At 33.5% G+C, this 72,089-nt stretch overlaps 1 protein-coding gene and 1 long non-coding RNA gene across 2 annotated transcripts; one reads left to right on the top strand and one right to left on the bottom strand.

The window, feature by feature from the left end:
- Positions 1-36,653: 36,653 nt before the first annotated feature.
- LOC107493301 (zinc finger protein ZAT11) lies at positions 36,654-37,353 on the top strand. Its single transcript, XM_016114399.3, has one exon. It carries the CDS (start codon positions 36,680-36,682, stop codon positions 37,229-37,231), a length of 552 nt encoding a protein of 183 aa, XP_015969885.1. The 5' UTR covers positions 36,654-36,679; the 3' UTR covers positions 37,232-37,353.
- Positions 37,354-52,173: 14,820 nt separating this feature from the next.
- Positions 52,174-55,994, bottom strand: LOC107493289 (uncharacterized). The gene is made up of 4 exons (XR_001592921.3): positions 55,768-55,994; positions 54,020-54,097; positions 53,596-53,722; positions 52,174-53,446 (listed from the first exon to the last, which is right to left on the bottom strand). It is a non-coding gene; the product is annotated as an uncharacterized LOC107493289 (long non-coding RNA).
- Positions 55,995-72,089: the final 16,095 nt, after the last annotated feature.

Below are 72,089 nucleotides of genomic sequence, written 5' to 3'. Positions count from 1 at the left end.
GTATTTTACCAAGCTTTTCGGGGTATTTTTCCTAAAAAAAAAAGGTAACAAATTAAAATTAGAAACCAAGATTAAAAGCAGAGGTCTAGAAAAACATTAAATTAATTTTTGGGCAACCATTGAACCGAAAGTACAATATGCAGTGAACCAATTTACCTGGTATTGCTCGCAGCATTTACAGAAGGTGTATAGCTTCCTTGAGTCTGTAAGAGTTGCTCGCTATCCAAATTTACAGTCGGCACTCTAAGCAAGATAAATAAATATTAGTAATTGAATCTAGAGGAATTAGAAAAGGTTGTAGCAAAAGTAAGCAAAGAAAGAAAAAGAACTCGGGAATAATAAACTGAATCTTACATCTGAGAGAATTCATTTTGTGCCTTTGGAGAGTCAAACTGATACGGAGCAATGTTTGCTGACTGAGCTCCATCATTTCTTTTCTTTGATCTCTTTTCTCTTATCATCTCCAATGCTCGTTTTCTTCTTTCCGCAGTATTATCTTTTGCTTGTTCAGTTTTGAAAGTTCATAAAATAAGTATCAAGGAACCTAAAATGTAAGTATCAATAAAAGAAAATATGATTAGAGAAACTTACTCCTTGTCAGATTGGGCTTGTGTTTTTGCCACTCTTTGCGGTTGTTTTCTTTTTATTACGAGTGTTTTCTCGATTTCAATTTCTCTAAAAGACAGACAAACACATCGAATTTATACCGAAGACAAGACACTAACAATGAAGTCAACCAAACTGACAGACACCACCGAACTGAACTAAATTAAAGTGCTAAAATAAAAATTAGAAGCTCACCGAACCGAAATTAATTCATTTGCTGAACAAAACGTGATACATATGCAATCAACAAAATGTCTCACAGAAATTATGCAATACTTATTGGCTTTCAGATTCGCTTGTGCTCTCTGAATCTATTGGCACATGCTTTGTTTTTTTGGTTGGTTTTTTAACCACCTTCGGTGGTTGTTTTCTTTTCTTTGTTCCCGTTTTTTTATTTCTTCTTCTTTGCAATATATAAGAACAAGCGCATAAGAATAAATTTAAGCAAATACAAGTTAAATGAAATCAATATGAAAATTAAACTTACTAGCTTTTGGATTCAGATTCGGAAAATCTTTCCTCTTTCGAAGAAGAATGCAACTCAACAATTTTTTTTATTTTCTTTCCTTTTTCTTTCTTTTCCAAGTTACTTGTTTTTGTTTTTTCTTTTTTTTTTCCTTTCTGTACAGAAGTCCCTAAAACAGAAACAAGGACTTAATTATTTAATCATCAAGAAAACACATTAACAATCCGGTGAACCAAATTAAGCAATCCCACCGAACCGAAAAATATTCATATGGTGAATAGTACATGACAACTATTTAATCATCAAGAAAAATATTTTTAATGCAAAAATATTCAAATGAACAAACTAACAATTGCAAGTAGGACAAATAAATTAATTATAACCTAAAACAGAAGTTTATTTAGTTAGTAGAGTACTTTAAAAACATTTGAAACCAAATTTTAGGGGAAATTTTAGTAGAGTATTTTCCAATGATTCTGTTGCTTCACTAGAAATCCGTTCAAGCATCATTTGCTTTGTCCAATGGGCCACCCACGGTGCTGGGGGAGCATCAGGTGCGAACGGGTGGAGAAACTTGGTTTTGTGAAAGTATATCAACATCAACACAAAAACATAACCATCAATAGACTGTTTCTTCTCCTTTCTCTCGTTTTTAACTCCTTTCATCAAGAAGTTGAGCACATGCTTTGCCCAATCCCATTCCTGAATGTTGTTCACATGAAAGATCGGCGGCTTATAGATTGGGGAGGCCACACTTACCATTGTGGGGGAGCAAGAAGCACTTTTGTATAAAGACAACAAAAGTCCTCTTAAATTTTTTCCGATTTTCCTCTCCTTCTATGCTCATATCCAGTACATTCCTTGTCTACTGGATTAAGGTTTTTGTAATCAACCTTATCAGGAAAACGATTCCCTACAATATTTTAATAGTAAAAATCAGTCAAAAACACTCAGTTTAATTTTTTGGACACCAATGAACCAAAAATAAGCAGTAAGTAGAAAGTGTATCGTTGGTTATGCCCAGGGTAGCTGCTACTTTCCGAAGAGTTATGTATATTTTTCCCTGGAGAGTTTTCAAGCATCCTTTCTCTTCATCAAAGCGATCAAGAAATTCTTTCAACAGGGTATTAGAGACATTCATTTCTGGGACATTTGTCAGGGTACCAAATCCCATTTCTTCCACTATATCTTTCTTTTCTTGACTCATATCAATGTACACTGCTGCTATTGACTTTGTTTGCCATCTGCAATAATGAGTTTTTTACAAGTTTTGAAATAGAATGTGAGGATATATTTATAATACAAAATAGATATTATTCGAATGAAAGCGGATAAATATATTTAATCTGCTTACGTTATAGTGCGGCTTCTCCTTCATTGTTGCCATTGTCTTGTTCTATTTTGCTGTAATGAAAAATTTTGGTCAATACTTCACTCAATACATCAACAAGCACAAGCATGTATATCTTAATCAAGTCAATTAAAATGTCCCAGGCCACCGAATCGAACAACATTCACTTGGTGAACCAAAATCACAAAGGCCACCAAACCGAACAACGTTCATGTGGTTAATAAATGGTGATCAACTTTTAATCAACAAAAATAGTGTTCCTCCATGCAAAAGAAGTACTAAAGATAGTAACAACCAATTTCAAAGCTCTAGTTAAACTATTCACACCGATAAGAACAAGCATGTATATCTTAATCAAATCAACATCTTCCAAAAGAAAAATTTTTCAAATTTCATGAATTAGATGTTCTTTCAAAATGACATTTGCAAATTGGCTTCTTTAAAAACTCTTACTGAAACTTGATATCTTCCTTTAAGTATCAAGGTTAACTACCATTCGTGCTGAAATCTATCCAATATAATGAGACAATTTTACAGTAGTATAACTTATGAAAATAAAAGAGTTGTCTCTAATATCAATTGTCCTATACAAAACTCATTTACATCAAGTCTCAAGATATTGTCAATTTTTCTGTTTAAATTGCTGACAAGTGTAACTCATGCTTAAAAAAATTGTAGAAAAGGAGAAAGACAAAGTTATTCAAGAGCGATACATTTGGACAATACATTATTTGCTTCTCAAAGGGATCCAAACTAAAGATTCTTACTAGCATTATATAGGACGGCCTTAACGAAACTCATTCATGCACAAAATCAAACATTATAAATAATGAAACAGCTAGAAAATTATTTGCTGCATGCTATCACAAAAGGAACCCACCGAACCGAACAACATTCACATAGTGTATCAAAATTACAAAAGTCACCGAACCGAACAAATCTCAAAGCCCTAGTTACAATATCCACTAAATTGAATGAAAATAACGACAAATTTCATTCCAAGGCCTACTTATACTATAAAAATGCATTTACAATAGTTCGATCTACTAAACGAAGCAAATCAATCCAGTAAACCTAAAATGCAACTAGGAGAAACACGACATTACAAGATTTCAAATGAACAGTAGTTTTCTCATACCTTTGGTAGTCTCTATTGCAGTTTTCCTTCGTTTTTGGTTGTTGCTTGCGAAAATTTTTCCCAATTTCTTTTCAATAGTGGTTTTCGCAGAGAACTTGATTGAAGTTTGAGTGATGTTGAGAGAGATTCGAAGAGAATGAGTCGTTTCGTGTTGAAGATGTAGCGTTTTTTCATAATGAAGCGCGAATGAAAAAGGAGGGGTTTCGTTCGTCTTTAGCGCGTGTTTTCACTTGCCATTTAATGCGCATGATTCTATTTGAGTTTGGGCCAATTTGGTTACATGATTATATGGATGTGTAGCAGTCCCGTTTTCATAAACATATTTAGTTAGCGTTCAATTGGACATATTAAGTGTTATATATGTTATTAGTTAACATTCTACATGAAATTATTAATGAAGTAATTAAAGGATAAATATGATTAATTTGTAATATTTAAAAGACAAATTAATTGATAAAACCTTTTAGGAATAAATTTAAATAACGTCTCATTTTTTTGGAGAATAATTTCACTATTTATCCTTAATTTTATTGCACGAGTCGTGTCCGTATTATTGCAAGATTTGGTAGGTCATAGGTGAATCACGTTGCTTGTTTTAGCAATTAAATTACACTGCGTGCTTCAGTATAAAAGTAGTTGCTTTTTGTAGGTTATTAAAATTAAATTAAGAAAAAAAAAGAAAGGATTAGCAGATTTGAGTTGATTAATGGAAAAATAAAATAACGTAAATTTTAAACGGGTTCGGTGTATATATTTTTTGGTAGGGAGTCGCATGGGAATTTTTTATTTAAATAAATTAAATAAATATAATAATTATTGAATTGAATAATTTTAAAAGTTATTACTGAAATTTATTAGTCTCTCATATTTTGTTTATACTGTAAACAAGATGATTTTATACGTATCTGGTTTATAGTGTAAACGAGATAAGACACGTAGACGTGATACGTGTAAAATAATCTCGTTTACACTATAAACGAGATACGTGCAAATGTATCTCGTTTACATTTCAATGAGGCAATTTTTCAGCAGTTATAAAAGGATGTGTAACTTTTAGCATTCTCTACATATATTTCATATCTTCTTCTGTCCCGTTTTTTTTTTTCACAAAAAGAAGGCAACAATGACCAGTAATAGTGTATACATAGTGTGTGTTTACCCCAAATGTCATATGAGAAATGGCAATAATGGGGTGATATTTGAGTGTGAGAAACCGATTCTGTTGCGCACTCAGCATGTGAGTTCGTTGTCCGAGTTAAAGAGTTTGATATTGAGCAATTAGTGGCACAGAGAGGGAGGTCGGAAGGGTGGGGTATAGGTTGCTGGCATCGTTGGGCAATGGAGTTTTCCAGTTTTGACTATTTCGCCTTCTAGGGGACGAGCATATGCAACTCATGTTTGACATCCATGGGAGAATCATGACGGAGCAAGTGATGGAGTTTTCTGCCGATGTTGGAGATATTGTTGGTGGTGGTTCTGTATACTCGACCTATGTACAGGATGACCAACCTCTCACACCACGGGAGATGAAACGTGTGGGTCTTCGGACGCCATTGCTCCACGAATGCCGTAACCAGGGAATTATTGAATGTTAAATCCCTGAGAGGCACCGTGTCATCGAATCCAGCCTCTCTCAGATACGGGACGATGGCGTCGGGTGGAGGAAGGGTATGACTCACTCCCTGGAGTAGTAGAAGGTGAGGCCTTTGAAAAAAAGATATATGTTCACAATTATCAATAAATAATTTTAAAACTCAGATAGTGGTTCTTTGAAGTTTAATGGTCCTTATAATATTACTAAATTTTTAAATAAGTTTCCATATTTTTTTATTAAATTCTTACCATGTTTTTAGTTTTGTAATTAAATCTTTTTAGTATAAAAAATATTAAAATTAAATAAATATTTTTTTATAAATTAAAAATATTTATAATTAAGAACATAATTACATATTTAGTTACATATTTTTAAAAAAAAATATTATTCTGTTAATTTTAATATATTTGATATAAAAAAATATCATTATAAAATTAAAAGTAGTATAATAACTAAATTAAAAAAACATAAAAATCTAATTATAAATTTGACGAAACTAAAAGAAATAAAATAGAATTTCAAACTAATAATTATGTAGTAACAACCTAGTACAAGTGAAATAAAATAGAGTTCTAAATTGCTACCAGTGACCTATTCCTAACTATACAACTATTCTAATTTTTGGCGACTACCATAACTATGGCTACATACACACATACATCTCTATAGGATTGTATAAAATTCAACATAACAGAACTAACCACAAAGTCGCCTCTTCGGCATAATGTCAAGTCTCGTTCATCCTGTTGATGTCTCTATCATTACCATCTACGTACGCCATCGTCGTATTTATCGATTATGTGGTCAGAAAAGGATAAAAGAGAAAAAAAGTGGTTGAAAATTTCAAATTGGTACTCGGTCAAACGCTATCAACGAGTTACATATATAGCCATCGCCTAGCCTTATCTCGTTTATAGTGTAAATGAGATATATATATGTGTCACGTCCACGTGTTTTATCTCATTTACATTGTAATTGAGATACGTGTAAAATCATCTTATTTACAGTGTAAACGAGATAAAAGAAGCTGATGAATTTCGATAATAACTTTTAAAATTATTTAATTTAGTAATTATTATATTTATTTTATTTATTAAAATAAAAAATCCGTCGCATGGACAAAGAACATGGATATTTTTTTAGACAAAAGGGTTGAATTTCTAATTTTATTTATTTAAATTTGGCAAGACTTTATATTTTAAATTAGAAAAAATACAAGGACCAATTTTATATGTAATCAATTTGTTAATATAGTAGCTAACTTTTTACAAAATTTTTATTTTAAAATTTTAAAATCACACGTCATTCTCATTCTTCTTTACTTCCTTTCCAAAAATACAGAAATTACCGTGTTTTTACTACAACGATTTTAACAGATAGTGGTGGCAGTTTTGCGACAATTGTAGAAATCTATTGCTGGATGAAAAATAGTGGCGGTTGATGCAGTGACTAGTCATGGGTTGCTATTAGGGGTGGCAAGCAGAGAAGTCCGTCCCGCCCCGCCCCACCTAAACTCGCCAAATATCCTCTTTTTTTTTTTACTTTTAACTATTAAATAATATATATGAAGGCATAAAAAAAATTTCTCATATTTTTTACTTTTAACTATTATAATTTCTAAAAGTATAAACAAATTATAATTTTTATATTCACAAACATTAAAGTCTTTGTAATTATAAATATCTAATAAATATAATTATAAACCAAGTTTTCATCAAAAACATAATTATAAATATTGTTCCCAAAACAAAATAAACATAATCCAAAACATAATTATAAATATTATCTCTAAAACAAAATAAATATAATCCAAAACACTCAATTTTCATCTTCATTCTCTTGTAACTTGGGTTGGAGGAAGTTGGATTTTGGCAAAAAAATTGTAAAAATACTCCTTACTAAAAAAATACTAAGCCCGGCGGGGAAGGTCGCCCCGCCCCGCCAAAGCCCGCCGTTTAAGCGGTGCGGGTTAGGCGGGCTTTTACTATTTGGCGGTCCCAATTTTTCAGCCTAGCCCGTCTTTTGTGGCGGGTTACGTGGTCCGGCTTGGCGGGTTTAGACCCGTTTGCCACCTCTAGTTACAATCCTTACACATTGCAACCAAATCTGCATCTGTAACTACGCTTCTCAAACCAGAAGAGAGGGGCACTCCAGGAACTTTCCACCAACAGTTTCCAGCTTCAATGTATCCCAACTCCTTATAGTAGCCCCTTACAAAGAACATCATTCCAACTGCCGCCAAATTTACTTAATTTCTCACTCTCATATTTGGATGTAGTCTTTTTCAAAAAATCAACAGAATATAAATTACTTTAGTTTTCACTAGTTTCATCAACGTTGTGATAGAGAAATGTTGTCTTTTGCAAATATAAAATTTTTTTTTTTGGTAAATAAATTGAGTTTGCCCGTATTTTAATTTTCGATATATTCTAATAAGTTAATGTTGAGCAATATGTTTCAGTTACTGTTATTCTGTAGCTCCAGAAATGCTCTTTTGAGTGCACGGAGGTTAGATTCTAACAACATCAGCAGTGCTTTCTTTGTCTCTAAATCAGACTTTTGCTCAAGTTTCTCAATTTCAGCAAGAAAATACCTAAAATCACCATAAAATACATAAACTCAAAGTAGAATCCAAAAATATAAATTTTGCACTAAAACCTATGAAAACATAATAAAACTTAAACAAAACATAACAAAAACTATATAAAAATAATGCCAAAAAGCGTATAAAATATCCGCTCATCAATACTATTTATCAAATTTAATTATACTGTTCGTGGTGATAAAATAGTAATTGTAAATACATATAAAAAATTATAAATTTCTTGATAGCGCAAATTTTAAATTATAAAAATTAATGTTTGATTTAAAAATTACAATTAAAAAGATTTACTTATACACTAAATAAAATTAAAATGACTTATAAAGAAAATAGACATAAACATAATCATCGCAAGAGTTTTGTTTCTAATCATTAGTTAGAATATAAAAAATTTGTAAATCCAATATTTCGAGAAATCCTGAACAAGATATGCAAAGCGATTACAAATGGGTCATGGAAACAAAAAAAAATAAATGATGAAAAATGATTTTTTTTATAAAGATATTTTGCATAAGTTGGAGTGAAGATCAATGGATGCACATGAAGGAATGAATAGTATTGAGCACTAAAACAGAGACCTGAATGCATGTGACAATAAAACAAAAAATAAATAAATGAAAGAGTAGATAATGTTTTTAGAGAATGAAATTCGAGAACTCATAATAAGATACCATCTGTGTTCGTAGAAAAAAGTAGAAGTATTTATATTACCTTTGAACAATAAAAAATTATAACTATTCAAATTTAATTTGAAATTCAAATGAAATAATAATATATCTATTTCAACCGAATTATAATATCTTATCACCGTTTAAGAAATAGTTTAAATTTTATTTTTAAGTAAAAAATAATTTTACATTTAAAATTAATTTACTAAAAAGATAAAATAACAAATTATAAATATAACAAACTTACAACTCAATTCCTATTAATAGAAGCTTAACATTATATGCAAAATAGTTTACAATTTAAATTGCATTTAATATGATGATAATTATGGATCAATTTAAACTAGTATAATGGTCAAAATTTTGAATTATTTTACTGGTACAAATCAGACCCAAAATTACAAGGATGATTTTTGAAATACATTCAAACTTTTTGCTTTTAGTTTTACCCACATAAATTATTCTTAGTAGCCACTAGTTTACTCAAAACCCTAACCTAAGTCAAACCACCTTCACGGTACATTCATAAGCCGTCTATTGGGGCCGCAGCCCTACCACCTTTGACATACACTTCTGCCATAATCCCCTCTATTTGCTCTGTTGCACCTTTACATTTTGTGACGAGTTTTATACGTAGTTTGTGCTCGTGATTCTCCTAAGCTAGTAGTTGTTTACGGGCTGCATTTGTGGGTAAAATTGGTGAGCAAGTCACAACCACCAGGCTGTCATACTTCTAAATAATAAATTTACAAATTATATATANNNAATAAATTATTAAAATTTGAAAGTAATTATTATTTTAATATAAAAACAAAATAAAATATTTATGATAGAGTAAAATTAATAAAATACTTATTATTCCTGTTTCATATTATTTTAGAATATCTAGATATTCTTAAAATGTTAGTAAAAATATGTATGTTAAATTTTAATTTTAAATTTTTTACTATTTTTTATTTTTTTATTTACATAGGACTAGGTTAATCGATTCAACCAGTGATCCACCAGTTGAACCAATGACCCAATAACCCAGTAGCTTGACCGGTTTGATTACCAGTTCGGTTCTGATAACTATGGCATTGGTACATAGTTGCTGCTGCTCTGTTGTGGCATTGTTCTTTCGAAGACTGTGATCATGCTTCCCTTCCAGTGACTTCGGGTGGCTCTGTTCTTTCTTTACATCACTACTCCATTCCATTTGTGGTCAGATTTTGTGATCTATTTTTTTGGGTATTGTTTCTTGTTGTGCTCACTCTTAATGTATTTCTTTCTTTGCATATGCTATTCACTTATTATTGGTAAATTATTATTAGTAGAGTTACTAGTCAATTAACTTAACTAGAATTACTTAAATTACAATATAACATATTATTAAAAGATTATAGAGAACCAACACTGCGATTTTTTATTATTGTTCAATAACAAAATATTTCATAACAAATCTTTTCTCTATATCTCCAATCTCTCGTTTTTCTAATCTATTGTAACTTTTTACAACTTAAGTTTTCACAATGATAATATAAAATAACTCGTGATAGATATTAAAATAAAGAAATAGAGACCACTTGTATCCATGAAAACTTATGACGTTTTTTCTTTTATCTCTTTCTTTCCTTTTAGTTAAGTATTTTTAAGAGGTGTATGTACATAGAAGAGACACAAAAATTTTTACGAAAATTCTATCATATGACTTTCAATAAAGCAAGAAATAAATAACAAGATAAATTATATAAAAAATTTGAGAAGAAAATCAAACCAAAAATAAGAAGGCAGTAGTTTTTAGTTTGTGTGTAGCAAATTTTTTTCTTAAACATGAATTATCTTTAATCTCAATAAGTACTAACTAAATATATAATATTATATCTAAAATTAATTAATTTAATTTATTATGCTTTTCTCTTTGGTTGTAGAAGAAGACATTTTTTCTTGTTAGGTATGAGTACTTTCTCTCATTTTTTTGTTTGATTTTTTTTGGAACATTTTTTTTATTATTCATCATGGTCATTCCATTTCTTCTACTCCATGTTTGATTCATACCATAGAATTACGATCATAGTTGTTTTGTCGCTCGCACACTTTTTGAAGAAAATATAGCTAAAAAAGAAAAGAAAAAGACATTGAGAAAAATCAAGTGGTATCTAATAATTAATAACTTGTTATTTTAAATTATTGTTATTCTATATGTATAACAGGATTATATTGGAATCTTAAATAAAAAACTTGACCACTATTTTTAGACTAACCCTTATTTAAAAATTTATTTTTGAAACTTTTAGATTGTTTTGGAAGAGTTATGCATGTTATGATTTATGTTTTTCATTTATGATTTGGTTTATTGTAAAACTCATGTAAATTTAGATTTAATTTATTTTATTTAAGACTTATTATGAATAGTAAAGAACTAGAATACAAGCTTTTTCAACAAGTTTAGTGAAGACTTTAGTTAATTTTCTCAAAATCTGTTCAAGAAAATTGTGCTGTGATATGTTAATATCCTTAATGTTTAACTATAACTTTATTAAACCTTATTCAAGTTTGATATACTTTAATTATGTTTTACCGAGTGATTAGTGAACTTGTTAATAGTATTAATTGGGAGTAACATACAGAAAAGAGTAAAGTATCGTTTTTATCCTCAATATTTAGGATAAGTTCTAAAATTATTCCTAACATTTGAATCGTCCTATTTAGGTCTCTAACGTTTTAAAATTGGCTCAATGTTGTCCTGTCGTTAGAGATCTGTTAACAGAATTGACGATGGGACAAAATTGAGACAATTTTGAAATGTTAGGACTTAAATAGAACGAAAATATTGGGGACAAAAATGATACATAAAAATATATTTTAATTTTATCCTTCAATAATATCAATTTTTTACGGTACATAGTTATTCAATTATTTTTTACCACATCTAAGTAAATTAAACTTAAACACATTACTTTTATTCTAAATAAATTTATTTTTTTTATAATTTTACTCTTAAAGGTTTTTACTCGTCATGAAATGTTTGTAGAATGATGACTATTACATAAACTTGTGAAAAAAAATGATACATATACAATAAAGTATAAATTGTACCTTTTGTCTCTAATGTATTGAAATTCTTTAATGTTTAAGAGTAAAAATTTTTAAAAGTAAAATTATAAAAAAATAAATTTATTTAGAATGAAAGTAATGTTATTATGTGTAATTTACTTAGATGTGATTAAAAAATAATTGAATAACTACGTATCGTAAAAAATTGATATTATTGAAGGATAAAATTAAAATTTATTTCTATGTATCGTTTTTGTCCCTAACGTTTTTGTCCTATTTACGTCCTTAATGTTTTAAAATTGTCTCAATTTTGTCCCACCATCAATTCTGTTAACAGATCCCTAATGGAAGGACAACATTGAGCTAATTTTAAAACGTTAGAGACTTAAATAGGACGATTTAAATGTTACAGACAACTTTAGAACTTACCCCAAACGTTGGGACAAAAATAACATTTTACTCTATAAAAAATCTGTTTTTAATAGCATAGTTTGTGTTTTGTTCTGAAATATTTTTAGTTTGAGTCTGTTGCACTCATTAGTCATAACCCAGTTTAGAAAATGTTGTTTACTCTTTTCTGAAAAAGGCCGCATTGAAATATGAATTGGTGCTGTGTATTTACATTCAAGTATTAATTGTATTTTTCCATGTAATCTTAATGATTTGATTGCATACTTTTCATTATAGATGTGGATTTTGGTTTGAGCTAATCATTTTGTTTGATTAGATTGAAAATTTAAAATTATTCTTTTTTTTATTAGTATTTTTGTATACTCTCTAATAAGTGTTATCGGTTTGTATGAAGGTTTGAAAATATGCCTAGGAAACTGCAGTACAGTTGTATCCCCAATGTCGGTATTGTTGACAAAACTCAGTATATCAATGCTCAAACATCCGAAAAAAATAGATCATTCAGTCCACTGCGTATTGAAACATGGCTAGCTCTATCAACTTAGAAAGATGCCGGTGAAGCTTCCGCACGACGCATAGAGACTGAACATATTGTTGAGCCTGCTCAAATATCTTCGGAGGATAAAGATTATGATCCCGAGGCTGATGAAGTTGAGTCATGGGATGATCACGTTGATAACTTATATGCTGAAGAATAAGATGTACGCCGTAACAAGCCCAATGGTCGCAAGGATACGAATTATTGGAGTGTTCTTGTAAGTGGTAAAAATTTTTCCTATAGTCTTGATTATTTAATTATAATTGAACAACTTTGGTATTCTATTTAATTTTTAGGCAACGATAATGCAACAAAACCTTGTTATTTGTTTCTTAGACGATGGCGTCACAAGAACGATGAACTTGAGCATCAAAGAGGCTATAGTACTTTTTCCTGGTAGACAGATTATTCTGGAGTTTAATACAGAGTTGCAACTGATCGGTCAGGCAGTTGGATTATTAAGTGGGATTCTAGGGAGTTTGGGTGCTGACTTTCAACGTTTTCCCATTAATGAAGAGAGTTGGAAGACAATGGATAATGCTCTCAAGGAACATGCATATGACACAATTAAGGTATAATGTTAATTTTCATATCTTATTACGTTATGTAAAATAAGATCTATATCTCTTTATTTTTCCTTTTGTTGACATGCATTGCATTATGTCTCAAATTTTTAGCGGACCTTTCGGTATGAGGAGGATGACAACAAAAAAAAAGCGGGTAATGATTCAAAGGATAGTAAAAATCTGGAAGAAAGCAAGAAACAACTTATTTCACAAGTTTTATGACGAGAGAAAGAGTTTAGAAGAAAATGCTAAGCATAAACCATCAGGAATAAATGCATAGCAATGGAAATGGTTCCTTCAATATCTTTTAAAGGACTCTACGAAGGTAATTAACATTGAATTGATACTACATTTAATGTTGCAATTTTAAACATTTTAAATACTTGAATAAAATGATTGATTGAAAGTGATAAAATTAAAAAGCCAAGAAACCAGTTCAATAAGTTTCTAACCCTTAAAAAAAATATCGAGGCACTATTAAAGAGTCATTACGTTCTAAAATTCATTGCATGATCAACTGTATTTGTGTTTTTATTTATAGAAAAAGTGTAGACACAATGCTCTAAATCGGTCGAAACAACTTTATACCAGTGTTATGAAAACTGAACCGGACCAGATGGTTCAATCGAGTTACCCAGGATCTGGTCTTCTAGCCAGTCTGGTTGACATGAAAAACTACTTGGAAAAAAATTGGCAGAAAAATCGGTCAAACTGGTGGTAAACCAGCAAATCGGTGAAACTGGACGATTTTATAACTCAGCATATAAAAAAGCTGAAAGCAGCATCCTTCTTGGTTCCCCTCACTCACACAAAAACAAAACCCTAACCCCCTACCCCTCTCTCTCTCAGCACCACCAGCAGCAGCCACCGCCTTCGTCATCGCCGAACTCTTCTCGTTAGCCAAAGGGTGTCGTCGCACCGGCAGTGACGGACAGAGGGTTAGATCAAAATCCTTGGCCGTCGATCCTCTTCTCCTCCATGCCGTCGCCTCTGTACTTGCATGTCGAAGCTCATTGCTGTCTTCTACTCTTCTCTACTTTGTCATCGTGGTTGTGGACTTGCATATCGAGGAGCTATCAGTTTGAATCCTATCCTCGTCTCTGTCTCGCCGTTCTACCCTCCCCGGCAGATGAGTTTCATTTCTCCCTCGTCTTGTTCTTTATCCCCGTCTTGTCGTTCCTCCCCCGTCTCTGTCTCTGTCTCCCCGTTCCTCCTTCGTCGGCAGTTGAGTGTTGTTCCAACCTCGTCTGTCTCTGTCTTGCCTATCTCCGAGTTTTATTATTTTGAGTTTTTGTTTTTATATGATTCTGGCACCGAATAATGTTTATGATTATGAGTATGCGCGGCTGAAATCTATGTTTGCTTCCATTTATGTTTGTTCATTTTATTGATTCTGAGTTACTGTGATTATTGAGTTGCTGTTCTCTGATGATTGAGTTGCTGATCTTTGGTGTTTTTTTTTCTAAGTTAAGGTTATTGGGGGTGTGATTTGCTGAATTTGAATTGTGAGTGTATCTAAATTTCAATTTCTGATGGTTGAGTTGCTGAATTTTCTGATGCTTTTGGATTCTCTGGCTTGTATAGTTGTATGTATTTGGATTGGGAGTGATTATTCTAGGTATTTATATTGATCATTTTATTAGAATTTGATAGTTAATTAGAAATTTTTAATATTTAAAATTATTTATGCTGATTATTGTTTATGTTAATTATTTTATTTGAATTTAAAACTATATATTAAATTTTTATTAATTTTATTGTATATTTAATTAAACCGGTCTAATCACGGTTCAACTCCAATTGAACTATTGAACCATTAAACCAGTTACTTGATCGGTTTAATGACTGGTTTGGTTTTTACAACCTTGCTTTATACACATACTAGGGATTCTAAGACAACGAAAAGGCTAAAGGATGAAGAGGTAATTATGTGTGTATTATCATTAATATTTTTTTTTGTTTTGTGATATTCTTTTGTAACATGTATGATTGTGTAAATATTTAATGTGGTTATAGGAGAAAAAATAGCAAAGGCGCATTAATAGAGGAGATATATTTATTATGACTCATAAAAAAAGGATGGCTCGTATATGAATGTTGATGCGCGTGTTGTTGGAGTAAGTATTGGTTAATAATTATTTACATCTCTTGCTCTATACATCTTGCTAACTTCAAAATCACAATAACCCAACTCTAGTACATCTGTAGGAAGCGATTGCAAATATCGAGAGCCAAGATGGTTTCTCAAAGGAGATTTCACTTACTAATTCGCTTGCGCAAGTCCTTGAAAAGGAACATTCAGGACAAGTTCGGAGATAGGTTTTGGACCATGTCCAACGAAAATTATTCTTAATACTATACAACAATTGAACTCTGGAGTGTAAATTGAGGAGTATCAAAGGAAGATTACAGAATTGAAGGCAGCAGCAACAGAACTAAATGTAGAGGCAGCAGAAGAGAGGGCAAAGAGACAGACCATCGAGAATCTAGTAAGATACATGATCTGGTTTGGTGTTTAGCACCAAGAGCACGAATTTGCGTGGAATGGCTTCGGGAAGGGTGGCACTAAACGCCCACAACCTGTCATTTAGCGCCAAGTACGCTGCACCAACACCCCCACCCTTTTTGAATTCAAATCCTCATCAACCCCCCTTGATTTCCTTCCCTTTCTTTGTTCTCCATACCCCCTCCCTCTCCCATCAAATCTCTGCTCTTTCCCATACCTCTTTCACTGATCCCATCACTCCTCAAGATTTCCTCCATTTTCCAATACAACCCTTTAACCCCCTTCTATAAATCCCCACCATCCATCTCCCCTCTCTCCTTCATTCCCCTTTTTTCTCCTTCCCTATAAATACCCTATATTCCCACCTTCTATTCCATAATACAAAAACATTAATTCCTCTTCTTCTTCTTTTTCTTCTTCTTCTTCTTCTTCCTCTCCCTTTCTGAGCTAAAATTGGACCTCCCTCACCCTCTTTGCTTTCTTCCTTTTGCTTCGGAAGGAACCAACCTTTAAGTTTGGTATTATCGCGCCATTCATTTTTTATATTTGTGTTTAATGGTACCTAAGGGAAGTGAATCCTCTTTAAGGGAGAGAAAGGGTAAGGCACCTCAATCCAATGAGTTTGACTCAAATAGGTTTCTTCCAAGTTACATGAGGAGCATTTTTTTTGAGATCATAATCAAGAAGAAGGTGATCCTGGAAGTCAAGTTTGACCTCAAGCCAGATGAATATTTGAAGATTCGGCAACAAATTGAGAGAAAAGGTTGGAAATGGTTGAGCAATCCGCACACTGATGTGGGCTACTGATGGTCTAAGAATTCTTTAGTCATGCGTAGATCACCTACAAGGCTCTTGTTTGTGGGGTGAATGGGAAAAACTACCAAACTTATGTGAGGAGAAAGGTCTTTTGACTACTGTTCCGAGGATTACCTAAAACTGTATGTCGATCTCGGACGAGATCTTCTGTACTGGTCGGAGCTGTTGTGTCCGACTTGATGATGGTGACTGGAGCCACCGTGTCTGACTTGTTGGACTTGGTAGTGGTGCTGATCTTTCATCCCCGGAGGGTGGGGGGTACCTGCAAGGGACTCCGATGCTTAAGTTAGCAAGGGTATTAAGCAGGTATTGAGTAGAATCAGAGTATGAGTTATACTTGGGTGCTCCAGTGTATTTATAACAGTATAGAGAGACCTTCCTTAGATAAGATAAGTTAGTTATCTTATCTTATCTTTATCTTCGAGCGAGGTCATCTTATCTTTAAGGGAACCACCTTTATCTCTATAGGCTTGGGCTGCCCTTGGATTCCGGTCGTGTTCCTCTGTTTGGGCCCTTTATTGGGCTTTCCTGGTAGTTTGGCCGAGCTCTTTGATAAGAGGTCGGATTGTCCTGACCTGAAGAGGTCGGTCGCTTTGTCGGTAGAACATCTCGGGTCGGATAGCTCAACCTAGGGTATGAACAACTACCACTTCCAAATTATGGTTTGGAGACTTATAGTGAGAGAATGAGCCAAGACCAGAGGTATGACCAAGTGCTTGCTGACATTTGCCTCCCACGAGCTTAGTGGAGGTTGAGTTCGGACAGGCAGCCAAACCAACTGGGCCGGCATGACCTCAAGCCAACTGCTAGGGGATGGTTGGAGTTCATCGAATGCTCTATTATCCCGACCAGTAACTGCTCCAAGTGCACGGTTGATAGAGTCATCATGATCCATTGTATCATGATCGGTTATGAGGTGGCGATGGAGGACATTATTCTACAACAAATCTATAATATCGTTTGCAACTCTTCCACGCGCGAAGCTAGCCTTTCCTTATCTTTTTTATTGGCTTTGTGAGGCCGCAGAGATCCACTTGGATAATGATTTTCCTATTCCCATTAAGCGACTGATCTCAAAGAAGACTATGGAGCATAAAAGAGAGTATGTTAGGATCCCAAGGGAAGGACAAGCCGAAGAAGAAGCTCAGCAAGCTCCTCCACCACCTCCCATGACTCAAGAGCACTACTTTTCACCTCAGAAGTACTATCAGTAGTTGACATCCTCACTTGAGCAAATGAGGATCACTCAAGATAGCCACAATATCATCCTCCATCAGATTGTGGCAGAGCAAGAGAGTCAGCACCACAAGCTTCGCCAAGTGAGGCATGACATAAGGCATCTGAGAGGACCATATGAAGCACAGCTTGAGGAGGAAAATGGCCACCGTAATGACTGAGGTGATTGAGTTTCTTTCATTCTATTTTCCTTTCTATTTTTCTTATGTTATTTTCCTATTTTATATTTTCTAGTATTTACTATTTAGTGCACGACTCTTAGTTTCTAGTTCGTTTTTAGTTATGCTTTTATTTTCAATGGTGTCTCATGTACCATCCTCAAGAAAATCTTCAAAGAAAAAGAGGAAAAGTGGTGTTTAATGTTAGAAAGTTTATTTTATTTTATAATTGTCTTGTTACATCGCATGTGGTGGTGTATATACTTGTGGTTATGATTTCATTAAGAGAATAATGTATGAAATTCCCTGAACAAGAGGAAGGTGACTTTTGAGAAACAAGAATTTAGAGAAGTGTTATGAAACCTCCAAGAATAAGCAAGAGGTTGATCCTTGAACTAAAAAAGTAAAAATAAAAATAAGAAAAAGTGAGAAAAAAAAGAGCAAGAAAAAGAAAAATAATGATGAAAAGATAAAAAAAGAAAAGATAAGTTGCAAAGTTTTGAGCATCAATGGTTGAGATCTAAATATATGCCTGTGGCGTTTATTGTCCAAGGACGACTTGGGTGATTATATCCGAGGGGTGCTTCATCACCTGATAACTTGGATCAACTAGTCCGAGACTGTCGATTGAAAGTCTGCTACATAAGCTACCTTGAGACAAGACATTTAACAGTCCAAAGAGACTCTAGGCATCGATGCATAGGATCAAAATCTCAGCCATATGCTTGTGGTGTGTTCGTGTCAAGGAGAGGCTTGATTCAGTAGATTCACGGGGTGCTTTATCATCCGGTAACTTGGACCAACTGGTTCAGGATTATCGATCGAATGCTCACTATCAAGAGTTGCCTTGAGATGGAGCATTTAAAGTTGTCAACGGAAAAGTTCTCTCTAAGTTTAAGGAAAATGAATTCAAGGATAAATCAGGACTTAATGGGAGTGAGATTTCATAATATCATCCGGGTTCTAGTTCCTCTAAAATGTTGACATTTCTAATTTTTCAAGGAACCATGAGAAGTAAGGATGCACTCATGATCACAATGTTGATAAACCCCACTCTTAGAACAAGCATGAGCTTCAATAGAACTTCAACTTTTAGCCAAATCCACTTTAGTTTTCAGTGTTTAAGTTGCTTGAGGTCAAGCAACATTTTATCAAGTTAGTAAGAGTAGAAAATGAGTATAATGTAATTCAGAGTGAATAGCATACCTTTTACATAGGCAGGGTTTGTATTTATAGAGGGTTACCTCTTCGGAGTGGTTGAGATCTTTTCTTAATCTTTCAGTAACCAACCTTAGTCTGTTTCTGAGTGGATTGTTAAGGGTGAAATTATTTCTAATTGAAAATAAGTCACATTTATTATTGTATTTGAATTCTAATTTATAGACATAAATGGATTGGTAATGACAAACAGATTATAGCCCCCAAGCTTGACCTGTGGTACTTTTCAATAAGATAGATTGAGCTTTTGACTTTTTTAGACCTATAAATCTAAATAGTGATTAGTAATAATAGTAGGCCCCAAGCTCAACTTGTTTTACTTTGAAAAATGATAGTCATGTTTGAAAATATCTTGAGGTAAATAATAAAACAAAAGAAAGTTGATAGTAATTAAGAATAATGATTAAATATTGATATGAGGACTATCCCCCATTTTTTGGTGTAATTGAAGTTTATGAAGTGTAAAATTTGTTTAGGTAACAGAAAGAATAATTAGGTTATGTGAAAGAAAGGAAATAATAATAAAAAGAATGTGACGTGTCTTCAATAAAATAAGGGAATAATATTTGAAATAAGTAATAAATGAGATGATAGATATAATTATGACATGCAGTTGCTTTTTTGTTTACCAAGGTGATCAAAACCATTTATCAATAGTTGGAATTCGAAAAATGTGATAAATGAATGATGTGTTTAGTGGGGGGGGTCAGTGGTAGTGATTTTTGAGAAAGTGGAACGATTGCTTATCTTAGCCCTTCACTTAATTGTTGTGATATACTTGGTTGAAGTTGGTGCTATTGTTGGAGAGTTTGCACATTGGAGGAATTTAAAGGTTTCATTAAAGTTTTCTGAAAATATCTAGAAGATGAGTAGAAAAGGTCAGTAGTGCCATTTTGTGCTTTCATTACTTAGTTTTCTTCATCTTCTTCGCATTTGTAGCTCTTGTCGAGTTTGTGTTTGTGGGAAATAGGAATGGGAAAAAAGAAGGGAAAGAAAAATAGTGATGGAGAAGTGATTGTGGATGAGGAGTATATCCCGGATAGCGAATACCAATATTCTTGGGTGGCTGATTTGGTAAAAAAGCATGCACCAGTGTTTTGTGATGAGGAGAGTATTGTGCAATCGGGAGAATCTGGTTGGGTGAGAAGTGAGAAGAACATAAGAGTGGAGTTTGATCTGTGTAGTTCATTAGGTAGAGTTTTTCATAGTGTGAAAATGTTTGAATTTTTTCATATGTATTCTTGTGTTTTTGTTGAATTGAGGGTGAGGTTTCCATTTACGACATTTGAGTGTGGTATGTTGACTTAACTAAGATGTCCACCATCTCAGTTGCACCCGAATGCATGGGCATTCATAAGAGGGTTTGAAATCTTTTATGGATCGTTCGGAAGAGGAGCCTTCTTCGGAGGTATTTTTTGCATTGTTTCAGGTGAAGGGTGTGAGGAGAAGAATATGGTTGAACTTTACGAGTGTTCCAAATAAGGCTATTTTTACTCTATATAAGTCATCGTTCAAAGGGTTTAAGAGTATGTATATGAAAGTGAGGTCTCTAGAAGAAGAATTTTCGTTTTTCATAGATGAGTATTTACTAGAGAGCTTTCCGTTATACTAGTGTCCAACTCCTCGGCAAATATTAGGTATGGAAAAGATAGAGTATAAGGATGAATGAAGGTAGAGTTTTTTATGAGTAACGTGTGATCTTCTATATTGTTTTCTGTTGCCGAGTTTCTTGAGTGGGTTTATGGATAGAGATGCTATAGTCGACTATATAAGTAATTATATTTTTCTTAGATATGGTTTGGTTATTTGAGATTGATAATATATGATGTATTTTGCAGAAGAGAAAGCGCTAAAGATCACTGCGAGTAGTCTTCGGACATTCTTGAGGGCAAAGAATTTGAAAAAAGAAGGATCTACTAGTAATGTGAAGGTAGATGGAGCTGAAGTGAATCAACCTATACCTTGGAAGAGGATTGTGAGTATTAAGAGGTAGGAGCTGCAAAAGTTATAATCCTGACTGGTAGCAAACAAGCTGCGAAAGAGTTAGATTTGGCAAATGTGGAAGAGTTTACTAATAATCAAAAGGAGTTGCACAAGTTCAAAGGGACCGAGGATATGACCTCTTTATGGAGTGAACACTACTCCTTTGCATTGCTTTCAAATGTTCAGTCACCCGTTGACGTTAACAGTGATAGATCCAGAAAATTTTGATAGTAGGGACAAAAAATATGTAATTGGATACTTATTTTTATAATAGTTTATAAAATAAGATTACTCTTTAAAATATCTAATCAACTAATTAAAACAATAAAATAATAATTCAAAATAATAAAAATAATCTAGAATTCCATTCTTATGGTTTCATATTTTGAAAAGATTGAATAATCTTTTTTTGTCAATACAATTAAATGTCTCTCTTTCTATATATGTCACTAAACAATCATTCAAAATTTTATCTCTCGTACGGTTACAAAGCTGACTCTTTATGATGTTTATAGCAAAAGAAGTTTTTTCAATTGATGCAGTTGCTACAGGTAAAACTAAAGCTAACTTCAAAAGAAGAAACACTAATGGATAAATAATATTTTTTCGAGTCTCAACTAATTTCTGAGAAAGAGCACTAATCTCATTCAAGTTTGAGAATTGGTCATCAGAACATACATCTAATATGAAATTCTCAAGTTGACTATCAAGTACCAAAAGTTGAGTTGGAGAAAATTCTAATGGATAAAATTGAGCTAACTGGATCAATTTCTCCTTATGAAATGCTAAAAATGAGTCTCTTGGATTCAGACAAGTTATGCAAAGAAGCAATTCAGTATTCACTTTTGTAAAATGATTATTGAGTTCTTGAAGTTGTCTATAAACTATTTGATAGAATATCTCAATCTAGAAATGATGCAAATTTGAGATCTTGAGCTTTGCGTCTTGATCTTCCTTGTGTCACAAATATGTCATCCATTTTTGGAACAGTAATATTGTGTTTGTCACAAAACAATAAGACTCCATCAAGTAAAATAGACCAACCATCTATTTTTGCAACCGTTGTTTGGACACTTTAACCAATGCCATAGCATTTACAATGTCTTCATCATTCCTTTATAATGCTTGTGATAACTTATTAGTAACTCCCAAGATATTTTTCATCAAATGCAAGTTGAAAATAAATTCAAAAGATTGAATAATATTTAATGAATAACATGCTTAATCTCTTTGTTCTGAATTATTTCCATCTTCCTCAACATATTCAAGAAAATTGATCACTGAAGGAAACAAAGAAATTAATCTAAGTATAGTTCCATAGTGTAAACTCCACCTAGTGTCTCTAACTCTTTTTAAAGCTATTTCTTGATTCAGACCACGTCCACTAGAAATTTTTCCATTTTTTAATGCTTCAATTGTTTTAGTCATCTAACTTTCATGAAGCATATCTCTTTGTTTGCATGAAGCTCCAACAACATTGTACAAATTGGTTAACAAATTAAAAAGCAAAGCAATTTCAAGTTATTTTTTCGTAACTGTTACAAGAGCTAATTGAAGTTGGTGGGAAAAACAATGAACATATAAAGCACAAGAATTTTCTTTCAATATCAACATCTTCAAGCTATTAAATACTCCTTGCATGTTACTTGTACCATCATATCCTTGTCCACGTACTCTTGATAAACTTATATTATATGTTTCTAATAATGACTCTAATGCTAATTTTAGAGCAAAGTATTAGTATTAGAAACATGAACAAGACCAAGAAAATGCTCCCTAACTTGTCATTTCTTTATTTACATACCTTAAACAAATTGACATTTGCTCCTTAATAGAAATGTCATGGGCTTCATCAATCCAAACAGCAACAATCAATCCCAAGATCGTCAATAATAACTTTTGTTATTTTACTTACAGCAGCTCTTACAGTGTCTTTTTGAATTAAAGGTGCTATTAGTTTAAGATTTTCACGAGCATATTTGAAAGCACGACCAATCCCTTTAGTATGTTGTGCGAGAAAGTTTAATGTTCCAAAAAATTTTCTTGATTAACAGAATCATTTATCTCATCATTATCACGAAAGGCCAATCCTTGTCGCAAAAGAAATCTAGTATAATCAATTGTTGCTATCAAGTGAATTTGATATTTCCTTTTAGATAGTTCAGATTGCTTTTCAATAGCAGCACTAATGTGATATTTTGGCTTCATAAGTGCTTCATATTTTCTCCAAGCTTTGATTATGAGTGCTATCATAACTCTCAATATGAGTTTGTAGTCTCTCCTTCTTTTTTCAATTAAAAAAGCCATTAGTTACAAAAGCATCACCATTTTTAGTCTCGGGTTTCATAAGGTAACAACAAAGACAAAAAACAACATCTTTTGATATACTATCTCTATCCAATTGCCTTAGTTATCAAACTAATTAAGATTAAATCTTCAAAAAGAATATCCACAGACAGTTTGCGAAAAATCATGAGTCCTTGGCTGATAATGACCGTTTTACAAATATGCACATCTAACTTTATCTCTATCATTTGGATGATAATTTGAAATCTTTAGTCGTTGTCTTGGATCTGCTATAAGGCTCTTTACTTCAAATTCTTAAAACCTCCTTTTGTTAATGGAGGTCGATGAGTTGTTTTGGGATCTAATCTCTAATAATGATGGTGTTCTTTTGAAATATTTCTCCATTTCTAAAAGGATAAATTTATAAACCTAAGTTAATTGATTAATAAAAATAATATACTATTCCACAAAAATTTAATAGTACAATATAAAATTATAAATATAAAACATACAACAATTAGCAAACCAATAAAAAAGCACTAATAGAATTTAATATAGTGACCGTGACTGTGAGGCACCAAAGCGTGAAGCCACTAACTGATTGCAGTGAATCTCAAAATGACTATCCTAGTGTGGCCAATAAAAAAGCACTAATAGAATTTACTGTAGTGACCGTGACTGTGAGGCACCAAAGCGCGAAGCCACTAATTGATTGCAGTGAATCTCAAAATGACTATCCTAGTGTGGCAGTGTCCCATATTGTTCCTCATCTTATAACATCTTCCAATATTAAGACCCACTGTAAAAGTCATTCGAATTAATTTTCAGCAAGCAACAATAACAAAAAGCAATATTTTATATCCTAATTCAACTATAAGTCAATACAAGTCCTTCAAATTTATTTCCAACAAAAAATAATATTCTTCCTAATTCAATTATAATTCCATACATACAAACAATTAACAAGCATATCAATAAAACCAAATTAGCAATTATGTCATGAGAAAAATATCCTAATTCAATCACAATTCACATTTCACAATTAATGTATTATGTACCAAGACTCGAGACTCAAGCAAGTAGAGTAGTAAATGTATTATGTACCAAGACTTGAGAGGCTGAAGAGTGAATACTGAAGTGGTACAGACTGCGGATGGCAGACTAGTGGTTGAAGCGGCTGGAAATTGGAGAGGCGAGAGCTGCAAGACTCGAGTTACAATGACGAAGTGGCGAGACTCGACAACAAAAAGATAGAGAGGCGAGAGACAAAAAGATAAAGCCAAAGAGACGGTCAGCAAAGAGGAATGCAGAGGCAGAATAGACGGTCAGACAGGAATTAATGGGAGAACAGGGTAGAGCTACAATGATGAAGGCAGGAGTTGGGAGGTCAGGAGCCCTAGAGCAGATAAATAAAATTGAAAAGAGGGAGAAGGGTTTAAGTATTTGAGTTGTTATTTAGAGTGAGGTCAAAATTAATCCTTTAATAGGGGCAACTTACTTTTATTATTAAGAACTATTTATGAGTTTTCAAAATCTCACTAGGGGAACTTGCCCCCACTACTCACTAAGTAAATATGTCTCTGGATGTTAATCTTGTTAATAGCGCAGACAATGTGGTTGTGGATCAGTATTTACAAGTATTGGTGATTATGATTTCTGTGAAAAATGTATATTTGTGTTTGTTAATATCGAGCTTTGTGTGTTGTATATAGGAGATTGAGGCTACATTAATGTGCATAGGGAGGAATCAAGAGCTAAGTGATAAAATGGCTGAAGCGGGGAAGGAAGATATGAAGAAGTTATATATATACATGTTGCTTTGGCAAAGCTGAGTGTGATGGAGGGAGAATTGAAAGAGATAAAAGAGAGATTGAGTCCCTTGGAAGAAAAAGAAAAACAATTGGTGAAAGAGAATGCTGAATTTTAAGCAAGGGTTGTGGAGTTGGCTCTTGAGAAGAAAAATGTTGAGGGTAGCAAGGTGAACCATGGGCTGGAAATATTCTCGTTGGATTTGATGGGGCTGCAGAACAGGCTAGCTTTATTGCTCCTACTATGGATTTTGTCACTATGGACCCGTGCAAGATAGTTCTAAATGGAGGACTTGTAGATGATGATATAGAACAGGAGGGTAGAGATGAGAATATGGCTACTCCATAGTAGTTTATTTGTTTTAAGAATTGTATATTTTTTGTTTGAACAATGTGGTATGGTTATGTTTTGCTAATGATGAATTGACTATCCAACTTTATTGAGAGAACTTGTTTGACTTATATATTGTGGTTTTGTGTTGATTTAATATGTGTATATATGATCATGGTAAAGTCAGGTAGGGATGATGATGGAACATTGTGAAATGGATATTTAGTAGATATCTCTGGATTGTCATTTGTGAATTGATGATGTGTTTTGTTGATGGAACCAAGAGCTATATCTTGGGTGATATTAGGATTGATGAGCAGTGATACCATAATTTGTGTTATTTGTGATTTGCATAATAACCGTTTTATACATCGGTTTTGAATTTAAATAATTGTAGCAAAGTATCATTTGCATTAGTCGTATTTGGGTTTGAGTAACTGATTTTAATGGTCAGGTATTAGAGATAATAAAAGGTGATAGATAGCTTAGCCTCCTATGTGTTTGAAAACCGAAGTATAGTTCGATTTTGATTGGTGAATTAAGTCACTTATTGTGGTTTGAATATTATTGCTAATTAATCATTGGACTAGTAGATGTCTTTAGATATTTGTTTGGATTGTGGAGAATATTTGTTTGTGGATAGTATCTGAAAATGCCAATCAGATAATAAAGTAGTACTAGTTTAGTAAGAGTTGTGGTTTGCTTGAGTCGAATTATAATTTGGTGAAGAACACTAAGTTTGAATGAAAGATTAAATATTCCTTGGGTAAGATTGAGCAGTTGACTTAACATCAGTTGATGTATGATTCATTTTTTGGGATTTGACCGTTTGAATTGTAAGTTCATTTTGGTATAGAAAAAATCGGTTATGGATAACTCAACAACATGAGTGTTTTATAAGGAAGTATATCTCAGCTAGGGGTATGGTAATTTAAATCACATGTATGTGGTTTTTCAATATTCGTGGCAAAATTATTGATTTTGATTGATGATGTATTGGATGATTTATAAATCAATTGGAGATGGCGATGAACGAAAGTAATGGAAAAAATTGAAAGTAAAATAGTAAAGATATTTTATTAATGAAAAAGAGCACATCACCGTGTTTTGACTTATGAACTTAGTTGTGATACATCTTTAAGAAAAGATATTCCATGTACTCGTTGGGGTACTATAGCAAAATGTATGCGTCTCGGTTGATGAGCTCTGAATGTTGTGTTGTAGTTCGATGCTATAGCTATTTTCTTAGCTCGTGTGATGTATCTCGTATGTTTTCGTCCTTAGTATAGGTGATAAACCCCACTTTTAGGGTTTATCTTGTGCTTAATTTAGTGGATTTTATCTATTATTCTCACACTTATTCATAGAATTCGCATGTTTTTAATTTTCTTTCCTAATTTTGTGCTATGATTGAAAACATGCTTCTTTTGCCTTAAATTTGCTAATTTTAATCCTCTCTTATTACCATTCGATGTTGTTATATGTTTGTTAAGTGTTTTCAGGGTTTATAGGGCAGGAATGGCTTAAAGGATGGATAAGAAGTATGCAAAAGTGGAAGGAACACAAGAAATTGAAGTTTTGAGAAGCTGGCAGCGACGCGCACGCGTGGAGGACGCATACGCGTGACTAGTGCAGGAGACGAGTGACGCGCACGTGTGGATGACGCCTATGCATGGATGACGCGTATGCGTGACTAGGATTTTGTCAAGCGACGCGTACGCGTGACAGAGCGTCACGTGCTGCTGATATCAAAATTTGCTGGGAGCGATTTCTTGGCTCTTTTTGACCCAGTTTCAAGCCTGAAAATGAAGATTAAAGGCTACAGAGTAGAGCTGGAAGGGGGAATCAATCATTCATACTTTCATTCACATTGGTTAGGTTTAGATGTAGTTTTCCAGAGTGAGAGGCTCTCTTCTCTCTCTAGGTTTTAGGGTTTCTACTCCAATTTCTTCTTAGATTTAAATTTAATTTCTGTTTTTATTTACAATTCCTTGCAAGTTATTATTCTAGCACCTTTGTTCTTCAATTCTACTTGTTATTTGCTTCACTTTTTTATCCTTATGTTTATGCACTCTTAATGCTTTGGATCTTTGTTAATGCAATTTATATATTCATATTGTTATTGCTTTCTTCAGTTGTCATTGTTAATTTGTTTCAATTGGGTGTTTAGATTTAATATTCCTTGTTACTTTTCTATGCCTTTATTTTGTGCCTTTCAAGTGTTTGATAAAATGCTTGGTTGGGTTTTAAATTAGATTTTTTTATGTTCTTAACTTGGATTGATCAATTAGAGACTCTTGAGTTATCAAAATTCTTTTGTTGATTGGTGATTGAAAATTGCTAGTTGACTTAGGCTTCACTAAATCTAGTCTTTGATTAGGACTTATGAACTTAAGTTGATTTTGCTCACTTGACTTTCCTCCATTGTTAGAGGTTAACTAAGTGAGAACAAAAGGTAATTACCATCACAATTGATGATGATAATAAAGATAGGAATTCTAATTCTCAATCCTTGTTAGAACTTTTCTTAGTTGTTATTTTATTTCTTTGTCATTTACATTACTTGTCTCTTATCACAAAAACCCCAAAAATACTTTTCCATAACCAATTATAAGTACACTTTCCTGCAATTCCTTGAGAGACGACCCGAGATTTAAATACTTCAGTTAATTTTATTGGGTTTGCTTAAGTGACAAACAATTTAAATATTGATTGAGGTTTAATTGTCGGTTCAGAATTATACTTGCAACGCGATATTTTTAGTGAAAATTTTTATCGACATTTTTCCTCACATCAATAGGTCAGTCTTATGTATCTGATTTGGAGTTGAGCTATGCTAGGAGGTTCAAACTTTCTAAGTTATAGTCTGCATGGCGGTACTATTGTTGGGGTGGGTTTGTCTTGAGGCGCACGCTAAAGCACTGCCTTAGTTCCCTTTTGATGGCATGTACTATTATAATTGTGTTATCCTGCATAGAAGGCTTAATGCAGAAGTGTATAGTGGAAGCAATACACTAGACACATTCAAAGAAGATCTACCTTATAAGAAGGAATGATGTATTAAAATTTGAAATAAAAGATTGGCATGAGCAGCTAGATTATGCGTAGACATTGTTTTACTGTGGTAAAAATAACTTATTAATGCGATTTGTTGAGGTTATTTGCCTTTCATTTTTATTTCAAATGATTCGAATTTTTCCTTTTTGTACTGAGCATTGTAAACTTGTATTTTGAATCCATTGGTTAAACCTAAAGCTAACTCTCTTATTCCAGGAGAAAATGAAAAAAAATCACGAATAGGACAACATGAACCAATATTGAGCAATCAAAATGCGGTTGAAGAACAAAATAGTAATTACTAGCAATAACAATGTAAATAACGAGAAAAATTCATTGTGAATTGGCTTAAATTGTTTGGATCATATGTAATTTTGATTATTGATTATATATCAAAAATAATAAAATCAATTTTGTTATTTGGTCAAATACTTGAATAACTGTGCTAATTTATAATTCCTAATGAAAACATACATGGAAGCCCAGAATGCGTTATATGCAACTAAAATTGTGTACCATTAGATGATGTTACCAGAGAATTTGGAAGGAGTTATTCTCTTTGTTGATGACCTTGGATTGACTTCTATCGCGGTTGTTATTTCCAAGGTGTGGTCATCACCACTGTCACCATTACCAGAAGTCTTCTGGTCCTCCTCATCACCTCATCTGTTTTGGTTCAAAAGTTCGATTATTCTTCGAATTTCTGCTTTCAACAATTCATTGATAACTAATAGTTTGGCTGTAGTGAAAGGAGGAGAAGGTGAATTGTTTGACTTTTCTGCCATTGATTATAACCTATAAAGGAAGGTAAATAATCGAACAAAAAAATGATAGTGGGGTTAATTAAATTCGGCCCCATGGTGGACACCAAATCTTCTTGTGTAGTAAGCCTCGGATGGTATATAACTTGTCCTGTCTAAGGTTGAGCTTGCTTTCTCCTGAAATGGATGAGGTATACGTCGACTTCAAGAGAAATAGCAGCGGTGAGCACCTGCAAAAGTACCCCGACACTCAAGTTAGTAAGAGTAGAAAATGAGTACAATACAATTCAGAATGAATAACGTACCTTTTTTGTAGTTCTGATTTTATATTTATAGAAGGTTACCTCTTCGAAGTAGTTGAGATCTTTTTCTGATATTTTGATAACGTAACTAATCTTAGTTTGTTTCTGAGTGAGTTATTATGGACAAGATTCTCTCTAAGTGAAAATAAATCACATTTATTATTATATCTGAATTTCGAATTATAAATATAAATGGGTCGGGTTATGATAACAAATCAATTTTTATGCAAAATTTAACTTCGATAACGACAAAAATAACTATTGTTACTGAAGCAAGTTGAATAATTGATCTGCAAAATTTGACTGTGTATCAGCTCAAGCAGATCTGCAAAAATAGAAGACTGGTTCACGATATGCACTTAGACCATCTCCAGTAGGAAACTCATTCCAGTCCTTATTTATGGCCCACCTGTCATAAAAGGCAACTCCACATCAGATTTTGCGTCATAAACAGTAAATAGGAACTCAAAGCATCTCTCTCTTCTCCATTAGGAGGAACTAACTTTAGTCCCTATTGGGGTCCCACTTAATTAATTAATTAAAATACTTAAAATTAATGTAATTAATTTTTTTCAATAATATTATTTAAATTTATAAATTTAAAAATAATTCACTATAAAACCCGGTTAATTAACGGCTAATTAACCCATAAATGAGAATTTATTCTAGAAAGCCTAAAATATGATTTTTATGGCTAAATTTGATAGAGGAGATTGAGACGAGAATTTCGGTACCAATTTTATTAAAAGATAGTAATATTAAATAAATTCATATATAACAATAATACACAATATATAATTCGAGATTACACTAATTTGTAAAATTACTTAATACAAAGAAAATTATAATTAAGCTCTATAGTTGACGACAAGCATTGTGAAATTGACATATGTGTTCAATCAAGTCCTCTTTCAATTGTCTATGCTGCTGCCTATTTCGAAGTTGGGAATTTCTTTGGAGAAATTGATGGTATGGTGCAAAATCTTCCTCTCCCAGCTGAGGTCGTGATAAGCCATTTTTGACATCATCATACTCTAAGTCTTGAGCAAAATTTCCTGCATAAGTGTCTCTTTCATCCTCAACAATCATATTATGCAATATAATACAAGCTCTCATTATGTTGGCAAGCTTCTTCTTTTTCCAAAAGCGAGCTGGACCACGTATAATTGCAAAGCGTGCTTGCAACACTCCGAATGCTCGCTCCACGTCTTTTCTTTGCCCTTCTTGGTATTCTGCAAATAACTTGCATTTCTCCCCTTGTGGCTTTGAGATTGATTTGACAAATGTGGCCCATTCAGGATGAATAACACCTGCTAAATAGTATCCCATAGTATAATTATTACCATTAATAGTATAATTTCACCTCCGGAGCACAGTCATTTAGAATATCATCGAACACTGGAGAACAATCTAACACATTGATATCGTTATTTGAACCAGAGACTCCAAAGAACGTATGCCATATCCAAAGGTCTGAAGATGCTACAACCTCAAGTACTATGGTTGCAACCCCACAATAACCACTCATGTACATACCTTTCCATGCCTTTGGACAATTTTTCCATTGCCAATGCATGCAGTCAATGCTACCTAACATGCCAGGAAAGCCACGACCCTCCGCCATTTGTAGCAGGCGTCGTACATCATTCGGATTTGGTTTCCGCAAGTATACATCCTTAAACACCGAAATGACACCTTCAACAAATTTTTCCAAGCATTCAATTGTAGTACTCTAGCCTATGCGCACATAATCATCAACAACATCAGTTGCTACGCCATATGCTAACATTCGTATCGCAGTAGTGCATTTTTGGAGTGGTGAAAAGCCTCTTCTTCTAGTTGCATCAACCCTTTATTGGAAATACGGATAGACGTTTGAGAGAGTGTCTACTATCCAAAGAAACACATTTCTTCTCATTTGAAATCTCTATCGGAAAATGCAAGCATTATACACTGGTTCATCTGCAATCTTGGAAAAAGCAATCATGTCATGCTTCTCGATCTCTGTTGATCCATCTACGAGGAGTTGGGATAGAGTTTCTATCGATATCTTCTTCTTATGAATCTTCGAATAAACACTCATCGATCCAATTATCTATGAGTGTGTTATCTTGTCGTCTTTTTTTGCCATACAAAGCCTCATTAAACATATCATCAAAATTTCTAGCCATAATCTTTGCTCTATGTAATTTTTAGTACTCTTTCGAGGTGAGAAAAAAGAGTTGAAATGGAGTTGCAAAGTCATTGATAGTTGATATTTATAAGTGTGTTTGCAACAAGTACCTACTTCTCAATGGTTAGTTTTACAACGGCTACTTAACGGATAGTTTTGCAACGGCTACTTAACGACTAGTTTTGTAACGGCTACTTAATAGTCACTTTCATGAACAATAACGGCACAATAATATTGACTAATTTGAAAAGTTACATCAAAAATGAATAAAACAGACTACATCACATACCAGTAATACGCAATAAAACTAAGAACATACTACGTAACTCTACGATACAAGGAACTATTAAGTAAACTACTTCGCGATTATTTTCTCACATGCAATCTCATGAAGAGCTCATCGTTTTTCACTCATTGTAGACGTGTCAGCATTAAGTATTTGCATATCCATTTCTCCTTCTCTTTCCTTATCCATCCTTTCCATTTCCCTTTCTTTTGCATTTATCTCTATTTCTTTAGTATACCTCTAAGTTTGTAATTCTTGTTCTTTCATTGCCGCTTGAGTTTGTAATTCTTGTTCTTTCATTGCCGCTTGAATTTGTAACTCCTCCTTCATTGCCATAATCTTTGCTCTATGTGCCCTCTCCTCTTCTCTTTTTTTTTTTCCTATCCATTAGTTCCTTTTCTCTAACATTCTTGATATCTTCCATGAGAGATAATTTTTTAACAACCGATGATTTCTTTTCACTAAGATCTTCAGACATTTGTGCTTTTCCCTTACCTTTTCGCTTGCTCTTCTTTGATCCTTGTGGGCGAACGGGAGAGTCCACACCAGGTTCGTCTATCAACGGTGTATATGTGTTTGATGAGAATGAGTATGCTCTAGTTGCATTAACCTTGGTTCTCTTTGAGTCTCCACTCTGTGTAGGTAGTTGGCTTCTCCATTTTTGCTCCAAACGAAGCATGTTCCAATGCCTCTCAGAAGTGAATTTTTTGCCATAATTTGTGGAATAAAGTTTATAGGCCAACTCCTTTATATCACCAGCGTTCAAACCACTCCTTATGTTTCGACTAGCTTGATCGTAGCAACCAGCAAATTGTGCAACAGCTTTGTTGAACTTATACTATCATTTCTTACATGCAACTACCCCATTTGTCATGTCGGAGCAAAATTCTACATAGTAGCTGTGAACTCGACTCCAAAATGTTTCTCCCTTTTGATGGGTACCAACTATAGGGTCAGTTGAAACATTTAACCATGCATTGATCAGTATCTCATCCTCTTTCCAATGCCAGTGTCGAATATTATCTTGCCTCCGATCTTCAATATCATCATCATTGAGGTCGATATCATCTAATCCACGAGGGTTGGCAAAATCTGAATATTGCGAATTTGGACTAGATTGTATTGAAGCCTGAGAGGATGGGTTAGAAGAGCCACCAACACCAGATAAGTTATGTCGTGATGCACTGAATTGAGTTGGAAACGGCAAAGATGTTGGAGTAATATTTTCGATAGAGGGGTTAAATATGGATGAAAATAGAAAATATGGTGTTTGTGAATTTTGATTTTGTGGTTGAAATATAGAAAATTGATTATTATAAAGAGCTTAAAAATTGAAATTAGGAAGATTTTGTGGATTTGAATTTTGAAATGTATTTGGTAGTGTGAAGTTTTAATTTGGAACTTGAGAGTTTGAGGTTTGAGATTGTTGGGTATTTGGAGTTTGAGAAAAGTTTTGTAAATAATTGAAAAAAGAGTTGAGTTGGTTTGGATCCATTTTTTTGAACAAAAATAATATCAAGAGAACTTTGATTTCGTAAACTTGGAAGAAGATGAAGAAGAGTATAAGAAAGTGTGAGAATAGAAGTGTATGTGAGTGGTATATATAGAGTAACAAAATATTAATTTATTAATAATAACGATAACATAGTAACGGCTAGTTCCCATGGCTAATTTTGCAACAGCTAGTTTTACAATTGCTAATTTTAATAATGTGATTAGCATTTTAAATTTTAAAAATAAAAATAACTAACCCAACCAAAAATTATTTTGTAAGGTGTAAAAATTAAATTTATTTTTTAATGTAAGTAAATTTTATTAATTATAATTTAATAATAATATAAATAATATTGAATATTAATTATGATATAAATAATTAATATAAATCATTAATTAAATAAAAATTTAATTATTTAATCCATTATAATAACTTGTCAAGTAATAAGTTATTATTGGTCGGTTTGAGTTCCTATGCAGAGACTTCCTTCAACGACAGTTTAAGAACTAATCTGTCGCGGATCTGAGCTCCATTTAAGGGTCTGTCGTTGGCCAATGAATTGCTGTATGCACAAGGCAGAATTCGAACTCCCAACACTTACTTAAACGGACGAGTGAGCTGAGTGAGCTGACCACTCGACCAACCCAACCTAAGTTGGTTTATGTTTTTCTCCTCTATCGCTACAGAATTATCCTTATTAGCATATCAGATTGGTTGCGAATTCTATATGGTGAGTTAAGCAAGTAGATTAATTAAAAGACTTTTTCATGTTGGGCTTCGGCCCTGTTACACAACCAAAATAAAAAGACTTTCTCACGTTCTTAGAATTGTAAATATAACTCAACTCAAGTCCCAGTTGAGACTGGAATGAGGTTTGATAAAACCTCAAAGTGTGGGTGTGTAGATGTGTGTTGTGATACTTAGGATTGGGGGTTGTTCAATCCACTTGACCAAAAAAAAAACCCAAAAAAAAAAGAAAAAAACCTCAACTTCAACTTTTGAAACAACTATAATTACAGTGTTTTTGAAACTTGTTGATTTAACAGCTGTCAAAATGAGATTATCGTTAGTGCTCAGTTGTTTAGCTGGTGCATTTATAAAGTGTTCAAAATTATGCTGTTAGTTTCAGTAGTTGGGTGGAATGGCATCCCCTGAATGAAGCACCACCCACCCACCAAGTCTCTCTTCTACTATTCTGTCCCTACAGAATAAATAGCTTCGTTCAGACTTCAGACGCTGAAAGTGGAAATTAATAGGATAGACAAAAATTGTTAGTATATTATTCAGGTAAATTCTCCTCCCAGGACCCAGAGGCATGTATGAATGCCTGCTAGTTCGAGATTAGGTCCCTTTGTGGTGCTGCCCATATTTGACTGCACCTCATACTTGCCATCATAGACTCTTTCACGGGACTTGGATGCCGGTCAAGTATCATCATCCCATCAGTGTGAAACCAATTCTTATATATGCTTAATTGCTTATACTTATTCCAATCTATATTGGTGGGAACACAAACAAAATAACAAACAAATGAAACAATACAAGAGCAAGCCTTTGATATTTCTTTCTTTCTTTTTTTGGTATTAAGATGGGGCAGAGCCTAAAAAAAAATATTACACTGAAATTGAATAAGGTAGAGATACCCTTTATTCATCATCTGCTAATAATTTAAGCATTTTTTAGAAGGAGATCTCAAAAATGAAATCCTGGATCTAGATTTAAATTTTTGTGCGCCAAATAATTTACACATCTATTATCTTCTCTATAAATATTTACAAAACTAATTTGTCAATTCCTCTTTTTTCACTTACTATATCCCTAATCAAAACATTTGGATGATTTATAAGATTCCTTGAGCTATTGATATTTCTACTTTAATACGCTCAAATAACCAACATGTAAAAAATGTACTAGTACAACCCGACCCATAAAGACTAGTACAACCCGACCCATAAAGGATAAAATAAAATCAAGACAGACAAAGACTATTTTCTCCTTTCAGCCTCTCCTTAACTTATAAAATATTTAAATGACACTTTTTTTATTTTAAAAAAATATTAGTACTCATTAAAATTTATTATTTTTTATTATTATTTTTATTTATTAATTTAATTTTTTTAGTTTAATAATCTAATAATATATTTTAACTTATATTTTTTAATATTAATGACTAATTGATGATAAAAAATAATTAATTTTAATAATCATCTAATATTTCTTAATTTTTCAACTCTCATCCTCTCTGACTTCTAAATTCTAAACCCGTTACCTTTTTTCTTTAGAAAAAATTCTTCTTATTTCATATATAATTAGCAAGAATTTTTTTTTTATTTTTTAATAACACATCTCTCTATAAGTAAGGTATATGAATTTCGATTTTTTTTTTAATTTTCTTGTTAATAGCCATATCAAAATACATCACTTATACCGAATTAAAATACAAAACAACAAATTAAGACAAAATAACCAACTTGCTAGTTGGCTAGTTGCTAGCTAGCTAGAATGTAAAATACATCGTTACGACAAATCTAACTTAAAATTGCAACACATTTTCCAAGCTATTTTATTTCTAATACTTGTCTATACTAATTAGGATTAACTACAAACTTATCTAGCCAAGGGAGTCATATCAGTACTAATCAAATTGACACTGACATGCCCAACTAAATCTTCATTTTGAAGGTCACAACTATTATGTTTTCGACCTAACTCTGCAGCCAAACACTCCTTTAGCTCTCTCACTATATCACTCATGTATGGCCTTTTCAAAGAACTGGCAGACACAGAAGCCATGGCAATTTCAACCACTCTCCATGCAGAACCATTGTCAAAATCTCCTTGTATTCTTGAGTCAACAATACTTGTTATATCCCCTTCAACAATCATAGAATTAACTCGTTGACTTATATGATCAGTCATGTCGTCCTTTTCTGGAAAGTAAAATGGCTGTTGCTTCCGGTTCACTGCTTGTGAGTTGCTTCCCTTTTTCCTCAAAACCGAGAAACTGGATGGAATGTTCCAGTTACAAAAGAAAGAGAGTGGACGTTTCGTGCAACTTGTGGCCCACGGAAGAGACACACCTGAAGCACAGAACGAGTCAAAAAAAGTAGTCAAAGTTTATATTATTCTACTCTATTCCACGGATTTTGAACGCAAATTAACTAACTGAATTATTTAAACCGGCGTCCACTCCACGTCATCTTTCATTCTTTCTTCACTCGTTTCCAACCTCCTATAAATACAACAACTTATCACTACTTCACATTCAATCATTCCTCAACACAGCCATGAAGAGACAGAGAGAAAATGAAGGTTATTGTTCAGTAGAGAGCATTGATTTGGTGAAATGCCTAATGCTTCTTCCTCTTCTCCAAGAAAGAAGCAACAAGTCATCAACGTCATCAATGCATCATAGAAATGGGTCTGCGGAGTTTGAGTGCAAGACTTGCAACCGCAAGTTCTCTTCGTTTCAAGCACTGGGTGGGCACAGGGCTAGCCACAAGAGGCAGAAGCTAGAAGATGGCGAAGAAGAACTGAAGCAACAAGCCAAATCACTGAGCCTCTGGAACAACCCCAAGATGCACGAGTGCTCTATTTGTGGCCTTAAATTCTCTTTAGGCCAAGCACTCGGTGGTCACATGAGAAAACACAGAGGATTAGCGGAATCATCATCTTCATCATTCATCAACCATGTTATTGAGAAAACCCCCGTTCTTATGAGATCTAACAGCAAGAGGATTACGTGTCTCAACTTGGATTTGAACTTAACACCTTTCGACCCTCATGATGACTCCTTTGCCAACCCCACAACCATCCCACTTCCTCTTTCTTTCTTCTGATGAGCTTATTGCTCATTTGCTCTAATTAGATTATTCTTTCCATTCTTTTATTCATATGTGTATTACTCTTAGCGTACCGTGTACTTGAAAAGTTAATAATTAAAAGGAACATTAATTTGTCATATGTTTCCACATTCGGACTATATTATCATTGCTCCTTGTTTGTGTACGCGTATGGCGTTTTATTATCGTATATAGCAAACTAAAGCAAGAGAAAATAAATGAGAATAACAGAACATTCACGCAGCCGTATACAGTATAAAATAATGGTGCACACTCACATTCTCATGGTGCGGCTAAATACTACTATACTTACTCATTCAACTAGGGTCCAGGGAGAGGAAGAGAACATCAACAGAACCTCAATTCACCAATGAAACGTGTAACTGCATAGCGTGAAATCATATGATTATTATTGGATATTAATTGCTCATATCACTAATTAAATTTAAAATTAATTTATTTTTTTAATTTTATTGTTCATATTATTCAACAATGTTGTTATCTATTTATACTTTTTCTTCACTCATACACTGAACTTTTTAATTTTATTATAATTATGTGTAACATAATTTACATAAAAATGATTTCTATTTTTTTCCTTATATATCTGTAAATTATTTTCATAATCTGTATTTTTTTAGATTTTATCTATTAACTAATTATATTAAAAAATTTTATTTTGTATTTTATATGAATAATTAATTTAGTATCTGATTTTTAATATATATATATATTAAAAAAGTGGAATTCACTAGTAAACTAGTAGTCCTTAAACATATATGCTTATCCAAGTATACTTGGGCATTTTTCCATACATTTTCTCTGTAACTGAAATTAGTCTATTGGTATTGGAGGATGTTTTTAGATAATAACAAATCATATGACTATAGTACACATTTTTAGCTTTTACCGTTTTTTGGTCGATTCTGTTTAGCATAATGTTCGGAAAATCAGACCGGTCATCAAACCGTTCTAATTACTAGTTTATTGGTTCAATCGGTCTAATCAGTAGTTTAACCAAAAAAACCGTTTTAAAATAAAATAATAAATAAATTATAAATAAACATCTTAAAATATAATTATAGACCTGTAATTTTATGGCATGGGAGAGGCATTTACCAATTATCTTATGTTCGTGGGGAGTCATGATTCTCTGATCATAGACCTGTGTATAGCATATTCTCAGCAGAAGTTGATCAAAGAAGCTCTAGTGTCCAAAATATTTCAGCAAAATCAGCCTTCAGCATTCCAAAACCAGCAAAACCAGCAACTACAAAACACTAAAATCTGCCTACACCATTAAGCATTTAGCACATTATGAAACATTCCAAAACACTAAATCTTCACCCAGCAAAACCAGCAACTACAAAACAAAGCCATTAGCAAATTTGAACAAAAAAATTAGGAGCCATCAGCAACTAGTAAACCAGAGTAACAGAGCCATCAGTAAACTAACAGAGCAATCGAGCCATTGATCAATTAGAAAATAGTCACACTAAAACAGAATAACAAACTAACAGAGGGAATGAGCCATCAGTAAATAAGAAGAAGACCAAAAATTGAGTTGTAAACCAAGTTACCAACAAACAGAAATTGAGCTACAAACCAAATTACCAACAAACAGAAATCTGCAAACCAACCAGTTAATTTTCAGATTATTTATTTTATTTCTCATGCTAACCAACAATCAGAAATCTGCTAACCAACAAACAGATTATTTATTTCTCATGCTAACCAACAAACAGATTTTTTGATAGTCATGCTAACCAACAAACAGAGAAAGTTCACAATTAAACTGAAATCTGAGTTCACAGAGGAAGTTCACAAAGGCGAAGAACAAAGAAGATGAGCAGAGGACGAGTCACTCACCACGCGACGATGAAGACGATGGGACGGGCTACTGCCTGCTAGTGTTGAGAAGATGAAGACGACGTAGATGGAGGGCTACTGGGCAGGGAACCAGGCGAAGAAGGAGGGTTACTTGGGCTGACAACCAGGCGACGGCGGTGTCGCTGATGACCGGTGACCGCGACGACGAAGGAGGGCGCAGTGGCAGGCTAGGGTTCACTCTTCTCTCACTCTGAGATGAATATGATTCAGATTCAGCAGTGAATGAGTTCGGGGGAAGAAAGGGGGGTTGGAGTGCAGGGTGCTCCACGGGTCGGGTCGGGTTAAGGGTTTCTTTTTTTTTAAACAATAAAACGGCGTCGTTTATGCAGAATCGGCCGGTTTTTGGCCGATTTGCTGGTTCTTTGCCGGTTCTTTTCAGCACGGTTTTTACAGGAGAATCGGACTATTTGTATTGTCAGTTCGCAGTTAAATCGATCAAACCGGCCAGTCTACTCCAGTTTTCAGAACCTTGGTTTAGCATCATTAAAGTTCTATATACATTTACCTAACTCCTACTAATTCTTCAATCAACCAATCAATTAGAATAGTTAGTTAAAGGGACTATTTTTGTACCAAAATTGTTATTTAAAATAACAAAATATATAATTATTAGATAATCATTCACTAATTTGTAGCCTTAACTTAAAAATTACAAGTATTTTTAGCTTATAAGTCTTACAAGTTGAGCTAAGTCTAATAAAAACTACATTCACCTACTGGAGTGTGATAATACGCACGTCACTCAACCATTTTTAAAGCGCGCTCTCATTCACCATTATGAAAGACGTTTCTTCACGTTTCTCCTTCTCCTCCTCCTCCTTCTTCTTCTTCTTCTTCTTTGTGTTTCTCCTCCTTTTTCCTCGCGTGTTTAATCTTCATCGTTATTTTTTTCTTACTGTTATTGTTATTGCATTTTTTTCCTCATCATCTTTCTATTGATTTTGCAACATTATATATTTTTTTCTTTTTTGATTTTTTCTCCTAAGAAGAATTATAAGAAAACGAAATAAGATGATGAAGAAGAAGAAGCAGTAGAAAATGAGGAGGAGGAAGATGAAGAGTTTGGAATTACGCAAAACTTATCAGAATAAAAATACACCCAAATATCTTTGTATTACACCCAAATTTGCTAAAAATACAGAAATTTTATTTACAATCCTAGTTTGTAGTTAAACATGTTGGTAATTAAAATTAATTTAAATTTTAAATACTAAAATTTTCTAATTTCCTATCCATTTCATAAAGTAGTTATTTTAATATTTTTTCATTCTCTCTCGTACATTCTTTAATTTCTTCTTCTTCTCTCTCTCTCCTGTTCTTCACAAAAAATTTTATAGAAGAATACTACTCCTCTACAGGTAAATTTACTAGTTCATACTTAATATTTTATTATTATTATTATTAGATGAGTCATGCTATTTTGTTCCTATTTGAGTCTAGTGACTATGTATCCTAACTCAAAACTCATTCATCATTATTGTCGAATGAAATTTTAATAAGATTATATCAACATTTGAATTAAACAATAAGTGAATTACCAGTCTATGCATCAATATTCTTTTGTTTTTTAAATCTTTATTTCTAGAATGATTAGAGAAGACCAACAACATAAAATCGTTAGACCGGATTAAAGATAAATAAAGGAGCAATTACACATCTAAAATTATTAAGTTATTCAAAAAATATTTTTAAAATAAATCCAAAATCATAAATCTAAAATTTAAATTTAAACATTAAAAATAAAATTAATTTTTTATATCTTATTCGTTTAAAACTCATCTAATATTTCTTTTTTTTAATAGTTAGAATTTTTTTTGTTACTTATTTGAATATTAACACTTTAAAAAGTATTAAAATGTACATAAAAATTTATTTTTGTTTTCAATTGTAACACATCTAAAATTATTAAGTGATACACAAAATATTTTTAAAACACATCCAAATCATAAATTAAAAATTTAAATTTAAACGTTAAATATAACAATAATTTTTTTATATCTTATTCGATAAAAATTCATCTAATATTTCTTATTTTTTTATTATTAGTTAGATTTTATCATTATTTATTTGAACATTAACGCTTTTAAAATTATTAAAATGTATGTTTTTTTAATTGGTTATTTTTTTCAATTATTACACATCTAAAATTATTGACTTATATACACAAATATATTTGAAACACATTCAAAGTCATAAATCTAAAATTTAAATTTAAATTTAAAATTTAAAAATAAAATTAATTTTTATATCTTATTCGATAAAAACTCATCTAATTTTTTGTAGGGATTTTAGATGTGCTAGTTAATAATTAAAATCCTTAAAATTTATTTTTTGGATTTTAAAATTAAAATCTTTAATTTTACTGAATTTAATTTTTAGATGTGTATTTAAATAATAATCTATTAATAATTAAGAATGCTAAAACTGAAACAGAAATTTAAAATTTAAAAGTTGAAATTTTAAATTTTAATTTCATTTAGTTTATATTTTAAATATGTATTTAATTTTAAAAAGATATTAAATCTATTTAGATACATTTATTTTAATTTTTTTAAATTATTATAACAAAAATTGAATAAAAATTTACTTTTAAAGAATATCTAATCCTCCTGTTATAAAAATGAGACCATTGTGAAACTGTAATTTAAGCAAACTATATAGTTGGAATCTTCCGTAGCTTAAATGTGTTTCTCTTTTATTCTTTCCCATTTGGAATATTGTAAATTTACTTTCGTTGTCGTGAGATTCTTCTTTCTTCCAGTGAGTAACTAGTTAAGTGCCTCCAGCGATGCAATAAATACATTGATTTTTAAGTTTAATAAAAATTAGTTAATATTAAGCTATCGTTACAATAATTAAACATTGACTTTTTATTTTAAATTAGATTATAAAAATAAAATTAACTAATTTTACTTTTAAAAAATTTGCAAGAGTATATAAATTAAGATTAAGATTATCGTTTAATTACAATAAATACATGATAAAAAAATTGTAAACTAAAGTGAATAAATATTCAAAAGTAATTCATTCAGAAAAGTAATAAATTTGTAGAAAAATAAAAATGTTTAAAATTATACACAATGAACTAAATTTGTCTAAAAATATTTATAATTGTAACTTTTATCATGAATAAATTATTCTCAACTAACACCTTTAATCTTGATTTTGATTTTTACTTTTGAAAGAGCAACATAAAATTATTCGTGTGTAAAATTATGTTCTGACAAGTATAATCTCACATGTTGGATTCTAAAATTTGTTAATAATCATAGATAATGAGACACACACAAAAAAAGTCCTTTCCTACGATTAAGGTCATCTAATATTACAATAGCACTATTATTAACTTTACATGTTACATAATACTGTAAAAGTCATCTAAAATTATAAATATATATTAACAGAGCAGTAGTCAAAATAATAGTGATAATAAGAGAAATACAATTACATGAACGTTTAAAAGAAGTATACGTTATTGCCTTTTTCAACAATTATGTTTTGAATTTAAGTTTAGTCGAAACTGTTTAAACTTTTCAACTGCATCAGACTTTGTATCCTAGAACTTAAGAGAAAAAAAATGACAAACGATGAAGAACTCCAAAAAAATAGAAAAGAAGGATACAAAACAAAACATCAACAATATTTTTTAAATGTTTATACAAGGCAAATATGTAGTGTTAACATGAAAAGAATATTAAACAAATACCTAGCCAAAAAAGAATAAGAAAAAAGCTTTCACAAACTTCAGATAAATGCCATAAAAAACTATTAAATATTTACATGTTTTTTACTTTTTTAATCTATATATATTAATATAAATAATTAATATTAACATGAAACTTCAAGGTCACTATTTAATATATTGATTATTAGGATTTAGGATACATTCATTTATTTATCAATAATAGACAACTCATTTTTTAAAAGACCAATCTAATATTATTAGGAGATTATTAAAAAATAAAAAATATAATCCTACCTAAAAAAATCACATTTTAAACTATGTTCTATTTATACATTATGAAAAATGAGGGAAGAAATAGAAATAGTGACTTCAAATGTTTTATCAAGAGCATAAGAATTTTCAAGTGCAGCTACACATATAAGAGCAACCACTTTCTTTGGTTTTTTTTTTTCTCTATAATTTTTGGTATTAGATTAGGCCAAATATATAGGTGATATAATAAAATTGAATCATGTGATTTAGTTCAAAATATACATGAAATTTTTAATATTGTCTTCGTAACGTAATAAATTTAGAATAAAAATTAAAATATAAAATGAAACATGTTATAAGCAAAAAAAAAAAAAAATTAAGATATAAAAAAAATATGAGCAATACTAGGGGGACAGTAACTTTTGTGATTGTTAGCCATCAACTAGCCATCAATGATGATTTGATGGTGTGAGATTAGTATAAGATTTCATCTAATGACTCACATTTTTCTGCTGGTTACATACTGGCCAAAATTCAATAGAATTGCTGCCTCCTAAACTTTCCCAAAAAATATATGTGATATACAATAATATATTCTAATTATTGGAAAGCTAAACTAAAAATATAGTGATATAAGATGTGATCATTATATAAAGTAGATGGTATAAAAAATATGCTTTCATTATTCAATATACTAAAAACAACCTATTGATCGAGAGTGTAATTTGTAAAAAAATTAGAAAAATGATGGTCGTCCCTAAATACTGGACATAAAAAAAATATACACGAATTAAGTTATTACTATTATTTAAAATTTATCGATAAGTGATGTCTAAAATAACAAGAACAAAAAGTGTTAACAAGATATAATAAATAATATAATTAAAAATATAGAACAGTGAATTGAAATTAATTATGTTCAGTAAAAACACAGCACATGCATAGCTGTAAATACAATGTTTGGAAAGAAAGCATGATTATAATAAACAAATATATATGAGAAAAAAATTCTAGTCATTCTCTAGCAAACGCTAAAATAATAAATGTTAACTTTTTAAGATTTTATCATACATTAACCTCGTGAAGGGAACAAAAAAAAAAAATTAATGATTAAGTAAATTATATTGAAAATTAACTATACAACGATAACCACACACACATTCACCTGAATTTTTAAGGTGTCTAATTCATTAGCAAAGTAATCAATAATCTTCTCAGCTTTTTTATTGAAGACTGAAACATAATGTATTTGAAAGAGGCATAATGTATCTGAATGAGGACAAACTAAATTTTAACTGCATTGCATAATAATTATATAAAAACCTTGATGATAAGAGATAACAGAAAAGCAAGATTGACTATATTAAAATGAAAGCATAATCTGTTTAATAGAGGATTGTTATTAGGATTCTATTAGGTTTCTAACAAAAAATCTGAATGAAGTAAATAAGCATATCATCATTGAATCAACGTAACATCCTAATTTTTGGCGTTTCGTGTATACGAGTTTTATGTTTTGTTTGTATAATATTTATGATAAGTTTTTTTTCTGTAATCTTTAAATAAAATGAATAATAATGTAATATTAATATTATGTTATTATTTAATTTTATTTGACGAAGAAGGACGATCACTTGATATATTGGGTCCGAACGATTGTAAAAGTTTGGCTTTATTCAATTTTTATTCTAATATAGTACCACAAATTTGAGATAATTATTTGAGTTTTTACCATGTCCAATTACTTTAATTAGCTTTCATGATATTTAAAAATTAACCTGACTCACCAGTTTAAAATCGCGACACGCAGCAGTTAATATGCCACATGTCGCAGCGCATGCATCATTTCCCTTAATTAAGTGACACTTAGCCACTAATCAAGCTATATAAAAAGCACAAATTCTCTCTCTTTTCTCAAAGAATAGCCGAGGTATGTATGTGAGAAATGGGAGAATTTTGGTTGATTTCTGACTTTCCGAACTTGATTTCTGACTTTCCGTGATCCCACAAAAATTTTGATCCGATAAAAGTGACTGTATCTTCTTTCTCTATGCGGTGACGTGCATTTTGTTCGGTGAAATCGCAAAATGGAGCTACCTCTACCAGGAACCAGTTTGGCCGAACTAAAGGAGGGGAAGAACCATCGAATTTTTGACGTTTTTGCTCCGTTTAACCGGTCAGAAACCTCCTCTAGTATCTTGTATGTGTTCTGCACTTCACAGAGGTAGGATTTGACTCTTTAATCGGTTAAAATTATGAATTAATTGATATATGTGGTGGGATTGTTGTCTATTGATATCTGTTGTTCAAATTTGTGATTGTTGGCTGTTGCAATTTTAGCTAAATTGCTGTTGGAATTGTTGTTGTGATTCGGCTATGTAGAAAAATTAGGAACTGAGATGTTGTTGTTGAATAATTGGATGAAATCTAAGTTATATAATAGTATATAACTAAGTTCTGTCGATCGGATTTTGATTTGGGATTAATTATAACTAAATGAATAATTTGAACGGAGGTTTCGAGTAAAAAGAAGCAGAGGCTTGGCTTTTAAGAAAGATTTAATGAATAAAAATTATTTATTTATAAATATATACATGAATTTTATTAAAATTAATTGAGTTTTGTTTTTGAAGAAAAATAATGGGTTTGCAATAAAGGGTTTAAAGTGGAAGACGGTTTTGAAAAAAATATGACTCTAATGGAACGAAAAAGGTTTTATTTTGAAAACAGAGAACCGTGTCTAATTTACTTATTTTAATGAAGTTTTGGGTATTTGAAAATTTGTATAATATTTTAAATAATTCATAAAGTAACCAGTGAAGATTGAGTCTCTTTTATAGAAGTTCAGAGTTATTTAGAGTAATTTTAAAGTATGTCGATTTAGTTAAAGTAACTTGAAATAGAATGTGCCATTTTTCAAAGTTTAAGCATATTATACATTTTAGTAGCGTCGGCATATTTATGCATTTTTAAAGTATTTATAAAATTTAAGCACAACTTTGAGATATTCAAAAAAGAGATTCTAAAATAAAATCTCATGACCCGCTCTATTTCAGTTAATTATTTTAGAGAAATTGTGAAATTTTGGATAAGGAATTATTATATCTTGAAAGGTATTTGATTATATGATGAAATAATTGTGGTTGGAAGAGCTACACCAATGATTCTTCTTGTCATTGATTTATCCGGGGATTTGCTGAACAGCAGTACGGGCGCTATAGCACAAGAGTGTGATTCGTCACTTTAATCGAGGGAGCGATACAGACGCTATAGCCCAAGAACGTGTGGGTGCTATAACCAAAGAGTGTACCGGACACTATACCCTGAAGTGATGTCAACGAGAGACAACATCCGTAAGAATGTAATATCGGGCGTGGGTCGAAAATTGATGGATGAGCTCATTACCTGCATTAGGGCTAGACATGCATCATACTTGTTTGTGCATAACTCTTGTGTGTTTCGGATTCGTTCATGTAGTTGTATATTATGTTATTGTTTGCTTTTTTTGTTTTTTGCTATATGTTCTTTTGTTGTGTTCTGATTGATCTAAGACACGTGGCCACTATATAAAATGCAAATTAACTTGTTTTACCCCGATCCTACTAAGAATTCTCCAACTCTTACCCCCTATCTTCCTACCCTCTTCAGATGGAGATGGGTGTCATCTTCTATGAGCTCAAGTAGCCTTATACGTACAAGGATCCTGTCCTTCACAGCTTCTATGTGATGGTCGCGGAGCCTCGAGTCCATAAGTACGTAGTTAGAGATTATCCCTTTCAGCACCCGCTAGTTTCATTTCTCTTTGATCCCGATGCACCGTATGCTTTTCCACTATCGTGGTTACATTCCGATTTTGTCCACTATCCTTTTGATCACATGCATGCAGATCCTATTACAGCAAATCAGAATGGTCAGGTAGTGCCTGAGCATGGCCCTGTCATCGATGACTACATCCCTGAGTCTCCTCCGGTAGGTTTGGATATGTCAATAAAGTCACTTTCTACTTACTCTTCTGAACCTTTCACCATAGAGTCTATCAGAACTTCCACCGCGGCGTTTAGTCAGTCCTCAGTAGTTGAGCAGATTTCTTCTAGTGGTATAACTTTCACATGTGATAGTAGTGATAGTAGTCCCCATAATATATTATAGGTCATCGTTATTTCTGATGACGAGGACATTGAAGAGATAGAAATTGTGGATCTGACTTCTGAGGACGATGATGATCCTGAGATCGATATAGAGATCATGGACTTGACTTCTGACAGCGATTAGGTAGCAACATCATCATCTTCTTTTGGCAGCTCTCCGGTTTAGTATTTTCTTTTGTTTTAGACTCTCACTTTTGTTTTTCGAGAGATCAGTTTAGAAGACTAGGTTAATCTGGACATCAGATTAGGGACTTTTTATATGGGCCAAACTTCGAAGATATTTTTAAGTTGTATATATGTTCATGACTATGAGGAAATAACTAACTTTTCATCTTTTGGGTGCTATATATATATATAATAACAGTGTCAGTAATATTTCAAGTTGGTAACACTCGATATTTCAATATGAGCATGCCATATTAAAAATTGGGTTGTTATAATAAGCATGACTATTTATACCTGATTATGTCCAAGTGCATTGAAGCAACTATTTATTTTTCAAGGAATAGCTTTAATTAAGTATAAACCATGCATCATGCTATTGCGTGAGAAAAAGAATGACTTAAGATGATGAAAAATGATAAAAATGCATGACGTTTTTTCATGCATTTGATAGTATTCATAATAATAATAATAATCAAAAGAAAAGAATGTAACACCCTACCACATAGAAGTTTATGCCTAAGACGTAAAATTAGAGGTAGCGAGGTGCTACGACCTCTAAAAGTAAAATACATACATATATAACAAGGATAATATAGCTAGGAGCCTTGAAAAAAAAAGGTACGATCAAAATAAAACCGATGATGAACCGTGTACGAAAGACGATAAGACAAAAAGTTTATATAGAAAACCAAAAGACAGATATATATAGAGTTCCAACAAATACAAAAGATACAAAAGACAGATACACAAGACAGATACACACACACATCCCTCAAAATATCAACAACATTAAAATCCTATTTCTCCAAACTAATCCTATAAGAAGGATATACAATATAAGATGCAAAAGTGGAGAACAAAATACATAAACTAAAACAGAATGTAAGTCCCAAAAGATAAGTCTTCGCTTCCAAGAAAGCAAATTCAGCACGCTCAGCAAGGCGCATCACGCCCTGCATCTGAAAAATAACAAAATAGGTATAGAATGAGAATTGAAGGTTCTCAGTATGGTAACAATGCCCAATAGATAAGATATAAGGCACCGCGAAACCGAAGACAATCCTAAACTTCTACAACCCAAATCAAAGCTTAGAGTTCTTACTAACTAGAAATATAGTAAATCTACCCAGGATTCTAATCTATCTCCTCCGTTTTAGCTCTCTACAACCTCCCAATTTTCAGGTGATACAACCCTCATCTCTCTTTTGTCGCTTGAGGGATCTCTCAAGTTCAAACACATACAAGGCATGCAAGTAATACACAATTAAGGAAATAGATTCAACATTTAAGTCACATAGCACATAAATACAGATAATCAAATAGGCAAGCCAAAACACATATTGCATACCCAAACAAATCATACAATGCACATGATGCATGTTTGCCCTATGAACAATAATATCATCTGTCGGTTATACAGCCAAACTTGACATGTTCGGTAGCAGACCCTGGACAAAAACACCACATCGTAGAGCAATAGGACTAAGCCACAACCCTTGCATACTACCCGCTTAACCTAGAGCAAGTGAAATGAACCACTACTACTACGTACTACCCAGGCGGGTGTTTACGAACTCAACCCGGAGCAAGTAGGACAAACTACAACCCTTGTTACTATCCAGGTGTCTCAATTGCTAACATAGAGCAAGTAGGACAAACCACAATTCTTGTTACTGCCTAGGTGTCTCAAACATTAACCTTGATTCTTTATCACTCAATTAACTCCGTTCATAATCATAATCACGTTCATAATCACATCTCAATCTCATAATCATTCACATTATCCTCATAATCACAATTAAACCATTCACATTATCCTTATAATCACAATTAAATCACATTATCCTCCATCGCAACTCAACATCTCATTATAATCATTTTCATCATGTTCCAATCAAGAATCAATTATCCTCATCATAACTCTCATTACAGTTAATCTAATTTTTCCTCAATATCAATCCAACATTCTGAATATGTTAGCCCTTATTTCGAAACCTAAAAACTAGCTATCGGACCTTAAACAGGGGTTACAGATGTTTAAAAGCTTGTCGAAAAGGCCAAACAGTTAAAAACAGGACTTTAGTGTGAATACAGGGTATCGTGCATATGCACCTCACTATGCGTATGCACGCACCAGAGCAAATCCCCAACGTGTGTGTACGCATCATAATGTGCGTACGCACAACTTGTAAAATCTCAGGGTGTATGTACGCACGAGGCTCGTCACACATCCTGTTCTGTGCGTGTGCACGATAGGGTGCGTGGGCACCTAAACCAGAAATTCTGGTTTTCTGCAACTTTACAAAGTTTAGATTTTATACCTAACTTCCAATGTCCATAACTTTTTCTAAAAAAATCCAATTTCTCTTATCTTTACACCATTTTAAAGCTCTCACAATCATCTTCAATTTAAAATAGGGTTCACTCAAATCCAAGTTTCAAGGGCCAAGTTATGGCTTCCCAAAATTGATTAAAATTCTATTTTTACCCAATTTTGCCAAATCCTCAGATCTTCAAAAATCAAAATCCCAAAACTAAATCAATCACACCCAACTCAATACCAACACTCCTTCACATCATCACATGCTCTTAAATCAATTCACAATCATTCCAACACTTGAATTCTTCAATTCCTTCAAACATTGCCATTTTCTAAATCTTCCAATTTTAACAATTACCATCAACCTCAACAAATAAACTCAACCTACACTAAAACCAGAAGTAATCTCAATTCTCAACATCATTTAACAATTCACGCATTTTAACCTAAACCTAATCACTCACCTTTAAACCAATTCAATCCATCATTCAAAATCCAACCAAATTCTCTATCACTCGTCAATGAAATCACAAGCATCCTTATTCAATAACATCATCACAACCTCCACCATACCAATTCATTCCACATTCAAACTTCATTCAATATTTATACATCACATACGTTTCAATCAACCAATTCATGCATTTCAACCTATCTTAAGGCAACTAGCCTAGGGTTCCCACAACATTATATATTAACTAACGGAAACCGAAACCATACCTTGCCCAAATTTCTCCCAAAGCTCAAAACACCAAACTTCAAGCTTTCAAGACTCCTAAACAACTCCAAAAAGCTCCAACCATCAAAGCTTTGTTCCAAATACTCCAATTCCTTAATTTGACATCAACTTTACATATATTCAACTTAATTTCATATAATTTCATACACATTCAAAATTTTAAAAGCCTAACCTCATAAAATTAGAAGATTCAAAGGGGTTAATGGTTTCTTACCTTTATCCATTGATGATTCAAGTAAAACCCAATAATTATCTAAGACTAGATTGCACTTAAACCATCAAAATCATCAAAATCACTCAATACACTTAACTAAAATGCAAATTCAAAATGGAAGAGGAAACTGGGCATGAAAATGAGAGTTTCTTACAACTTTGTTCGAATAGAATTGAAGAGCTCGACGAGACGAATGTATAACCGCAAATGGTGCAGCGATCGAAAGTCCGGATTAAAAGATATGGAAGATTGAAGTTTGGAGGTGATAAGGGTTCGGTGTTCTTGTTGTTTCCCTTCTCTTCTTCAGCATGAAGTGGAGTTTGGAAGAGGAATAAGTGGCTGAGGTTAGCTTTTATGTGTTGGGCCTTGAGCTTAATATGGATCCGGTTCAACTAGTTCGATCCGTTAGTCCAATTTTAGACCAAAACCTTTAAAATTAATTTTTAAATTCGTGTTTTAATTATTTTTATTTCTTTAAAATATAAAATTTAATTTTTTTATTTTTTTAGCTCATAATTAATTTATTAATTAATTATTTATTAATTAATTAAATTTTATAAACAACAACAACAACAACAAAATCAAGTGCTTATACATAATGGCTTATGCTTGTAGAAACTATAAAATGAATCAAACCTCGTCACCTTTCAATAGAGATAAGCATTAACTTGATTACCTTCTTTTTTGCATGAAAAAAAAAGAAAAGAGAAAAAAAAAAGCTAAAAATCTTAGCATGAAAAGCATGAAAATTTATATATATCACCTTGACCACTTTTTTTAAAAAAGAACCAATAATGAGTATTATTCATATAAGAATATCAATAAAAATAAAATTATTTATTATTTATTATAATTTTTTATAATTAATCATCACTTAATACTTAATAGTAAATTCTCAATATTTATGTATATGATAGCATAGCAAAACAAAATAATAGAACAACCATAAGCAATATTAGAAACAATAAACAATTAAAATCAATAGAGCGGTAGTTAAATAACATATCTTTAAAACTAAAAAGATGGGGAATAAATAATCAATCAATAACTAAGAGCACGTTCTTACTATACAAGCATTCAAACTGTAATAAAATTGAAAAAGGTAAAAGAGAACAAAATAAAACAGATCAAATTCAAAAAATAAATAGATAAAAGTCTGAATTATATGTATATTATAACAGCAATCATCCACAAAACGAAAAGTTGGAGGTTCCATTGCTCTTTAGCAATTTGAAAAAAGAAACTGATAGTTTATTTTTGGTAATTTAAAGTAAAGCTTCTTGATCATAGTTTGAATCCTGTTGAAATAACTAATAACAAAAGAACAAACCAAAAAATACCAAAAAAAGAAAAAAAATCCATAAGTAAATGACAAACTATCATTAGATTAATTCGGAAAATGAATTACCACTTATTTGTGATTTCTTCTAATAGTTTTCTCAGTGGAATTCTTCACACCCATGGATCTTGTCTTCATATTGCATGTAAGACCCGAAAAAATTATAAAAAGATTAACTAGATAATTAAAATGCGTCCAGGCGAGATCGAAAATTAACGCTTAGAAATTTAAAATTTTAATGATAATATTTAGATTTAGAGAATTTTTTCGAGTGAGAAAATATAGTTTTCTATAAAAAAATTACATAAAAATGAATATTGGTAAATTAACCAGTTGTACCAACTTAAATCTGTCTGATACTTGAGTGAAAAAATTAATTTATGAGTGAATGAAGTTAAGAAGTTAAAAATTTATAATTTAGAGAAGCAAAAATAATTCGAATACAAATTATAATACTAATTTTAAAGATTTTGACCCTAAATCAGGCCAACGAGATAAATCAAGTAAACCAGGCCTAATTGGGACCAAGGCCCACTCACTAACACTCCCATTCAGCTAAAACTTTAGCACATCACCCCTCATTTGGAAGTGAAACACGTTGAGAGAAGAGAGAAAAAAGAAACAAAATACTAACTCAATCAAATCTTCAATTTCTCATAATTTTTTATCCATAACTCCGATTGACAAGCCATTTGTGGCCACACATTCATCTCAAAACCCTCTTTGATTTTATTTAAATAAAGTGGTAAGAAATTTCAAATTCTATGCCTATTTTCCTATTCTTTCTAATTTCGTATTTTTAGTTTGGTTTTAAAAAAACTTGTGATTTTGATTGTTTAGAGGTGCTCTAATAAGAGCTATTGGGCTCCATCACCAATCTCAACAGGTTAAGGTAAAAAAGCTTTATCCCCTTTCAATTATCCAATCTTTTGAATCCTAGGTTGAGAAATCGTGGGCTTTTGTTGTGAATAGCGAAATTGTTATGTTGGTCGATATGGGATTGAGTCATGGATCAAGTGGCGTGGGTTTGGTGAACATTGGGATTGCCCGTGAAAGGACTCAAGGGTTTGGAACTACCGTCATTAAGATACAGTTTAAGTTTTATTTAAATACCATGTAATGTAACATGAAGTCCTAAGTTAGATGCCCCTAGGAATAAGATTGAATTGTGTATTTGGATGGAATTGGTATGTTTACTTGATGGGTTGATGAATTTGATTTGGTTAGGTGATTTCAATTGAAAGGTGATGGAGTATGTGAAATTGAATGGAGATTAATTCTTATTGATTTATGAATTGAAGAATTGAGGAATGTTGGGTTGGAGGCCGTAAATTTTGGGTCAGAGGCCGTGAAAGGTAAGTCTGGATAAGTGAGAAGAAATTGGAATGTGTAGAATTTATGTGATCAGCATTTTCATCTGAAGCTAATACTATGATTGCGCATGCCTTGGAAACTAAAACCTGCAAATAAATAGTTATAAAAATTTGAGTGGGTAGAGAACAGTTGTCAAGAAGGAATTTATGTGAAAGCACTCAAAACATCATCCACAGAAATATAGTGAGAAGTTATCCTTTCCTAAAAAAATAGAACAAAGATACCGCATCAATACCTTCTTTAATTTGTGACAAAGATACCGCATCAATACCTTGGTGGTTCAGCTTTCCAGCTAGAGCAGCAGCACCTGGAATAGGGGCAACGCCAAGTGCTTCCGAAATTGGATTGAAGTAAGGGTGGACCTGTACATCATTAAACATTTGTAATATTTAGTACTTAAAAAATAGAAGTAACATAACATTCATACATGAATTTAGTACAGTAAAAGCTCTTTTGGCTCTAATAGTAGCATCGTTTATAATAAACTGAGCTGAACAGAGATCTCTAGCAACAGAAAAGAAAGGGAAAAAAATACCATTCCAAAGAAAGCTATGTATAAATGTATCCACCAAGGCAATTAGAGAAGATTGCAAAGAACAAAAAGAAAATAACAATACAATAACAATACAATAAATAATCAAGTTGCATGAAGTGGTTACCTCAAACTCTTTGGCAGGTTTGTTGACTTCCACGGCACCATAGTGCATTTTTGGTACCTTTCAAGAGTTTTGAGAATGCTGACTCATACAAGATAAAAGAAAGAACGGTTACATTGATTATGGTGCTAATCCACAAATTTTAATCTACATAAAATTAGATAACTTAAAGTCAACAATGATGCTAAATCATGAGAAGACAAAATTAACCATGGCAAGACTGATTATAACTCTCATTACGAATACATATAATAAGATAGTGCCATTTGATCTAATTTCTTGACCACATTTGATTTGTCATAAACTACAATTTTGCAAGGAGCTCTTCTTAAATTGTGTTGAATTTATGCATTTAGTTAATAGAAATAAGTGGTGATTGTTGATTATTCCTCACCAACCATATATCCGTAGACCATATACCAATAAAAAAACATCAATATTTATGGTTGAAACTTGAAATTGGAAAAAAGAAACATTATCCTTAGAAATATTTTACTTATTATAAGAAGAATCTGCTACACCTTTTTAGACACAGTAAATTATTAATTCTCTAGTTAAACTCATAAATTATTGGTTAATTTTATTCCCTGAAGATTGTGTACCATCCATATCTTAATTTATTATCAGAATTTCCTTATTTTAATATTGTTCATACCTGAGTCGAGCTATCCAATCCGGGTAGGATGAAGGCAAAAACGACCGACCTCTTCCGAAAAGAGCTCGGTCAAATTACCATTGAGGTCCAAGCAGGCCCAAATAGAAGGACGCGACCCACTCTAAAAGTGGCTGGCCTAAAAGATAAGGGGACACACCCACAAAAGATAAGATAAGATAATTAACTTATCTCAAGGGAGGTCACTCCACACTACTATAAATACACTGGAGCACCTAGGTATAACTCATACTCTGATTCTACAAAAAATCTGCCTAAAGCACGTGCTAACTTAAGCATCAGAGTCTCTTGCAGGTACCACCACCCTACGGTGACCAAGGATCAACAACACCGTAGGATTCAGCGAATTGGGCACAACCGCTCCGACCTCATCAAAAGATGTCATTCGAGATTGACCTTCAGTTTCGGGTAACCCTCAGAACAAATATGTAACAAAAACTCAATGAATTCACATTACTTATGAACATATCTCAATAAGCTCTATGCAACTTAATCACAAATGAATTTATAAGAATGACCAATAGGTATAAGTGTAACATGTCTGGTAAAAAAAAAAGTATAACATGCATACGAGATTAGATCTGTATTTGAATCTACCTCTTTTTACTTCCTCAATTAAACCAGCTTTGGAATATGAATCTATCTTTTTTTCTTTTTTTGCTTCCTCAATTAAACTCAAGCTAGTGTTAGCAAGGATGGAACGAGATCTGGCTTTTCTTAAAAAATAACCAAACATCAAATAAGGAGAATACTTATGATGGAACAATCTAGGCTGAGATTAGAGCCTCTAGGCTTACAAGACACAGTTGCAATAATCACATTAGGTTAAGCCAAAATAACAAGTTGAGTGAAAAGAAAAAGAAACACAGCGAATCGAAATAACTATGAACACAGTTTCAAAAAAAAATTAAGAAAGAAAAAAACAGAGAGAAAAAAGTGTAGGAAATTAAACATGAACTATAAGGATCGAAAGATTCGAGAAATGAAGCACAATTCAGATCTCAATCTAAATCAGCAACGGATAAAAAATTGAAATCATATTGAATCAAATGAATTAAAGAAAATAGAAAATTCTTACCGAAATCGAAATTGAAATCGAGAAGGAGAATCGGAATTTGGAGAATGATTCACGCTGAGATCGCAAATCCTTGACCAAGAAGAAGAATATGATTCGATTGAGGTTAATGATTGGGATAAACTTAATTGAGAAGAGAATAAAAATTCGATTGTGAAGAAGTGGAGTGTGGATGAAGTGTGATGAAAATGGCTCTATTTCAGACGCATGAAATATGAAAAAACGAAGAGAATAATCACTCCCAATGTCTTGGTATATTTGAGATATTTCTACCTGATTTTTCTTTTTAAACAAAAAAATATATTTTCTAACATTTATTTTACAAATTTTGTTAAAGGTGTAATTTTATTAGTATAGCTAACATTTTAAAAAATGTTAAATGAAAAGTGTTAGTAAATATCTAAACTTTAGTAGTGAGGTCAATTGTATATGTTAATAGTTGCTAAAATAGTAGTGTCCATATAATGTTACTCTTTTAAGAAGATATAATATATTTATATTAATTTTTATGATTATTGAAAAATTTTGATAATTAGATTAATAAAAATTTTGAATACTTTATATCTTAATGTTTTTCTTAAAGTAATAAAATATGACTTAACAAACAAGTATGAAAAATAACAAGTATCTATATCATAATTATACATGTAGATATTTAAATCAAGAAAAAAAATAATTCTTTTAGCAAATCTTCAATAACTAAAAAATTAACACAGTGGGTAGTTATGGATGAAAGTGATAAACAAAAAATAAGAGTTATGATAATGATATGGTGATGATTAATTGCGATTTGGATAAACAAGGTCATGCATCATGAAGACCTTGAGACAAATGAAGAAGGTAGATCATATCAAGAGAGAAGAATTTTGCAGTTTACTTATTGTGATCTGTAAATAAGAGAAGTTCAGAAGAATTAAGGGATTTCAATCTAAACACTTTACTAGCACATAGAAACTTTGGAAACTTCTAATTACACTTATGTAACAGAAGCCAACGGAGTGCAAGTGCCTGTGAGTGCATAGAGTCCAATTTGTCACAAGAGTTTTCGACACAGTTCAATGCGACACAAACGCTCAGTAATTCTCGGGTCGATCCAACTCTTTTTCATAGAAGTCGTGTGCCTCCCCAAACTAAGATCTTGATACAAGGTTAATTTCATACCCTGTCGAGATTACCGAAAATCAAGTGAAAGACGTATATATTTGAAATTTCAGTTACACATAAAGTTATTTTAAAGACAAACTGCTAATGTATTTGATCTAAAATTTTGTAAGAAAATTTAACTAATCTTGTACCCATGATAGAGGCTGTCCGTGTGACAAAAATGCCCTGGCTTGGATCTGAGCTTGGTTTGTGGATTTCCGAACCTACGTGGCACTCCCATTCCCCCCAAAGCCATATCTGAGCCAACCATTCACCATCATCATCTTTTTCACCATCATCCCCATCCATCACTGTCTCTTCCCAGCCATCATAACCTCCATCACCATCACCTCAGCACCGCCACAGCCACCTCCCTTCACCACAACCTCCGGCGACAACCCACACCACCGCGCCCCTTTCTCTTCTTCTTCCCCTCTTTTCACCTCCGCTGAGCCCAGAAACCACAACGCCAGCTCCTCATCTCCACCAAACAGCCGCGATACCCAACCTTCTCCGCAGCGTCCTTATGATGTTCCAACCCGCCACCACTCCCCTGTCCGAACCCTACCCCCCCTAAAGCTCCCAGCAGCATCAGACAAGCCAAAATTTTCAAACAGCAGCATGAATCAAAACAGCAAAATTTTCAAATACCAGCATGAATCAAAACAAATCTAAATCCACTAACATGCATTTCTAACTAACCAAATTAAGCAAAATGAACTAAAAGCAATACAATGAAAGAAATAGAACTCAACAAATGAAAATGGGAACCTGAAAACCAGAGAATGAACAGGTGAATGGAAGATTATGGCTGAATTGGCTGGGGCAGAAGCGGCGGCCTGGTAGTGGCACTACTTCAATTGCAGCAGCGGAGAGTGAACGCAGCCATGAAACAGGGGAAAATGGAGGGGATGGAAGACACTCTGCATCCTGTTCTGGTCGTTCCATGGGAGAACGGGAAACGGGACTGGAATCGCGACGGTGCTAGGCTGGTTCGTGATGGTGAGACGGGATGACAGAGAAGGAAGAAGAAAGGGGGAAATGGGCTCATCGTCGGTGTCGCTGTGGCTCGTCGACGGCGCGGCGGTTCGGCCATTGAGAGAGAGGGAGGAGAAGGTGGCCGGTTCATTGGTGTGGCTGAGGAAGACAGAGAACACGCAAAGGAGAGAAAAGGGAAGAGGGTTGCGGTGGCTCGTAGAGGCCGACAGTAATGGTTGGCAGAGCTAAGGTTCGGACAGGAGAGTGGTAACATGTTGGAATGCCGTAAGGACGCTGCGGAGAAAGTTGGGTGTCGCGGCTGTTTGGTGGCAAACGAAAGGAGACCCAGGAATGGAGAAGGTGGCCGCTGCTGCTCTGGGCTTTGGTGGAGAGGAGGAGCTAGTCCTGTGGTTTCTGGGCTCAGCAGAGGTGAGAAGAGGGGAAGAAGAAGAGAAAGGGGCGCGGCGGTGTGGGTTGTCACCGGAGGTTGTGGTGAAGGGAGGTAGCTGTGGCGGTGCTGAGGTGATGGTGATGGAGGTTATGGAGGTTATGGTGATGGTGATGGTGAAGAAGATGAAGATGATGATGGTGAATGGTTGGCTCAGATTTGGGGGGGGGTTGGGAGTGCCACGTAGGTTTGGAAACCCACGAAACAAGCTCAGATCCAAGCCAGGGCACTTTTGTCACACGGACAGCATCTATCATGGGTACAAGATTAGTTTCGAGCTTTCATGGGTATAAATGTCAGCGTTTTCATCTCTCATGGGTACAAATGGTCATTTATAACAAAAATTTCTCATTCTAAGAATATATATTTAATGATAAGTATTTTTGTCTATTTTTAAAAAAATTTGAAGTCAATTTTGTCTGTAGCAAGAGTGGGAGATAGTTTTCTCAGTGTATTCGAGATATTCAAAGGAGGAGATTTAATTAGTAGTTATTTGTTTCATATTCTCTACCAATCTTTTTGTTTTTATAAATTGATAACCTTATGTTATATTTTGAATAGGTTTAACCTAAAAAAGAATCAAATTTTTTGTTCGATTGCACATAAATTAAAAGGGATGTGTCACACCGAATTGTGAGGTTGTTGTGATGTATGTGTTTTGCGTACGACAAATGCTTAGTTGCTGCAAGAAAGAATCTAGATTGGTTCGATATCTATTATCTGAGAGCAAAACATACTCATTTATTGTGACCACCAGTTCTTTTTATGCACCAAAGTCGACCATTAATGTGATGATGAAGAAGCAAAATTGTTTGATATATTTTTTTATGAGGAAATAAGAAAGAGAAAGTATGAGGAGACAATGTATTTAGTGTACAATAGGGGTTAAATTGAAATTAACATCAAATGATAATCAATTAATTAATTTTTAATAATTTCCAATTTGAAATTCAAAGTAAATAACGATTTGCAACAGTTACGTAAACCCTTAAAATGGCCTCCGTCTCCCCCATTTGTTGTGACTTCCTTCTCGTCCGGTCTCCTCCTCTCTCACTGGTGCTATGCCGCCACAGACACCAGCCGCCGTCGCCCATAGCTCCGGCTAACACCAACGTGCACATTGCGAACGCCTAGTAGCACCGTCGCGCAATTTGCGTCGTTTCCGTGGTCCGGCATCACCGCAGTTGTGCAACCCCTCACCTGCAGCCGGCAGGTTTTTCCCTCCTGAAGTTGTCATTCGCGAGATATAGAGGACACATAAGTGTGTCGTTTTCATATGTCCACCACCCCTTGCAAGATCGTAAATGGAGTGCAATTTGGTGGAACGGCTAAGTCATGTTCCATCTTCAGTCGATAACGACAATTCCGCACATGAAACTGACAACCTTCTCAACCATTGCGTCGTGGAGGGTGAGTAATCTAATAAGGAAAGTAATGTACGTTGAAGCATTGATAACGGATGGTTATTTTCATATGATTTTGATGATTATACTTAGTGCAAGTGGAGTGTTCTATTTTATATCAATTGGTTAACTAGATTTAAGATCATCATTCTTGATGCATCCAAGTTTGGGCTAGTAGTAAATATACATGTATGAAAATTTGCATACGTTAATGAATCACAATATATATTTGATGTTGGCTGAAACTATTTAGAGTTTGTATTCTCCTATATGTATGAATGTATTTATTTAATCAAATTTACCTTGCATGTATAAGCATAAGATTTGGCTACATTGGAGACCTTATTCCTTAATGAGCAATCATCAATTCTCCTATGCATGAGGCCTATTGCCTCGCTGAAAATTTATTAGTATAGTCTATTGAATAACAAATCTAACTAATGGTATTATTATTAAGACTATTTCTGAAAATATTTATTAAATAGACCAAAAGTTATCTATTCATAGTGTACTTAATTTTCGACATGCATGTTCTGAACTGAGTGCATGTTAGTTTTATAGACTACATGTTGATCTATGTGTTGTACAGTGTTATTGTGAAAAAGAAAAGTAGTAGATATAATACTTATATAGGTGAAATCAAATTATTAAATCAAATACTTTCATTAGGTGATATTTATGCATGTGCTTCCATGTGAAAATGGGTAGGATGATTGTTTTGGTTTATTTTTGTGTCGAATTATTTTGGCTACTTAGTGAAGGTTTATGTACATGATATTTAGTTCATCGCGTAATATTTAATTAGTTTATTTATTTGGCTTTGTGCGTTTATTTGCGATTGTAGGACATGTAAGTTTCGGATGTTACTCAGGTTAAAAGTGATGAGACGGATCTTGGTTACAAGGTTTGGACTGTAGTTAAATTTTGTTTTGTCATGAACTACATGTTTGAATTGAGCATTAATGGCATTGAGTAATGGTTGTTTTCAACTGATACGCAGTTACCGGATCATAGTTGCCTTGGCTAGTGATGCATGAAAACTTGTCTCTCAACAAATTTCCCTTCGGCAAGTATACCGAATTGTCGTCAAGTAAAACTCACAATAGAGTGAGGTCGAATCCCACAAGGATTGATTGGTCAAGCAACTTTAGTTAGAAGAATACACTAGTTGAGCTAAACAGAATTTAGATTGGGAACTTGCAGGAATTTAAATGACTGAAAAGTAAATAACAGAAATTAAAGTGCAGAATCTTAAATAGGGATTTGGAAAAATGAACATGAAAATAAATGGCAGAAAGTAAAGAGAATGGGTAAGATCAGAAATGGGAAAATCATTGGATTTAGGAGATGTTGCATTCTGCAGATCAAGTTCATTTTCATCTCTTCCTCAATCAATGCATTCTTTGATCTCCTTGGCAATCTTAAGTGATTGGATCCCAATTCCTTGGCAATCCAATCTCTCTAAGCTTGAACAATTGCCCAATTCCTTGATTTGATTGCTCATGGGAAGAGATGAAGTGTGGTCACTGATTATACCACATGTATTTCTAAATCAAAGTGTTGGGAGGATTACATGTCACTATATCCGCCCAGACCCCAATTTGGTCCAACATGAGAAAGCATTTCTAGCATGATCTCCTCATCCCTTTTCCAAGGCTCAATGGAGATCCAATTATGGAGAGTTTCTTTTCCAAGACAACTAACCAATTGAATTAAGATTGAAAGCTTTCAAGTAAGATCAAGAGAAAAGAAAGAAGAAGAAGAATGAAAACTATAATTGATCTATCAAATTACAACAGAGCTCCCTAACCCAATGAAAGGGGTTTAGTTGTTCATAGCTCTAGAAATGAAAAATGGCAGAAAAGAAGAATCCATGCTAAAAGTGTAGAAAAGTAAATCTACAGAGAGTAGTTCCCAAAAGTGCTAAGCTTCTCTATAGTTCAAAACTACTCCTATATATACTACTCCTCTTGATCTTCTAGTGAGTTCTTCAAGTCTTGGATGTGGGCTCTGGATCTTGAGTTGAAGTAGTTCTCATCTTTAGTGGGCCCAACTTACAGAGAAATATGAATTAGGCTTGGGCATTTAGTAAGATTTAACGTTGAGTGCCATTGTGGGTTCGGGAACGTTAGTGGAATTCACTTTTTCCACTGACGTTCCACCTTCATGTATCCACGTTAAATCCAACGTTAGTGGTCTTAACGTGATCACTAACGTTGCCTTCTCAATTTTTTGCCAACGTTATTGGGACTCACTTTTCCCAATAACGTTGGCTTATACCCCTTCGCGAACGTTAATGGGAATCACTTTTCCCATTAATGTTGTTTAGTGCCCTTTGTTCCTACGTTAGAGTTCACGTTAGTGTAGCTAACGTGACTCTTAACGTGGGTGTATCTCACATTTGAGAGCGTTAGTGACACTAACCTTTGTCACTAACGCTCTAAATGCCCAAATTCTCTACGTTAGAACTCACGTTAACGTGGCTCTTAACGTAATAGTGATGCCATCTTCCAACGTTAGTGACAAAAGTGAGTGTCACTAACGTTGACTCTTTGATCTCAACTCCACGTTAACTTTCACGTTAATGGTCTTAACGTGAAAGTTAACGTAGGCAATGCTAGTTGGTCCAACGTTAGTGACAAAAGTGAGTGTCACTAACATTGGCTTTTGTTTTCCTCTTCCACGTTAGAGTTCATGTTAACTAAGTTAACGTGACTCTTAATGTGGATCATTGCCAAGTTCTCCAACGTTAGTGGTGTTCACTTTTACCACTAACGTTGAAGGAAAACATTATTGGTGTTCACGTTTTCTCTTAACATTGGAGTTCCCTTTTTCTTCTATGTTAACTACCACGTTAACTTAGTTAACGTGGCAAGTAACGTGAGCTATGGATGGCTTCACAGGCGTTATTGGTGATCACTTTTCTCATTAACGTTGCAAGCTTTTTACCATTCCACGTGAGTGTTCACGTTAACTAGGTTAACGTGAATACTAACGTGGTTCTTCCTTGCTTCCTTTGCCCTGAAATCAAGCAATTAAAGTGCATCAAAGCTCTAGCCAAAGTCATGAGATTATGCATCATCAATTTATCATGCAATTCTAGCAAAATTCTCATGAAATCATGCAAAGTTTACAATAGTTGCTTGAATCAAGGTGTAAGTGTAATTTCATCCAAAACTTGCCTTATTCACTAAGAAAATGCATGAAACTACCCTAAAACAGTAAAGAAAAGGTCAGTAAAACTGGCCTAGATGCCCTGGCATCAGCTAGGACGAAATACCAAGAGTTGGGATGCAGTTTACACAGTTACAATTGGCTCAGGAATTTTATGCGAGCTACGCAAAGAAAGTCGGTTTTGTAACTAAGATACGGACGACAACATGTGACAAGATGACAAAGGAATCCATTAACCAAGTTATTCACTACAATCGGGACGGTTTTCGCAGGTCTTATGTCAAAGTACCTATACGGAAGAACACGATTTTAGCCGTGGGGTGCAAGGCAAGGATATATGCAAAGTTTGATAAGGAGAAACAAGATTGGGTTTTGTTGAAGGTTGAGGTGAGGCACTCGCACCCATGTTCAACGAAAAAGGCAGTGCACTACCATGAGTATAGGGAGCTAACCACGCATGCAAAATGGATGATTGAGGATAATGATGAGGCTAGGATTCGATCCAACAAGACATTCCTAGTATTAACTAATGAGACTGGGGGGGCGTCGAACCTGGGATTCTCAGAAAAGGATGTAAGGAACTACATTCCCTCAAGACTCTAATCCACCAATGTGAATGCAAATGTTAAGGGGATGTTGAATTACTTCATGCAAATGAAAGACATCAATCCGAATTTCTTCTATGCGGTGAATATGGACGAGGAGTGTAAGTTTAGGAGTGCAGTTTGGGTGGATGCAAGGTGCAGGGCGTCATATAAATATTATGGAGACGTGGTGTCTTTTGATAGCACATACAATACAAACAATTATAATGTAGTTATGTTGGACTTTTTAATTTTTTTTTTGTATGGTCATAATTGGATTTTCTTGTATGTAGTTATTGTGTGTTTAGGCATGGATTACTGTTTGCATCGTTTGTTGGTGTCAACCACCCTGGTAAGTCGACCTTGCTCAGCTGTGCTCTGCTAGGGAATGAAGAAACTCCAAGTTATGAGTGGATTTTTAGCCAATAGGTGAAGTGCTTGGAAAATGCTCCACATGGAATTATTACCTATCAATGCATATCCATGTATGGTGTAATTATGAAGGTCTTACAATATACACACTACTGATGGTGCATCTGGCACATTTTAAAGAAGATACCGCATAAGCATGGAGGCTATTATCAGTACAGAGAGTTGAATGCTGATCTGACTAACATTGTGTGAAATTCTTGGACAGAAGAGTCATTTGAGGATAATTAGTTTGAATTCATAGATGAGTACAACTTACATAACAACACATGGCTGTCAGGTTTGTTACTATAATGTTATATGATGCGCTGTAATTTATAAGTTTTTAGTGCTTGGAGTTATTTGTTTTACAATAATGTGTTTAGTATAAGATTTATATGCTAAGAATGCTTTGTTTTCTGTAGACCTTTACGACGATCAACGTATGTGGGTTCTCATATTTTTCAAGGGTGAATTTTGGGCTGCTATGAGGAGTATGCAAAGGAGTGAGAGTATGCATGTATTCTATGACATATTCTTACACAGCAGGACTAGCTTTGTCCTGTTTGTACACAAGTATGACAATGTGCTTCGAATCATGTAGTAGAGAAAATTAGAGGATGATGCAGCAGACTCGAGGGGGGTTATCCCAAGTGCAACGAGTTCACCTTTGGAGAGACAATTTCAACAGGAGTATATTAGCAACATATTTAGGATGTGCAATTTCAGTTTGTAAAGAAGGCTAATTGTAGAGTTTCTGTTGTTGCTAAGGAGGGGGACTCAGTATGCATGAAGGTGGAGTAGGAAAAACTAGGCAATGATTTCACTTTTTGTGTTACATACGACGTACACTTTGACCGTTCAATGCATCAGGCTCGTTGTGAGTACAATCTATTCGAGAGTAATCACAATGTGAGTCGGTCAGATGAGAGTCATAACATATTCAGAGGATTATGTGCACACTTCCTCAACGTTGCTCAGGAATTCGTTAATGAGGACGAGGAAACAGTCATGCTACATGCTGCTCTGGAAGAAACAAGGGTCAAGCTGATTGATTATTGTGCCAAGAAGCGGTCCAAGACCGTCATGGATGCCCACGCTAGCATCGGCAAATAGAGTTCGAGTGTGGTGAGTCTAGACGACATTCAAGGCCCGTCAAAGTCACCACAAAGGGTCGGCCAAAGAGTATTAGGCTTGGCACTGACTTGGAGACGTCCTTCCGGAAATCTGTGCGGAGGCAGAAGAAGAATGTCGCCCCGGTATATATTTATGTTAATTTAAGCTTGCACGATTACTTGGTATATTACTATGCAGGTATTGAATTATTGTTATATTTCTGTGTGGTTTTGCAGTGTGTTCATTCGGAGGCCTCTGGAGTGTAGAGTTGGGTGCTCCTGTTGGTCAGAATGAGTCCCAACGATTTGGTGGTTTTATGTATTTGTTAAGCTCCTTCAGCAGTAGTTAGTTCCTGTTGGACATGGGTTCAATCCAACGCAAGGTGATAATTTATGACCCTCTATTCCTTGCCATCGTTCGGAGGTAAGTATGAAGACCACCTAAACGGAAAAAATCAGTCAAAAATAGTTGTAATAGCATGACATATCACATTTTTCAACAATTCAAAAACATAAAGAATACCTGGATGCCAGTGAAAACAAGAAAACCTCAAACCCAGAGGACCTCAGCGAGGGAAACCGCCGGAATATCCAACTCTGTAGCAAGTGGAGAGGACCCACCAAGTTGGTAACATTTCTATTCACAACCCGACACATGCATCGATACAACCATGCCAAAGCGGCCGACCCCCAGCTGTAGCTCCCCATGTCATCAAGATTCGCCAAAAATCGCAACCACCGTATATGTACCCGGTTCGCACTCTTTTCCCCAAATAACTGAGTGGATAACATCATGATGTAGGCATGTGCATAAATGCGAATAGTGTCCTCGGTCGCATCCACTGGTAACACCCTAAACCTCTCATGGAACCATGTAAAGTGGACTGTCATCTGCTTGACCTTATTTGGTGGTGGCATCTCACCGAATAGATCCTGAAACCACTCCCAAGTTGGGTGGCCACCCTCCATGAATTTCTCAGACTCACCAAGGCAACCACTCATGTCCTTCCCATTGACAAGCAACCCAAGCTGAAATGCCACATCTTGCAATGTCACTGTGCACTCTCTGAAAGGCATATGAAAGGTGTGGTCTTAGGGCATTATCTTCCAATGAACGCACTGACCAAGGGCTCGTCCAACTAGACTAGTGGCTGTTTAACCTGGTCAAGTGGTACAATCCAGTCCTCTCTAAATACGGTATGATCCTGTCATGAATGGGAATATTTTGTTGCCGTCTCACACTATAGATACACCTAGTTGGCTGCACACAACATGAAAGATATACACAAAACAATTAAATTCTACTATCTACAACAAATCCATTATACCCTCACCAAACAAGGAAACAAATTAAACAATTAAGTAATGAAACTATTAACCTATTAGTTAATCGTCAAATTAAATTGTGAATAACATTTTTTCTGGACTAATACAAAAATAGGTTTCACACTTAGATTAACATTTCCGATCCCCAAAATCGGTTGCTTTTAAATAAGCCTTTCACGAAAATTGATTTATCGCAAAAAAGTCTATAAAAAAATTTCTTATAAAAGTTAACATTCAGAAATTAACAGAACAAAATTTGCGATTCAAACCGATTCCTATGTGCAACCCCACTACATTCTACATCCTAACATGCAAGGCCTAATTCCAAATTATAAGGGTTAAACTATAAATTCTAGTTCCTCTACCTTACATACCATTATTCTAATTAATAAATGCTAATGCTAACAAAAAATAAAATATAACTGACCTCGTCAGCAATGGCACCGGCAATATGAGCAACACCGTTCAGTCGATACAAGTTCCGTTCTTCTGCCATGATATCCAGCTAGAGGTCGCATTCGGATACCTCGGACCCGCTCTCAAGTTGCTCTGACATCTCTCTTGAATTTTCTCTCTCTAACCAAACCCAACATCCACTCCAAATGAGGAACCCATGGCTGCCTTCCACAGTTTATATAGGCACTCACACTCAACATAAATCGCTACTGTCTCCAGTGGTTTACGCTCGCATCCCCATACACATAAACCGCTACTGCTAGTAGCAGTTTATGCACAAGCCCCCTTCAACAGAACCCGCTACTGCCTCTAGCGATTTCTGTATTGTACTCCAATGTAATCCGTGGCTGCCTGTAGCGGATTACGTATCTCTGTAAATCGCTATTACCAATAGCAGTTTCTATAGAGATATGAAAAAATATATTTATGTCTTTTTCTTTATAAAGTTGCAATTGTGTAATTTTGGATGCCAAACAATTTAATGATGTAAATTGCCGTAATTTAAATTAATATATTTTATGATTCAATTAATGTATATATATATATGTATGTATTGATGTATATTTTTAATTTTTTGATATATATAGCATTAACTTCAAACTATAAATGTATTTCTACTTAACTTTTATGTTTATATATTTTTTCTCTCATTATTGTGCTTAACCCATGTCTTTTTTGCGGTCGAATGCATAAAGCATGATTTTAAATTCCGTTAGTTGTTATCTATTACTTGTATAATGGGCGTGGCTCATTAAGCCAGGTGTCACTCTCACATTAATTTGGAATAAAATAATGAAGAAGTAGTAAGCTAAAGGTAAAGGTTGTTCTCTCTGTCTCTGCGCTGCACCTTCTCTCTCGCTTCTAAGTTTTTCAGTCTCTCTCTTTCTTCCTTTCTTCATCGTGTCAGTGTTTCAATCTCTCTATGGATCTCCTTCTTCCCAGTAAAAGCCAACAGAACCGTCTGCTTCAAAACCATCACCAATCCCTACGACCCCCACCTAAAACACTAACCCTAGCAACTGGAATTCGTTGTTTGAAAGCACAGAGGAGGAGGACGTGATGGAGGCAGCAGAGCTCTCCGAAATCCTCAACCCACAAAGACACAACAGGCGAGATTGACTATAATAGAGCGGAGGACAGCTCGAGACTTCTACTTCTGAGGCACTGACTCTCCCTCCCAAATGCAGCAGTGTCGAAATGATCACACCAAGAGGGCGATGAGGAGTCAAAGAGGCGAGGTGGAGTATAAAGGGTGCAGGAAGGCTCGACGGGAACGGAGTTCTTCCTCTGATGCGGTGAGTGTGACCTCTGGCCGATGTATTCTCTCTCTCCGTGGCCGACTTCCTCTTAAGGGTTTTTAAGTTGGTTTACCTCTCTATCATCTCTGATTCCCCATTCCATTCCCCCTTTTCCATTCTCACTCTCAGGCACACAACACATCCAAAGCCCAAACCCAACCTGCAAAATTCTAGGGTTTGTGTTTGCTGCCTAGATTTTTCCTGTCATCTCACATTTGATTAAACCGGTGATTTGTTCTGCTTTTGTTTATAGTTTGTGGTATAGGTTTTGTATGTGAATGTCTTTTGTTACCTTACATTGCAGCCTTGGTGTGGATTTAGGAAATTGCTTTCAGTTACTGGATAAATAGAACAAAAAATTTGTTTAAAACCTAGGGATAATAAGGCTTTTTGGGATGCTATGAGATTCTATGACAGTTTTAAACTTTTAATTTCTATATTGACAGTGGATCTCCCCGAGAGGACAAAGATCAGATTCATAATTCTGCTCCTGAAATTTGTGATGTATTTGGGGATTTCGACGATGATGAAGAGGAGGATGGATATGCAGTTCATCATGACATTGAACATGACTCAAATGTGAGTGCCTGCTACCAATAACTGATATATTTAGTTTGTCTTTGTGTTGCTTGAAATTTTACAAATGAATAATCAAAGTAATCTCCTGCCTCAGAGATCCCCTATTAAAGAAGAGGGCTATGAAAAAGGCCTGAGGCCAGAGGATATACTTGCAGATGAAGATCATATGTATGGGTTAGAAGAGGAAAATTATGAGATGAAAACTAAAGAGAAACCACTTGGGCCACCATTGGAGTTAGAGGTTCCGCTACAACCACCTCCAGCTCTTCCAGAAAAGGTGGTTTATATATTAATTTAAATTTAACTTTGACTTTGGGTGGCTGGATAAGAGTTCTTATTCTTCTTTTGGCATATGATGCCTTTATGATTTTTGGTGCAATATTTAAGGTGCCAAAGTGAAAAGTATACAGTTTAAAATGATAGAAGTAGTTGTATTCTTAAAAGAGTTCCTTCATGATCACTTTCTGGTGACATATTTAGGCAAAAGGCATCTTATATGAGGGGCTTTTTAACATCAAACTATCTCATATCTGATAACGGTGGGATGATGGATGCAATTTATGAAGCTATGTCATTTTAGATGATCTTATGTAAATAATGAAATGGTTTCCATAGATGCATTGAATTTTTGTAAAAAGATGTTGAATTTCAATGTTAAACTCCTTTCTCTTTGTCAACCTCCATCTGGAAACCCTAACCCACTGAGCTAAGCGGAGAGATGCCGGCAATGCTGAGAGACTGGGATCTCTGTTGCGGGCTTCAGACGCTCACGAAGAGCATTAGCCCGACGGCTTGCTTCAAGGCAACTGACGAATCGCATCGCACTTCCTCAGCAACGGCGGTTGTAGCTACAAAGGTCCAATCATCATCTTTTCAGGCGTCTTCGTTGTCGATTGGTAATGGCTCCGTATCCCTCGAATTCAAACCATGTCTTCTTCCATCTTTTTATTCAATATTATGCCTATCACCTATTTCTTGATCTCTCTCTCTCTTTAATATTTTTGCCTGTGCGATTACGGTTCATGGAAAAGGATCCTGGGAACAACATTTTTTGGTCTAATTTGACAGATTCATTTAAAGATTGGTGGTAGTTCTCAAGAGAAAATCAGCCTAGGGTTCATGTTACTCTGCCTCTTTCTTATCTTGAGAAACAACAAGTTAGGTGGGAATTTTTACGGCGGCCATGTCCTTTCTCTGTCCCCTTCCATCATGTGGCGTGTTTCACTGTTCAGTTCGAATTTCCTGTGATGTAGGTATGTAGTGGTCATGACTTGTTTCAGATTCTTTTATATTTGTTTACTTTGATACTCAAGTTTCCTTTCAATTAACAGGATTTGTTTTTGCCCCTATTTGAGCATTCTTTTCTGATTCTATTTTGAAAATTGGGTTTTTTGTTTTGATATAAGATGTTGCGTTCCAGTAACAGTAATTGTTTTTGGAACTATTTATCCATTCCCTTCTGATTTCCTTCTGAAAATTGGGTGGTTTTATTTGTATTACTACTTATGTGATAGATGAAACAAATGAACTATGCTTAGTGTCAACTGATTCAGTAAAGCTTCTCTCTAATATCACCCCTTGGAAGGAATTTTCGAAGAGAACATTCAGAATCATCAGAATGTGGAGTTTAATTGATCATAAGGAGCAGAATGAAGAACATGCTTTTCTTCGGCTTCTGATAATAGATAAAGAAGTTAGTTATTATAGCTATTTTGATAGTTTTGTTGAATAAGTTTGTATAGCAAAATTTTAGTCACTTTAATTAGTCATTTGTATTGGATAATAACTGTTCAATGCATAGATTTAATCATGCTGGTTCAGATGCTTTTTGAAATTGGCTTTAACTAAAAGTTTTATATGATGTTGACTAGAAACATAAATTGAGTTTACTACTACATGTGTGGAGTGTAAGTGTTGATATTTCCTTATCTTATTTGTTATCAGTTTTAATGTGTTCTTTGGGGCTTTTATTTGTATGTGAAAATTTTAAAATATCTTCAATTTTCTAACTAATTTAAAGTGCTGGAAATTACATGCTTTAAAGTTTCTCAAATAAATTTTTACTCATAAGATGGTCTCAAATTTCTGTATAATTTGTTCTTACTTTTGGTTAATGATTTGGACCCTTTCTTCTGAGTGTGAAAATTCTGAAATTGTGTTTGAGTATGTGTTCTCGGTTTTCCTTTGTTGTTTGTAGATTTTATTCCGGGCTGAAAATGCTAGAATAATTGTAATAACTAATGGGATTCTCATTTGTATGTAAGGTCCATGTTGATTTTGTAATTATCATTAACTTTTAATTCATTTTTTTCCCGAAGATTTTACATGCAAAGTGATTAAGAGTCAAATTTGATTTTGTTGCCTTTTTTTTAGTTACCCGTTCTTCAATTGTGCAGCAGCTTTTGGGTTCAGAGAAGATGGTTTTTGGCGAAGTTAAGTAAGATGGTTTTTGTAATTTTAGAAAATAAAAATATTTTATTTTTATATTATCAAAGTGTCAAAGTATTTCCCTTTAGAATTATGTTATCTTTGATCTTTACGGTATCTGGGCTTAAACCTACTATTTTGGCATATATAGTCTTGAATTTAATAAGTTTTTATTTGCAATGAAACTTGTCACATAGGCAGGAGGAGTGGTGGAAGGAGGGCCTATGAAAAGGACTCATCTTTATGAACACCGATTCTACCATGCTATTTCGTCTTTACTCCCTTGGTGGCTCTCCTTTTAGATATGAGGTTTATATTTTAGGTCTTTTTTTTTGCTCACCCTTATTTCACTTTTTAACACTTCTATTTTTATTGACTCATTTTGGCTGAATTGCATCTTCTGTTTTTAGTTTTTTTTTTCTTGTGGGTTTTTGTAACTAGATTTTGTTTTAGATTTAGTTTTTTTTTTGTAATTTCAGCTACAATTGATTGAATTGTTTCTTTATTCCTCGAGTATTGGTAATATATTTAGAAGATGATGGTATGTGTCTTTTTATTTTGGTTAGTGCTGATTTTTGTTAAAAAATATTTTATGCTTTATAGATGATGATGTTGGCTTTATTAAAAAATCAGATTTTTGGTTTGTTATTTGATGCAATTCTTTATTTTCTTCTTTCTCTGTTTTACAAATGTGCTGATTTTTATCTTCTTGGGTATTTATTTTAGAAATACACATTTTATTTTTTTCTTTTCTAAAATAAAATTAGTAACAAGATTAGGTTGATTTGTCTTATTATTACACCAATTGAATTGTACGTCGATGTTATTTGGATTTAGTTATTTTTTTTCTAAAATTTGGGGTACAATTTTATTAACTTTTTTTACAAAAATGTGATTTATAACAAAAAAAACTTGCCAATTTTATTTCTCGATTTTGTTCGCCATTCTTTTGAAATAAGATGAGTAAGTGTTTATCTTTTTTTATT

This window comes from Arachis duranensis, chromosome 6 (genome assembly GCF_000817695.3).
Source record: "Arachis duranensis cultivar V14167 chromosome 6, aradu.V14167.gnm2.J7QH, whole genome shotgun sequence".
Classification (NCBI taxonomy): domain Eukaryota; kingdom Viridiplantae; phylum Streptophyta; class Magnoliopsida; order Fabales; family Fabaceae; genus Arachis; species Arachis duranensis.
This window is presented reverse-complemented; position numbering and strand designations above follow the sequence as displayed.

Bases quoted from the DNA above. Each gene is read 5' to 3' on its own strand.
- LOC107493301 (XM_016114399.3), top strand. From the start codon at position 36,680: ATGAAGAGACAGAGAGAAAATGAAGGTTATTGTTCAGTAGAGAGCATT.